Source organism: Vipera ursinii (assembly GCF_947247035.1).
Source record: "Vipera ursinii genome assembly, chromosome: 1".
Lineage (NCBI taxonomy): Eukaryota > Metazoa > Chordata > Lepidosauria > Squamata > Viperidae > Vipera > Vipera ursinii.
In genome coordinates, this window is record NC_139512.1 from 64,455,939 (window position 1) to 64,528,027 (window position 72,089).

At 38.1% G+C, this 72,089-nt stretch overlaps 1 protein-coding gene across 1 annotated transcript; it reads right to left on the bottom strand.

Annotated features, from left to right (window-relative positions):
• Window positions 1–6,562: 6,562 nt before the first annotated feature.
• FSIP1 (fibrous sheath interacting protein 1) lies at window positions 6,563–55,513 on the bottom strand (the record flags this gene model as incomplete). Its single annotated transcript, XM_083348181.1, has 12 exons — window positions 6,563–6,597; window positions 10,271–10,772; window positions 37,900–38,031; window positions 41,519–41,683; window positions 45,019–45,126; window positions 46,863–46,975; window positions 47,767–47,862; window positions 48,465–48,549; window positions 50,027–50,205; window positions 52,040–52,135; window positions 54,967–55,126; window positions 55,388–55,513. 12 exons carry the CDS (start codon window positions 55,511–55,513, stop codon window positions 6,563–6,565), a joined length of 1,797 nt encoding a protein of 598 aa, XP_083204307.1.
• Window positions 55,514–72,089: the final 16,576 nt, after the last annotated feature.

Below are 72,089 nucleotides of genomic sequence, written 5' to 3' on the forward strand. Positions count from 1 at the left end.
CAGACATTTCATTATCTCAACTAGGTAACATCAGTACTAGTGCTAGTCCTAGTTTGGGTAATAGTTGGATATCTCCTAGCTCAGGGGTCGGCAACCTAAAAAAGAAAAAGAGCCACTGGGAACCGGTTCCATCACAAATTAAAAAAAGAGGGAGCCACGTGCGTGTGTCCATGCACGCGCATGCGCAAAAAGGTTTTTTGCGCATGCGCGGACGCACGCGGCTGCCATTTTTTAAAAAATGAGATGGAACCGGTTCCCGGTTGCCCGATGGCGACGGCCCGTCTGCAAAGCTGCCGCTTTCGGCAGCTTTGCAGACGGGCCGTGGCAGCTTCCGCAAAGAGCGGCGCCCCTGCCCATTCCGAGAGGTGCGCGCGCACCTCTCCGAACGACCGGAGGTGCGCGCGTACCTCCGCGCGAATGGGCAGCGGTGCCGCTCTTTCAGGAAGCCCGCCGCGGCCCGTCTGTGAAGCTGCCGAAAGCGGCAGCTTAGCAAACGGGCTGCGGCAGCTTCCGCAAAGAGCGGCGCCCCTGCCCATTCCGAGAGGTGCGCGCGCACCTCTCCGAACGACCGGAGTTGCACGCGCACCTCCGTGCGAAGGGGCAGCGGCGCCGCTCTTTCAGGAAGCTGCCGAAAACGAAGGGGCAGCGGCGCCGCTCTTTCAGGAAGCTGCCGAAAGCGGCAGCTTCCTGAAAGAGCGGCCCGCTGCCCGTTCGCGCGGAGGTACGCGCGCACCTCCCCAAAGGTTTGGGGAGGTGCGCGCGCACCTCCGGTCGTTCGGAGAGGTGCGCACGCACCTCTCGGAATGGGCAGGGGCGCCGCTCTTTGCGGAAGCTGCCGCGGGCCCGTCTGCTAAGCTGCCGCTTTCGGCAGCTTCACAGACGGGCCGCGGCGGGCTTCCTGAAAGAGCGGCACCGCTGCCCGTTCGCGCGGAGGTACGCGTGCACCTCCCCAAAGGTTTGGGGAGGTGCACGCGCACCTCCGGTCGTTCGGAGAGGTGCGCACGCACCTCTCGGAATGGGCAGGGGCGCCGCTCTTTGCGGAAGCTGCCGCGGCCCGTCTGCTAAGCTGCCGCTTTCGGCAGCTTCACAGACGGGCCACGGCGGGCTTCCTGAAAGAGCGGCACCGCTGCCCATTCGCGCGGAGGTACGCGCGCACCTCTCCAAAGGTTTGGGGAGGTGCGCGCGCACCTCCGCCCATTCGGGGAGGTGCGCGTGCACCTCTCCAAATGGGCGGTGCCACTCTCCATTTGGAGAGGTGCGCGCGCACCACTGCCCGTTGGAAGAGGTGCGCGCGCACCGGGCGGCTGGGAGCCGCAAGAGACGGCTCAAAGAGCCGCATGCGGCTCCGGAGCCGCAGGTTGCCGACCTGTGTCCTAGCTCTTCAATATCTTGGGTCTTGGGTGGAGCTCTCATGCCTCTGGACTTCTAGGGAAGCCATCCTGGTCTGTTCTTCTCTGCCGAGGAACAAACACTTGCCCTCTACCCTTCATTCTCCAACTTCTGTCCCAACCTTTTCTCTCTCCTTCGTCTGTCTGTCTGTCTGTCTGTCTGTCTGTCTGTCTGTCTGTCTATCTATCTATCTATCTATCTATCTATCTATCTATCTATCTACCTATTTCCAGATGTTGTGTTTCATTCTGACTGTGTTCCTTTTGAATTTGAAAACTTCTGAATAACCTGTTTTTATTTCATTTAGAATTAAGAAAAAAGCTGTTGATAATATTTAGCATTAAGAAAAAGCTGTTGATATCATTTAGTATTAAGAACACTAGAAAGATGGGTAATTGCAATTATCAGCTAGCAGACATGAGCAGCAGAACAAAGATGATGAAAGGGCAATTGTACTACTCTTTATTTGCTGAGCAACTATCTTCAGTTCTAATCCTAAAACTATTGAGAGGAGAGCAGACAGGAGTTTGAAGTGATGGCACATGTTTCTGGCCAGGGGCAGAATATCTGAATTAATTAAATATAATGGCAAACTGAGGCTGGAATGGTATTTTTAATTTAAACTGCTTGATAATTCCTATTTATTTAGCAACTGTGCAACAGTACAGAAAACAAAAGTTGTTTTTATTTGGATCTCTCCTAAGGGCTATAGCACATTTGTATAATTTTTAAAGATCCAAGAACTAGCATGAAAAATAGCACATTAATTATAAAATGGAACTACCCATCACTGCATTTCCAGGAACAAAGCAAGTCATTCACTTTGACCATTTCATTAATGGATTGATTGATGCTACCTAGCATCTTTTGGGCTGGAATAGAGATACAGGATTATAGCAGGAATACCTAAACATTTTCTTACCAAGGCAGTTCTCAGATATTTAATGAAGTAATATGACCAGTATAAAAATCTGTAACTCCGTTGTAAATTAAAAGTAATATGCTAATGAAATTATATAAACATAAGAGTAATAATATTCCCTTTGTATCACATTAAAATTTACAATTTGTTGGCAGCCATTGGAAGGGCTTCAAAAACCACACTCAGATTTTGGGGTCTCTGGGGCTGTAAAATGCACTCCTGTCATGCGGCAAGAGATTGTGAGTCATAGGATCAATAACTGCTGCTCTGCTCAGACCATAAGATAATCAAATCACAATTAGAATCTCTTTATATGTGTTATAAAGGTTACATGTGAATATACAGGTTATATGTGAAATGTAGAAGATTTTTCAAGAACTTAAGAGAAAGTTTTAAAGCAGCCTAATTTCTATCAAATTAACTCCAAAGTGGGTACAATAAAGCAAAACTTTATAATTATTCAAACAATAAAAAATATAAAATAATGGCAAGATATAATGCCGTAGAGTTAGAGAAAGGCCTTGATGAACAGAGGTGTTTAGTTAATGCCAAAAGTTATAAAGATTCAGTGCTTCTTGCAACAGGATAGGAAGGGTTTCAAAAGTATCCTCTCAGATTGCCAAATGCCAAAATGTAACTAGTGCAGCACATCCAAAGGAAGGGCCCTGCTGTACTTTAATTGCTGGGCAGGTATAAAAATGATAAAGTGACTAGATATCCTAGTTATATAAGCCTTTATATATCAGTATAAGCATTTTGGCCTAGAGGCTGCTGTACACTGCAAGAAAAACACGCAGACCAGAAATGTGGGTGGGCTCATACATTTGTCAGACACAAAAAGTGAAATGAACATGAACTCAGTGTTCTATCATGACCTCTGGTTGGTATTGATGATTCTAGGCAAACTGAAATGTGCAATTGCAATGCTTTTATGGTGCATGATGCACAAAAGTAAAGTCTGTGTTTCTTCGCTTTACTGCTGATCTTGATGCTACATCAGCACATGTATTGGGAAATCTTGGGGGAAAAAATGAAACAACATGACAAAAATGTTATGCCAAAAATGGGAGTACAAAGGCAAGGATCCTCTACAAAATGGCCTGCACAACTATGTTAAATTCTATTACACTTTAATCACCTGCAATTACTACTCATTTCTGCAGTATTTGGGTCATTTTAATTATTTTTTTTAAATCTATTTATCCTTTTCTTTAAAAAAACATATTCTGTGGGTCTGGACTTGTTTTGTTCTTGCATATATGCTGCTTTTCAATGAACAATTCCTGCTTGAATTGATTAGACTTCTGCTCTGAATATATACAGTCAATTTTTCAGTATCCACGTATTCTCCAACATTAGTCCCCCAATCCTGTGTTGAAGGCAAAGTTTCCCTTAACTGGTGGTGTGCCCCATTGATTCTTATCATTGTTTGAATATACTTTAATAAATTGTGGGGCTTTTAATTTAATCCTCTGGAATCATATCTAATAAATATATTACATATTAAATATATTAATTCAAATTTTATTTACAGAATTTTTTGGATGGAGTTTCCCTTTTCAGCATTTTTAGCCTATAGAACACTTGTATCAATTTTTCCTTAAATTGCAGCTTGGTGTACATTTTATTGATTTATTGTTTCTTTGTTACATAGCATTTTGATCCTAATTTGTTATATGTATCCTTTTCATTATTTGACTGATTCAATAAAAAAGATGAAATACTTATGCTTTTATTCAATTTATTAAATTTCAAAATCAGAGTCCTCTTAGTGGATATTTGAGGAGAGGCTTAGTATCAAGCCCAGGTCAAACAAACAACCTATATGCTGCAGATGATATGAAAATGACTTGTACATTTTTTTAGCTGACCAGCATGGGTAGAAGAAGAACACATGCACATTGAGATTGGCCTGATTAATATAGGGAACACTATAGGCTGTAGAGGACAGGAAGACCTGGAGGAACGTTGTCCATGGGGTCGCGATGGGTCGGACACGACTTCACAACTAACAACAACAACATAGGCTGTAGGGTTCTGTGCTGCCACCACATGGCCATTTTGGGGAAAGTACAATGTGGGCAGCCAGACCCCTCCTACCCTATGATGTATTTCCTCTTCCCTCCCCTTTTCTGGGATGGACGTCCTCCTTCTTGCTCCCTGGAGACACACATGTGCTCCTTCATAACTGGCAGACACACGTGCAGACGCTGTGAGTAATTACCGTCTTCTGGCCTTGGGAATACTGTCCAAATATCATCTTAACGCACCTCATCTGCTGTAATCTACTCTACATGCAAATTAAGATATTTCTAGATGATAAAAGGTGTTTCCACGAGTTCTGCTATCTGGAAAAGGGCTGTTAACAGTGAGAGCATCTGTTTATACAGAGCAAGTGCAGAGGTCTTAACAAGGGGATTAATCACAATACATCAGCTTGATCCAGAATAGGTTCAGTGGTGAGGATGAAGGCAGGTCTGCCTCAAAAAGCTACTTTAAAATATTTTAATATTAAATTTTAAGATTTTAATTGCTTTAACTAAATTATAAATCAAATTATTGAATTAAATTAATTAATTAATTTAATTAACACAAATGGTACATTTTTTATTTATAAACTGAATTCTTTCAGAAGAATTGAATTCTGACGCTAAAATTGAGAAAACAGGAACCTGGCATGGTGAGCTGGTTAATAAGAAAAGTCTGAATTGTGGAATATTTGTGGTTAAGAACAGAATGTCTGGTGTTTATGAGTAATGCCTTGCATACATTGCTAAACAAAATAAAGCTATATTAGCTAATAAGATGACATGTTTTGTCAAACTAATATCAGAATACAGTGATTTGTATCTAATTTATTACTGCTTTTTTAGAACTTTGCAAATATGTAAAAAGAAAGATCTATGTTGCATAAAAACTTACCTGAACTGCCAGAGAAGTGGACATCAAATTGCTAGGCCCTTCCTCCATGTTGTTCCAACCAGGACAGAGAGACCTGATTACTGTAGCTTATCTTGAACAATTGTACTAATTTAGCTGAATTATAATCAACATTTGTCTGCTTCATTATTTATTGCCATTAAAATAGCACAGCACCATCCTAGGACATTCCATTGCTAAACCCATTGCTGTAATCTATTTGTACAAATGAAAACAGTCAAGTTTGTTTATGCTTCTTGATTTCCTACTCAGGCAAACAGTCACGTACTCTTCTCCTATCTGCCAAAATCTCTCCATGTTCTTAAGACACGTGATACCAGCAAATCTAAATCTGGCTTATTGTTTTCCTTTTGATGGATGTGCTAGCAGCTCTTGCACCCAGCTCTCCTCTATGACTATGTTTATTGGGCCAACCTGGTTTGTTAGGCAGTGACTGAGACCCCTTCCCATGTACTTCAATGCATTTTCAAAACAAAGTTGAAAAGTCACAGTAATTTTTAGAATCAGAAGTTTCACACTGGTTAAAATCACAAAAGAACAAAATTAAAAGGAAATGTCAACCTATTTCTGTAGACAACCATAACATGCCTGCGCTTTATTGATACTGGATATCTCCATTTGCTACAGATTTTAAGGAAACACAGTTTGCTAATGGATAGACGACCACATGATTGTTATCAGACAGCCAAATGTAGAAAAACAAATTAATAACTGCAAATAGTTTGTGCATGATATTCACATTATTCTTTGCATGTTTGCTTTGTTTTCAAAAATCCAGAGTGTTCACTGTTGAATGCTTCAGATAATCATCTACCTCCAAAAATGTTTATTCAAATGATACTTATGTTTACAAATTATTGCACATTCAGGAGAAATGCTGGCAAACATATGACGATACATGCACCGAGTTCAATATGAGCCCTTAATATGAGAGCATAATGCATAGAACAAGCATAAAAATAGTTCTAGTTATATTTACTGTAAATATAGTTTATGGTTAGGAAAGTGCTATTATTGTCACTTACATAAATTTGCTGAACAATATAAATATTGATGTATGTGCAGATAGAGGAGCTTAACAGCTAACTGGGATATATATGTGCAGATAGAGGAGCTTAGCAGTTTTAGATCTGTAAAACATTTGTATGTACAGAAGTCATCCCCAGAAAGCAGTTAATCAGGAGATCTTTATTTAGAAATCCTATTGCAACATGAAGACAAAAATATTAATTATGAGACAAATTTTCCTGAAACAATACACAAAGAATTAATGAAATAGATTTTACCGACATTGTTTAGGTTGATAGCACACTACTCTTCATTCACATCTTCATCTTTCAGCTCATCTGCACAGAAATAAAACCATTCTTGAATTATTGAAAGGTCTTCAGTATTCAGCTTGAAAGAATAAATTTTGAATTTTGTTGCCTACAAGAACTCTCATCATTACCACCTCAACATTTTGTTAGGCTACACCAGGGGTAGGCAACCTCGGCTCTTTTATGACTCATGGATTTCAACTCACAGAATTCCTGAGTCAGCCATGCTGAGGGGAAAGGGAGAAGTTTCCAAGCTGAGCCATGCTGGCTCAGGAATTCTGGGAGTTGAAGTCCATGAGTCATAAAAGAGCCAAGGTTGCCTTCCCCTGGGCTACACAATTCTACTGTGTATGGAATTTTATCTACATATGCATATTTGTACATGTGCTATGAAAGACCATAATAAAGTTTACCTACCTACCTACCTTATTTAACCTACTGACATTAGTAAGATCACTCCTTTTCATATGATCTCTATACAATATTGCAGGAGCCAGAAGTACTTTGACCCATTTCATAAATTACATTGCAATGACCTCCATTCTTAATCTTTTTCCCAGAGAGAATAATTGCAAATCTGTTCACACAATAAATTATTTGATTTGTTATCACTTAATAAAATTAAATATTTTTGTCTGGGTCTTGCATATTTTTTTAAAGTAAGATTTCCAGCATGGTCTGTAATAACCCTTAAATACCACTTAATAATTTGTTATTAAGTGGGTATTTAAGGGTTATTACATACCATGCTGGAAATCTTACTTTAAAAAATATGCAAGACCCAGACAAATATATTTAATTTTATTTAATTCAGTGAAAGCTGAAAACTCTCAGTTAGCCTAACAATATTCTTAATTCTCCAAATAAATAAAGTTTCAATGGCTCAATCTGCTCCCAAGGAAGTGAAGAATTAGTTAAAATCAATCTCGTCAATTAGATCTACATTCAAGAATAGAAAGAATGAGTCTTGCTGTTCACAGGTAGAATTTGTATTTAATCCATAGATCTGAGTGGTTGCTTCTCTCCTTGATTAGTGTCCATACGTTGCATCTTGTCCTGCCTTCAGGTGCTTTGGAGAATAGCTTGACTCCCTCTGCTTTGAGGCAGCCCCTGAGATATTGGAATACTGCTATCATGTCACCCCTCATCCTTCTCTTCATTAAACTACACATACCCAATTCCAGCAACCTTTATATATTTTAGCCTCCAGTCCTCTAATCATCTTTGTTGCTCTTCTCTGTACTCTTTCTAGAGTCTCGACGTCTTTTTTACATCGTGGTGACCAAAACTGGATGCAGTATTCCAAGTGTGGCCTTACCAAGGCATTGTAAAGTGGTATTAATACTTCACGTGAACTTGATTCTACCCTTCTGGTAATGCAGCCTAACACTGAGTTGGCTTTTTTGGCAGCTGCAGCACACCCCTGGCTCATATTTAAGTGATTGTCCACTAGGACTCCAGATCCCTCTCACAGTTGCTACAATTGAGCAAGATACCACCCATACTATACCTGTACATTTGGTTTTTCTTGCCTAAATGTAAAACCTTCCTTTTTTCACTACTGAATTTCGTTTTGTGGATAACTCTAGGCTTCATTTTGGTGCAGATAGAGACCAGTGTATTTATTAGGGCAAAGAGGCATAGTTAACATTAGTAGTACCAAGGAAGACATGGACTGAGCCAACTAAGACTATTTTGTTATCCATGTACCTCCCTCCCTCCCTTCCCATCCCATGACACTTTTTTCCCCATCTTATACAATTCTTTTTTTCAACAACTGCAATGTTTCAGAGAAACCACCCTGTTTAGTGGCATTTAATCCATTAATTTTAATCACAATTTTAATCAATGGACCAGCCACAATCCAATCATACTGACATTTTAAAAAAAGAAAAGAAATGGTGAAAGAAGAGTATATTAACAAAGCAAAACATTTTCAAGGAAAAAAGCCAAGAAAATCCAGTTGCCTTTTGAAAAGGACCTTCGGGATAACCATGATCTGACGGCTGAGAATCTCCATAGACATTATATTCTAAATTTTGTCATGAAATGTTAGCAAAATACGAGGTGGAAGTTAGTGAACACTAAATACAACCTAAGTTCTGCAAGGAAGGAAAGCAGCAATGTAAGAAAGATATTGCTATTTACCTCTGAAATGGATAAATGAGTATATTCTGATTTTTTATTTGATTTAAATTCCTTCATGCAGTACCAATGTTATTTAACTTCAAAATATTACAAGCAAAAAAGCAACCAGATGTTGCAACAGATTCAGAGAGAGCATCTTATTTCAACAGCAACATTAATTATTTATTGACCAGCAAGGAGCAAAAGAAATATTGTTGTGCAATAAAAGAATACACTTAAACAAAGTTTAAGAACACTATTAAATATTAGTATTCAAATTAAATTCAGACTAATCTAATCTTCCAATTAATGCAACTGATGCAGATGAGAAGCCTGTATTTGAAGAGAAAAATGAAAAGCTTGGTAGCATGTTTAAAATATTTTGTCATTATTTTAACAAAATGAAATTCAGTGGTGGGAAAAAGTAAGGTTCTACATTTAAGCAAGAAAAACCAAATGCACAGGTACAGATGGTATGTGGCTCAATAGTATCACGTGATGAGTTAATACCACTTTATAATGCCTTCATAAGGCCACACTTGGAATAGTGCATCCAGTTTTGGTCGTCATGATGTATAAAAGATGTTGAGACTCTAGTAGAGCAACAAAGATGATCAGGAGACTGGAGGCTAAAACATATAAAGAACGGTTGTTGGAATTGTGTATGTCAATTTAATGAAAAGAAGATCTAGGGGTGACCATGATAGCAGTGTTCCAAAATCTTAGGAGCTGCCACAAAGAAGAGGGTGTCAAGCTATTCTGCAAAGCATCTGAAGGCTAGATAAGAAGCAATGGATGGAAACTAATCAAGGAGAGAAGCAAACCTAGAACTAAGGAGAAATTTCCTGACTGTTAGAACAATTAATCAGTGGAACAACCTGCCTCCAGAAGTGGTGAATGCTCCAACACTGGAAGTTTTTAAGAAGAGACTGGACAGCCATTTGTCTGAAATGGTATAGGGTTTCCTGCCTGAGCAGGGGGTTGGACTAGAAGACCTCCAAGGACCCTTCCAACTCTTTTATTCTGTTATTCATATCTTTATGTAGGTTGAAATTTAAGAATTCTGTGTCACAGCAGCATTGTTTTGGTTATATAATTAAGAAAGATTGCCAGACTATTTTGGTTTGTAACAGGAAATATATCTATCATAATACTATTGCCAGGTAAAGTTAACAGTTACACATTCTTTTCTCTGTGATTTTGAGCTTTTTATATTAAAAATATTATCAGCTGATATTTTTGTACAATTTATCAAAATAAAAAACAGAAGGAGCATACTTGCCTATTAAATCATAACATATGCCTATCCCACCTTATCATTAACTGACAAAAACATAATTTTTGGTACTTTTTAAATGTAGAAGTAGTATTGTTGCTATTTATGTCAGTTAAAAAATGTCCGAAAGTATTTTGAAATGTTCTGCTATTCTCAACATCATTCCGTGCTTTTGGACCCCATCAGCATAACCATCAAACATTATAGTGCATATGTTTGATGAAATCCTGCTTGATTTGTTTGGGCTTTTAAAATCATAATCAAATGCTTAGTCTAAAAGTTTATTAGCAGCATCACCTCCTCTGGTTTTTAGTGGTATGCTAGGAATGCTGGCATCTGTGGAAAGCTCATTGTTCATGCTGACACAATAAAAAGGTTCACCCAAAAAAGGCTTTTTCATCTGGTCTGTACTGAGAACCTTTGACATGGAGACATCTTCAGAGCTATTGGCAGCGTCTGTTGCCTCCTCTTGGTCTTCTTCATTACCCTTTTTCTCTGACATGGGAAATTCAAAAAATGTCTTGCTGGGATTACAGCAGGAGTCTATATTTTCCATTGAAAATATATCTTTATACTCATCTCCAAGCGTTTCCTCGTTCGCTAGTGGTTGAATATCATCTAACACTTCATTCCCAGAGTCTGGCATGTTTTCTTCCAAGGTGTTACAAGGGCTCATCCTCTCGTCAGAATTTTCCTGACATTTGGTCAGATTAAGATTGCATCCTCTTCTTAGGCTCTGCATACAGTCTTCAAGAAGGGCATTAAGTTGCTCTTCTGTGAGGCAAGGAGGTACATCTGGCTGCGAAAATAAGGGAAAAGTTCCCCCCATCAAAATGAAGCTACAAATAATTTCATCATAAAACAGCACAGAAAAATAATGGTAGCATTGATTCCTGATGCTACAGGTCATAAATTAAGATCCGAAAGAAATGACAATGGCCAGATAATGAATCAAGGCCTTTTCAGTGTGATCTGTTATTAGAAATATACTTGTCACCTTTGAATTTTTTTAAACAAATCATCCACAACTTGCTAGAACGATGAAATGGTGTGCTCCTGAGAAACGCCGCACAAGATATCCTATTGACAATATGAGATCTCATTATTAATTTAGATTTTAACTCTTTTTTTTTCACTGAACTATCAATATAATTCAAATGAATGCTATCTTAAGGCTAATGTATATTTTAAGAAGGATTCAAATGTTAATTCCTAATAGATATTTTATGGGGGTGGGCAATGGCTCAGTGGTTAAAGACCCTGAGATTGTCCGAATACCACAGAATTGGGTGAGCTTCTGTTCCTTGCCCCAGCTCTTGCCTACCTAGCAGTTTTAAAGCATACAAATGAGAGTAGGTTAATAGGTACCACTTTGGTGGGAAGGTAACAGCATTCCGTGTGCCTTTGGTGCATAGTCACACTGGCCACATGACCATGGAAAATGTCCTTGGACAATGCTGGCTCCCTCAGCTAAGAAACCGAAATGAGCACCACGTCCTAGAGTCAGACACGAATGGACAGGGAAACCTTTACCTTTACCTTTAGCTGTTTGTACAAATGTTCTCGGCAAGCCGAAATCCCTAAATAGCTCATATTTATTTAGCTTTATGATGGTGGCTTTAATCTACCAGATTTTTAACTCTAACCATTGTGCTTATATTCTAACACCTATATTTCTAGGGACTGAAAACATGTCTAAATATTATCTTCCAATTGCTCTCTTATTGGATCCAACTTCCATGTATTTGAAAAATTGGCAACTTTGAGCACCAAAGTTTAGTAAAAGGGGATGTCCTTTTTCCAGCTTGAAAGCTGTTAGACATGTTAGTTATTAATAGGTAAGCAGTTGGTCCCAAAATTGCAGGAGAAACTGAAGCTGTGGTATAATCCAAATGTGAAGATAGCAGCAAAGATATTTCATTGGAAAGCCTGGGTCAAACAGGGAAAAATACTTTGAATTAGTTTATGTATAATGGTTGTTTTAAAAATTTTGAGATATGATATTCTGCTATGATACCTATAGGCCCTGCTGGGCAATCTATATAAATGAAAATGAATGTACAAGATATGATCCCTATGCCTTGGCAACTTTCCTTATACTGCAAGAACCAGTGCTGGAAATGAAACCAACCATTCAGTTTTACTTGCAATTAAAGAAACAAGATGAAGGTTAGCATTAATTATCTATCAGAAGTGTAAAATGAAGAATTGGACTATCCAATTTGGAAAATCAATGTATTATCAAGGAGAATATATTTGCGTATGTTTTTCATTTGGATATCACTTCTGGATTTTGTACTTGTGATGAAAAAAAATGAAACTTTAACTTTAGTTTTGTGGATTAGATAGATTTGTCATTATAGAAACAGCTAGTTATATATTAATGTGTAAAGGCAAAACGTTGAGGCTGGAGTGTTTTTATCTTGTACTGTGTTAAAAAGAGTTAGAAGTCAATGCCTTTTTCTTCTTTTTTTCCCCTTATACCTGATACCTTCTCTTTCCCTATCCTTTTCCTTCCTTTAATCTCCTATTTCTTTGTATTTTATATATTAAATAAAATTAAAATAGATTTAAGAATGAAGCTATTTCATCAGCAAATACTGCTTTGTGTTTATTCCTACAAGATATACATAGCTGACTTTGTACATGATAACAACTGCTAGGATCCCCCATGCTTCTCATTGGAAATTATGAACAATCCCTTCCGCAGAAGAGTGGCAAATTAAGTTATGGCAACATACATCAATATTAAAACTTACCTCATACCCCAAAAACATACCTGATCTAGAATTTAACAATGGATTAAATATGGAAACAATTTTTCAACTACAATCTTTGTTGAAGATTAATTATCACATCTCTGACCACATCTTAGTTACCACATCTGAACTTTGAGTTTTCCTGACTTTATATTCGATTTTTTTAATCTTGCAAAATTTTCTAGAATAGTCAGAAATTACTGTAATTCTTTTACTTCATTTTGTAATGTATATAGTAATATTGGTCACAGTTATTAACAAAAACCTAATTCTAACACTGCCTAAATTTAACACCAGTTTAAATCTTCAAATAAGACATTTCAATATGCAGATTTAAATTATTGTTAAATTATTGTTATTTCAAAATTTTACAGCAAACCCGCATGTTAAATTATATTCCTAAAAGGCAGAATTTGTCATTTTATTGAGCCATTCGGCTTTATAAAATGTGGTACTCAGCAAAATACTCTTACATAAATAAAAAAGAAAAAAACCTGACCCTCTTGATTTTAAGGAATCGATTCCAGATATTTGTTATCTATTTTTAAATATTTTTATAGTCCAAAACCTAGAAGGTGGAGCAACTCTATCTGGTCTAGATTTAGTGATAAGATGAAAGATGAATAAATCCCAAATTGATATTATATGGATTTTATATATTAACATAGTTTCTTTTCCTGTTCATTTTATTTAATAACTATGCAGTTTGTATCATGCTGAATAATCAGTAGTGCATTTTGTTGCGGTTTGTTATAACCTCACCAGTGATAAAAAGAAAAACCCTGACAATGGCTCACTGAGTCACATTTTATAGACTGTACAGAAAACAATATATAATGGTACTTCTGTAAAATATAAACTATCAGATCAACTTATCTAAACACATAAAGGAATCAGGAGACTAGTATTACTTAAGCAGAGATTACTAGAACTAGTTTCAATAGTTACAGATTTTCTTTAAAAAAATGTGTCTGCCGATTATTATATTTTTAAATTTTCTTCATGTAATCTAAAAGATTCCTTTTGTATGATCTCCAAAGATCCTTAGTGCAGCTTTGGGTCCAGAACAAAATGTACAGTACGTAGCAGGACCGTGAGCTCTGTTTCTCACAAATGCTAATATGAACCCAATTCATTGTAAGGGAGTTACATAGTAAACTGTCTGCATCGAGGGGTATTAAGAGTAGTCTAGGACAAAAGCACAATTTTATTAATAAGGAGAAATGCTAGGAATGAAAAAACCCAGTTCAGTTCTGCCATCCTTTCAGATGGCTACTTAAAAAATGATTAAGCCCACTGTGTTTTGATTGACCTTCTATTCAATTAAACATGTCTACCAAAATTTTATTAGTTATATTGAAAGTAGCTACCACATTTTTCTAAACAAAGAATCAAAAGACAGATACAAAATGCATAAAATGAATGGCATGTCTTAATGAAAAATCAAAGTATATAACTAAAATGTTTACATAATAAACGCTAACAGTTAAAATAAAACATGTTAACAGTTCAGAAACAACTAAATCAATCACACATATAAATCAGTTAAAAATTCAGTATGTAGTATAGCAACATTGAAAAATTAGATGAAAGTGATGGCTACTAAATTCCTGCTAAAGAGATTGAATGGGCTGATTTCCCCAAGTAAGCTATTTCCTCATGTAGTCACCAAACAGACAAAGCCTTGTTTGGGATGGCCAGGCATTATCTATAAGATATTCCATTTATACTCCTGAGAAATTTCATCTTCCACTTATCTAATCAGCACACTGAGTGTTTTAGGAATATAACCAATTCTTTCAGTGAATCAATATTGGATTCAATTCAGCCAATCATTTCAATTCATTCAATCAACCTTGGGTTCAGTGGGAAATATTTATATGTATACTGAACGACAACATGAAAATTAATGGAGCTTAAAGGTTTTGGCTGGTGGGGTCTTGAAACTACATGGTCACGGTTGGATAAATTTGATGAGATGCTATAAAAGATAAAGATGAGGAGTTAAAAGCATAAAAGGCAGTATATTAGGCTGCGTTAGGATGGAGGAGGCAAAAGTGGTTTCAAGAATAGATCGGGAATGAGAGTTATAGTGAATGATATTATACGAATTAGATTTGACTATATTTCCCTTAGCTTTCTTATTTCATGTCTTTATTTGGTTTGTGTTTCTTTGTTTCTTTTCTGAACGTTACATATTATATTTATCTTGAAAGGAATTAATATGGGGATTTTGTAAGGACATTCATTTATTAACCATTCAGAATGTTAAAGTTTTGTTGTACAAAATCAAAATGAGTTTAGATTTTGCATATAATTTTCTCTTTTTTTTCCTGTATCCAGGAACAATTGCCTATTCAGTAGATGTAACATTAAAATCACTCTTCCAATTTTCTCTAAGGGGAAGTTCCTTAGAGAAGGGGGTTCCTTTCTTCTCATGTTTCGTGTTGGCCTCCTTATACAAATAGTTCTTGACGAATCATCTGAGACAATCAGCACATGGCCTGCCATTTGTATAAATAATTAAAAGATTGGGTTACATCTATGAACCCATCTAGTTTTCTGCTTAAAGACTTGGTAGTCATACTGTACATAATTACACTAAAATTATTAAGCCCGTAAAATACCAGAGGAGACATCTATGTTCAATGGAACCCAACAAAACTCTGGCAGAAATCCCATCTCATTTCTTAATTTTCTCTTGTCAAAGGTAAAATGCAACGCCTTAATTGTATGTTATTGATACAATAATACAGTGATGAAAAGGGCAAAATCTGGCCAAAGACAGCTTTCTGAAATTTAATAGGAGAATTAAGTGGGAAAAACTGCATCCAGTTTTGGTCACCACGATGTAAAAAAGTTGTCGAGACTCTAGAAAGAGTACAGAGAAGAGCAACAAAGATGATTGGGGGACTGGAGGCTAAAACATATAGGGAACGGTTGCTGGAATTGGGTATCTGTAGTTTAATGAAGAGAAGGGTGAGGGGTGACATGATAGCAGTGTTCCAATATCTCAGGGGCTGCCACAAAGAAAAGGGAGCCAAGCTATTCTCCAAAGCACCTGAAAGCAGGACAAGAAGCAATGGATGGAAACTAGTCAAGGAGAGAAGCAACCTAGAACTAAGGAGAAACTTCCTGACAGTTAGAACAACTAACCAGTGGAACAACCTGCCTCCAGAAGTGGTGAATGCTCCAACACTGGAAGTTTTTAAGAAGAGACTGGACAGCCATTTGTCTGAAATGGTATAGGGTTTCCTGCCTTAGCAGGGGGTTGGACTAGATGACCTCCAAGGTCCCTTCCAACTTATTATTATTATTAAATCAAATCTCTCCCTGAAATCACTAAGACCTGGCTTCTCTGGTCCAGTTGAACTTTTGTGATTAGCAAGTTCTTACTTCTTGAAGCAGGAAGAACAGGAAGATATGTAAGGTGAACAAGGAGTATTGGGGTACATGGTGTTTGCAATATTGCCATAATAATTATGTGGAAATTATTCCTATTTCTTCAGATAAATATCTGCCTCAATCTATAAACATTCTTGGTCTTCTGTTTAGTAGACTAGAGGGAAATTTAGCATTTTACAATATTTTGCAATTTTTAATAAACCACAATTGACAATCTGCTTTGCTAAATCATAAGCCACTATTTATAACCACAAGGCTAGATTCATATAAATAGCTAAACCAGTTACCGGTTGAGCTCCGGACGGCGCCCGATCTGCGCTCCTTTCGCCGCGATCTGAAAACATACTTGTTCGAGCAAGCCGGCCTGGCCTGAGGGGGGATTGGTGGGGTTTTTTATCATTTTTATTGGGGTTTTTACTATGTATCAATTGTATTTTAATCGGGCATGTATTTAATTATCTTTTAGTTTTTGTAAATTTCTGTGTTTTATTCTTGCCCTGTACACCGCCCTGAGTCCTCCGGGAGAAGGGCGGTATAGAAATATTAATAAATTAAATTAAATTAAATTAAATTAAACCAAAAGTAACTAAATCACATTATAGTTTAGGCAATGTATGACTGTAATCCTTGCCTTTCCTTAATGTATTTCAACATCCTTGCTCTGGCTTTTTACTGCAAACTGGAAGCCCTCTGGAATTCACAAGACTTCTACAGTCTTTCAATATTTAAAACATTTAAATTAATATTTGATTAGCTAAAGTGAATATATTTAAAGGTTAATTATTTAGATATGGATTTCAACTGACATATCTGCAAGCCACATTTAAAGAAAAATGAATATTGCTATGCAGTTCAGATAGAATTGCAGTAAGTAATGGCCTCCTTATTTTTCTTAATTTTTGAATCAGATGCTGTGTCTACGCAGACTATAGCTTTCATTGCAAAAAATGGAGAATGGGGGCTGCTCCATATTCAGTCATGCTGGATGCCCTCTAAAGAATCTTCCTGCCAGCTCTTTTTATGTAAGCTAGAGAGAGAGGCTGCTAGCCTGGCTCTCCTGACCCAAGATGCCATTTTCCACCTGACAGTTTTTGAGCTTAGCTACATTCCTCAGTTGTATGAGGATATAGGATAAATCCAATCTATAGGACAAGTCCTCTGCATGTGGTAGGAATGTCCATTCATAATCACCTTGTGCACAAATCCTCTTGGAAATCCACGGTTTCTAGTTCAAAGTTTTCTAGCTGTTTTTTGGTGACAGCACAACAATGGGGATGTTACTTTTTACGGTTCTGCCTATGCTCTTTAAATAAGTTTCAAATCTAATTTCAAACAGTGCTCAGAGAAAGAAAAGAATGTAGCTCAGTTGGCTTTTCCTATGGATTTCTCACACATGCGTTCTAGAAAACAAGAGGAATAGTACGCGTATTTTAAAAAGTGTACTTCTCTAAAATATATTATTCAGAACTACAAATAAAAATATATGTATAATGATGAGGGCATTAGAGCAAAGTGTGCTGCAATCTTTACGTATTACTAAAAATCCTTCGTTACATGAAAACAACATTTCTTTCAGAAGTACATAAAATGGTAGCATTGAACAGTAAGATTTCCCTGAAATGGGTCACCTGCAGCATTATGATCCAGGTCCCTGCAAAGGAAGGGGCTCTGTAGATGCAAATGACTCCACCATCACCTCTGCCCATAGTTTTGCTCACCAGAGACAAAACACAAGCCCAAGTCCTAGGGTGAATGGTAATATCTGACCTAAGCCCATAAATAATTACAGTACTTTTATTTCTTATTTATTAACATTTTATACCAACCAATACCCTAAGCTTTCTGCAGGTATACAGTGGGAGAAAATAATTTAGATAAGAAAGTAGAATAAATGGTTAAGAAAAGGTGTTGGCATTTTAGTATTTAAAAATTAAATGTCCTTTGCATTAATGAATAATGACTGTATTTGACAATATTGTCAAACGATCAAATTATTATATGGGGATGTGTAATAGCTGTGAATCATAGAAACACCTTGAGATTTTCTTTTTGCACAATTCTGAAATCATGTTATATAGTGACAGCTGAGCACTAGAAGGGAAAGTATAAAAATATACAGACCCCTCTTGTATATTTTTGCTAATGGAGAAGTAGGATTTGGTGTACAATATTTTTAACCAGGAAAATGGCACTAGAAATATGAGTATCCCCTGCTCCAGGGACGTCTGTCTGTCTGTCTGTCTGTCTGTCTGTCTGTCTGTCTGTCTCTCTCCCTCCCTCCCCCCCACCCTCTCTCTTGCATGCATACCACATAAATACTTACAGCAGCAAATTACACTGAAACATTTCCATTACAGGTAACCTTGACTAATGACCATGACTGAGCTCATTTTACCGACCTCAGAAGGATGGAAGGCTGAGTCAACCTTGAGCCAGTCAGGATCGAACTGTTGGCAGTCAGCAGAATTAGCCTGCAATACTGCATTCTAACCATTACGCCACCACGGCTCTTATACATCTTATAAATCTGGCATTTTAATAAACTATGGCTTAGTATTTTTCATTTCTGTATACAAATACTGATGTTTTACATAATTCTTTATACTAAAATAGGTTAACTGAGAGAAAAAAAAAAACAGAAAAATCTAACTACAATACAGAGGCAATCCTTAAAGAGGGTCTAGCTCCCCACTTAAAACGTTGCTTACGCTCTTAAATCAAACCTTAAAACGTTGCCTTTTCCAAAATCACTAGGGAGACCTGAGGTTAGGAGACAAATCAGTTACTGCCATAAGCTGTTTGAGCCTCACAAAGAAACCTTTCAGTATACTATTTGACAATCCGATTTAGCTTGCTGAGATATAGGCATGTGCATGCATACACAGTATTTAATAATTCCATGTTGTATGCCAGCAAATTTTTTTAAAAGAAAAATATGAATCTTGTTTCATCCCATAGTCCTTAACTTTGACTTTCAGTTAAAGCATCTCTTTAAGCCAAAAATATTTCAGTGTGGTTTTGGCTCTTTTCAACGATAAAAAGCCACATAATTTTCTAGTATGCTTTTATTTTCCACTTAGATATCAAGCGATCTCAGTGCTCACCATCTGAAAATTTATACTGAAGATGTTAGAAAAATTTAGGAATAACGTTTATTATTTTTGTACAGTTTTAAAGAGCATTTAATGATGCTTTGTATGATAAGAAAGATTTTTGAGCAATAACTAATCTGTTTATTCAAACAGTTATTTCAACTCACCAAATACCTTTTTAACAGCTACCTTTATTCTTAAAGGGCACTTTCAGATGAATTACAGAAAGAATAACAGGATGAATTCGTTCAAGAGAAGAAGCCTTTTGCATTTCTTTGTTCATCCAAACTCTATGGAAATATGTTTCAGTGGGTTGGGAAAAATTCGCAAAAGCCCAGTCCTATTTTCCTAGTAAGAACAGGGAGCACTAAAGCCATTCACCATTCAAAGAAAATTTAAATGAACTAAAAAAAAATTTAAAAAAATACTGCAGAAAAGAATAGACAAATGGTACAGTCACACTTTTAAAGAAATGGATGTCACTACATTTGATGGCACTTCCTCCCAGATATATATTTATATGACTGCATTTTGAGAAATAGTTTGACAGAATTAGCTTAAATACAGTATTAACTGCCATTAATTTGACAGGGAAAAAAGGCCATTGACCATTGCACTGCCCATTCTTAATTAATCCCAGATGTACAAATAATCATTGCCAACAGCACATAACTGGCTTTAAAGAGTCAACTATTTCGTTACCATATTCTCAACACATTCTTTAGTGTAAACCATTTAGGATTGTCTTGCATTAATTTATTTATCTTCCATCACAGACCAGGACATGAAAAGCCAGAAAAGGGGAGGTGGGGACCCTTAAGCTCATTTATGAAAATTTTTGCTTTTCAGTAAAATGTATTAGTTGGAACTGCGGCTATCAGGCTGCTGATCATTTGCCACCATAAATTATCATGGTTTATCTCCTACAGGGTATTATGTAGGCATTATATGCCTGCTTAGCTAATTAAGCTAAGATACATGCTATTAGTCAATGTTGCTACTCAGAATTCCATTCAACCTATGATTCTACCCAGATTGTTAGTCTGCCGTCACAATCCTTTGGGGTTTTGTTTTGTTTTCTTTGTTTTATCATCATTTTTTTTCAAGTTTCAAATAATTTGTAAACTGCCCAGAGTCAATCAGAGTCAGGTGACATATAAATTTAATATGATAATGATGATGACAATGATGATGCTTTGTGTAATTATGAAGCAATACACAGGGACCCACATGATAGCATGACTCTTCTTAGGGCAAGAAAAATAAAGTACATGGTGTAAGAAATACTACTACTACTACTACTACTACTACTACTACTACTACTAATAATAATAATAATAATAATAATAATAATAATGATGATGATGATGATGATGATGATGTTGGAAGGAACCTTGGAGGTCATCTAGTCCAAACCCCTGCTCAGGCAGGAAACCCTACACCATTTCAGACAAATGGCTGTCCAGTCTCTTCTTAAAAACCTCCAGTGTTGGAGCATTCACCACTTCTGGAGCCAGGTTGTTCACTGGTTAATTGTTCTAACTGTCAGGAAGTTTCTCCTTAGTTCTAGGTTGCTTCTCTCCTTGACTAGTTTCTATCTGTTGCTTCTTGTCCTGCAGTATCATGGATACTGAAGAACTTTATATAGATAAACTGTAATTGTGTGTGAGATCCTTGGTGCTCTCCAACCTTGCACTGAGTTGCACTGATGATGTTACCTACTTTGGTAATGAAACATCTGCAAGAAAAGAATCAAGTTCAGAGAGCACGAAGGACCCCACCGTTCAACCCTGAGCTACAAATATTCTCTTCTATCAATATTTGTGTGTTATTAATAAAAGCCACTTTCTGATGGCTATGTGAATTCATATGAGTGTGTATCAATGGAAATCCCTTGGAAATCCCACAGAAAGCTGGCTAAATGAGATTAAGTGATGTTTGTTCTCCCGTTTTCTTGGTATTTGTTTATTTATGTTTATTTTATTTCCCTTTCGTTTTTAGACTTTTATGGATATTTAAAGTGTTGTATTGTGTTGTATGCTGCCTTGTTGTGTGTTTGTGCAATAGGTGGATACATAAATTAGACAGACAGACAGACAGACATAGATTCTCCAGCAAGGCTTTCAAAGGAGTTCATGATTTTGAATTAGGCTCAGGATGAGTCAGAATAACTCAGAACAAAAATAAGAGATGTAATAAAAAAAGAAAGTTATTTGATTCCTCTAACAAATGAACTAAAAACCAGAGACATCACCCTGTCAACAAAAGTGCATATAGTCAAGGCTATGGTCTTCCCAGTTGCAATGTATGGCAGTGAAAGTTGGACCATAAGAAAGGCTGAGCGCCAAAGAATTGAAGCCTTTGAACTATGGTGCTGGAGAAGACTCCTGCGAGTTCCTTGGACTGCAAGGCGATCAAACCGGTCAGTCCTAGAGGAGATCAACCCTGACTGCTCTTTAGAAGGCCAGATCCTGAAGTTAAAACTCAAATACTTTGGCCACCTAATGAGGAAGGACTCACTGGAGAAGAGCCTCATGCTGGGAAAGGTTGAGGGCAAGAGAAGAAGGGGACGACAGAGAATGAGGTGGCTGGATGGAGTCACTGAAGCAGTAGGCGTGAGCTTAAATGGACTCCAGAAGATGGTAGAGGACAGGAAGGCCTGGAGGAACATTGTCCATAGGGTCGCGATGGGTCGGACACGACTTCGCAACTAACAACAACAACAACAAACAAATGAAAAACATTGCAATAGTAGAATGTTACCCTATGTGACTGAGATTGTGATTGTGACTTGGTTGATGATTAGTTCATTTTTCCCAACTGATTTCAGTAAAGGTCAATTTAAGAGTCCCTCTTGCGGGTTTTCCAAAGATTTTAAGTAAATATGCAATGTTGAATCTGTGCTCCTCAGTTTAATTAAAGAAAAAATACATGCATTTCTTCTTAATTCAATCTGCAATGAAACTATATGATAAAAGTAATCAAAGGCTGGCAGCTCTGGCAGTATTTCCCAGTTAGTCTACATAATTCAGAAGAAAAAAAGTTTTGAAGCAAAATTTTGGATAATTTTCAAGCAAGGCATAAGGCACCAAAATAGGTACACTTACAAATGCCACCTGAGCATCATCTTAACAGCGTGTTTTTTTCCAGGTGCTTTTGTTGTTACATAAATCATCAGATTTTAAAAAGCATTGTACTCTCACCCTCAATACTGCTGCTGTCCATTTGTGTTTCCTTTTCCTTTGGGATCTGATTTACCCGATACCTGGAAGGAAGACCACTCCTGATTTTCTTTCTAGTGGTCAGATCATAACAATGCAGAGGGGAATAAGAAGCCACAGAAATGATGAACAACAGTAGCAGGGTATGGAGATCAGATGATTGACAGCTGCTGGGTTATGGGACTTAGAATAGGCTGAAAATGCTGATTCCCTAATGTAGGCTTTTTATTAAATTTCATTCACTCGTGTCTGATTTTGGGAGATTGCCTGACAAATCCATGCAGTTTTCTTGGCAAAGTTTTGCAAAAGAACTTTGCCATTGCCTCCTTCCTAGGCCTGAGAGAAATTGACTGACCCAAGGTCACCCAGCTGGTTTTGGGACTAAGGCAGGGCTAGAACTGATAGTCTCACGGTTTCTAGCCTGATGCTTTAACCTAAACTGACTCTCTAACCTAAGTTTTCCATAAAGGGAAATGTTATTTTTAAAATAGTCCTTCTTTAAAAAGGCACAAAGGAAATGACATGTGCATTTAATTGACACAAGACAGCAATTAATACGATAGCCTATTATAAAAGTAAGACTGTTCAGTGTTTTCCTTTTTTTCTTTTATTCCCTATAGTTTATATTTATTTATGGGAATTCAATAACATTTAGCTCTTTTCATTTATTGCTTTGCTCATTGCTTTTGATTTTTCAACATTTAATAGTATCACAAACGTTCCCTTAAACCATTTCTGCTTGCTGTTAAAACTGATACAGCACACCACCGGTTGCCTAAATTCTTGCACTATTTCAAGTGGATGAGTTGCCTAATTTCTGGATTGTTTAAACCAGACATTAATTCAACTGAACTCTTGTGTAGAACATTATCCATCTTCCAATAACTACAACGGTATTGAGAGAAACTCTAGTTAATATACAGCTCCTGTGAATCACAAAATAGCCCCTAAGAAAGAATCTGCTGAAATGTCTCTGAGTGAACAATTGCAAATAAGAATACCTCTGCCAGCTTGGCCTCTGGGAATAAACAACACTGCTTTGTCTTTAAATCAGAAGTGACTGAATGCTTCAGCAGCACTTAATGCTTGCTCAATTGAGGCAGAAGTTGCTGCTCTGCTTTTGTTTGCTCCTTAATCAGGAGGCAAATCTATGGAGAAATACAGAGAAGTGTAGAGCTCTTGTGAGACAGATGATTTTTATCTTTATGCACCCTAGAATTGTAAATATGAAGTGCACCTCTTAGTCTCAGGTGGGAAAGTACCGTATGTTTCAGCAGTCAAAAACTGTTGGTACTTCAAGCTGCCAATCACTTGTAAGCAATTTATTTTTCCAAGAGGAAAGAACTAATCAGCTAAAAGTCAGATAGAAATCAGAGCATGGGAATCAGCTGGGGAATGGCCAATGTTATACTTCAGAATGGGAGTTAAACTCCAACTCTACCTGAAGTGCTATACCGTGGTATAAATAATGATGTGAACTTTTTAGATAAAAGGAATGTGGTAGAACAGGTTCCTTGATTTTTAAGTAACCTTAACTTGCTGGAGGAATGTGAATGTAAGACCCAAATAGACAAAAGGAGAGATTGCTTAATTCTTCCCATCTCTTTCAAATGATCCCCAGTCTCTTTCTCCCCTTTTAAGATCTTATTGCCAGTTTGAGACTATTCAGTGGGAAATAATTTTTTTTAAAAAAAAATGCCTAGGAAACATTATTTTTAAAAGAAGATGGGCCTTTTAGGAGAGATTTGTAAAAAGGTTATCTTCCTCCTATCATTTCTTTTGTTAAAATACTATTAGAGAATTTGTTTGTTTCTTTAATATTTATTAGAATTTTATTCTACCTTTATTACTCTATAAATAACTCAAGGCAGCTAACATAATACTCCTTCCTCCTCCTATTTTCCCCAGTGAATTGAGCTGAGAGTGACTGGGCGACCAAAATCACCCAGTTCAATGTCACCAATCACTAAGTCACCATCCCAAGATTGTTTTCAAATGTTGCCTTGAAATGTAATATCCAGATTCCGCTGTACAATTCTACCTATACTCCCAGCAGGATATGCTTGGGAAACTGGAATTGAGGTCTAGATACAATACTATCCAGGCATCACTGTTAGGTGTTCACCAGTACAAGCATGAACAAGGCTGTGACTCACCAAAGCCTTGGACAAATACTTCTAGATATGAGAGCTAAACTAGGCAAGGAACAAAAAACCTGAGAATGGATTGATCCATAATAATAATAATGTGCAAGCCTCAAACACTCCTCCAGCCAAAAAATAAATAACCGATTACAATATGTAGACAGAAGAAAGCATTATAGGATTTGAACATGGATCTGCCTTATACATGACTCAAATTTGGTAGCTACTAGTTATGGTTTACTAATATCTCTTCCAATATATGTAGTAAAACTTACAAATAGTTGTATTTTTATTTGTCAGACTTCTACTTCAAATATTGGGATAGCTGGTCAGCTATCAATTTAGGAATTGGTTATTCTTAATTCTCTGCCACTGATACGTTTCTGAGGAGCAGAAAACATGATATAGAATTTATAGCAGTCCTTTAAATCCAGCCTGCTTTTCTCCCATGTCTCCTTCTCCAGAGAGGTCAGCCTTCCTTTTTTCATGTCCCCAAGTCTCATCTGTTGAAGTTTGTTGCAAGTTTGCATATTCTGCATTCCTGCTCTCCTGTCCAGACAATCCTCCTTGCTGTGCTCAGAATCTTCTGCAGCTAATGCAGTCCTGCCAGTTATATCTAATGAGCAGTACCTTGTTCTTGTAAGAAGATGGAGGGATGAAGAGGTCACTCATACTAGATAGCTATAGTTGCTAACCATCTGGGATGCATTACACTGAAATCCTGGTATACATTTTAATAAATAAAAAGGATGAATAAATAAGAATTAAATTGAATGCTACTGATAAGATATGAAAAAAACAGATTCTTGAAACAGCAGGTTGACAAATCACACTGTGCCAAAATATTGTACTTTCATTTTGAATTGTTTTTTCATAATTTGGACCACCAAGTTATTTCAATTTCAATAGGAATTTTTATTGAAACTGTTACTAAATCAGGCAATGTATGTGTCAGATTTTTGGAACAGGTCTTCTGAGGACTTAACAAAGGATTGCTTTGTTTCATAACAAAGGCCTCTTGTGGAAAATTATTACTAATATTTCTCAAGCAAAACTATAGTGGCCATGGTTGTGCAGTGGTTAAAGTACAGTATTGTAGGCGAACTCTGCCCACAGCCTGGAGTTCGATTCTGACAGAGTTCAAGATTGACTCAGCCTTCCATCCTTCCAAGGTCAGTAAAATGAGGAGCCAGTCTCTCGGGCAATATGCAAATAATGCTTCTATACTGTAAACTGCCCAGAGTCTGCTGTAAAGGTCTCTGGTGAGTCCTTTGGGAGAAGGGCGGTATAGAAATATTAATAAATTAAAATTAAATTAAAATTAAAAATTAAATTAAATCCTAAGAACCCTAAGTGGTTTACAGACATAATAAAATCATCCTCATCCTCATTCTAATCTACGTTTATATTACACATAGCTCTCAGGTTATGACAGCAATTGAGACCTGATATTAGATCAGGACAGTGCTGAAAATATTTTTCTTGTTCTGGTTTCTTCTATAGTGCCAGTCAATCAGACTTACTTGTACTTGGGGTATTAAATCTATGAAAGAAAAAAAATCACATACAGAATTACCAATTCAAATTAATATTAGTAATGTTAGAACAAGGGAATGCAAGAGAATTGTGTCTAATTACATTGTTAATTTTGATAAGACAAATTTTGATAGGATTTTTCCAAATGATACGTTCCTATTTATGGTATTGTTGCAAACAATTATGCCTAATATCTGATAAATAGGCTTTTCCCTCTCTTCAATTTATATAAATGACAGTGATTAGAAAACAGATCTTGTCTGTGGTAGAATCCAAGTTCTAATCTAGGACCATTTGGGCCACAAAATTCATCTGAATGCCTTTCCTGAACTTTCTACCAGCTAATGAAGCTCACTCCATTCTGAGCGCTGACTACTTTTATCTGTATTGCCTCCACTGCATTCTATTGAAGCTGTATTTTTATTTTGGCATTTTCACTGGTATAAGATCCAATGGCAGGCATAACACATGGCCATATCTTTTGCTTTAAATACAACAAATAAAGCTCAACATTTAGCTGGTCTCCCTCAGAAGTCTATAAGCAAGGCATGAAATCCATGAAAAAGCCTTCCTCTTCTGTTTGCTGGCTACACCTGGTATTCAAAGTATGCCGTCTTTGGATTCCATTTAATAATAAACTGTCCATCATAAAATCTTTTAAAGCTATGCTATTTGTGCTAGTAACATTCTTGAGTTTATCATGTTGTATTTGAGTGGTTTCTTTTTGGTTTGAATGAGAAACAATTTAGTTAATTCCACTGGTGGCTGAGCTCTAGCATTATGAGCAAGGAAAAGGAAATACATGACTGAAGACTTCTTTAAGCCGTATATTCAACAATATTTAAACATGTATAATTCTTATCTTCTCTCAGCTGAAAATCCCCAGTTCTCCTTTGCTCGATTGGTGCCTTTCCCATTGCAGCCCCTTGTCCAATGGAATATCCAGTCCTTGGGATCCAACAAGCCCACATACTTTTAATCTAGAGAGCATCAAGACCTGGTTCTTCCCCCAGGCCCTGGGATAGGGTAAGATCATAGTAGGATAGGTGGTTACGATACCAGGTTTTTCTGCTTTTCTCTTCTTTGGTTTTATTGCTTTGGGTTAGTTTTATATATATGGTTTTACTGCTGGGCATCCAGACGTTGGTTATAAGATGGGTGGAAATAGAAATATTTTAAATAAATAAATAATAAATAAATAAATAAATAAATAAATAAATAAATAAATAAATAAATAAATAAAACTTTTTATTAAAGAGAAGATATCGAATATCATTGAAGGTTCCTGGCATCTTTTTATTTTTTTAATCTGAATGAGTCAAAATACTACATTTTATATAGTTTAGAGAGTATGACTCCCTACTTGATAAACAGAAGTGACAAATTTGCAGAGGAAGTTTCATTGTTATGTGACAATCTGTTTCAGGTAGCATATACACAACTTGTCTTCAGTAGCGTAAATATCCAGCAAGAAGAAACTAAAAAGAAGATATAATTTGTTTTAGCTTAGTACTGTAAAATCAGCCAAAAAAACTCTGAGTACATGCATGGTTATCTGCCATGTATACACGCCCTTTCTTTGGAACCCAGCCCAAACCTATTACAGTGGTTTATTTAAATAAACTCAATATTCACAGCAAGCTAGCTATTTATTTTACTTTTCAAGCATATTAGCAATCTTATCCAAAGTAAGTAACAACCTTCACTAATGCCAAATACTAAGAACACTGTAAAATATTTAGAAAACAAAGTCAAAGATTTTTAAATGTACTAGAAGAAGCTTTACTTATCTCTCATATGGAGCACATTCTTTTCTTTCAAAATTTCTGAAGATTACCCTCTATCAGTTTTAAAGATCTCTAACAGCAACAGTGCTAAGAAAGATCTCTGAGATTTGAAAGGGGAAAGCATGCTAGATGCCACCATGATCTTATTCAAAAAACTAAACCGAGGTGCCAATGTAGGCTAACTCCATCCAATTTCTACAAAGCCTCAACTCATACTCTGCATTTTATAGGAATTAAGTAGAACATATGGGAATGTTGTGCACATTGTATGATATTCCATACTGTATCCAGACAGTAAAATTATAAAAAGCATGTGATTATGTCTGTGAAAAAAGAAAGAAAGAAAGAAAGAGAAAGAGAAAGAGAAAGAAAGAAAGAAAGAAAGAAAGAAAGAAAGAAAGAAAGAAAGAAAGAAAGAAAGAAAGAAAGAAAATGTCTGTAGATACTCAGGCAAAGTAAATCAAGAGAGGAAGTGAACATAACGCTTTTCCTGAACAGTACTTCTACAATCTGTACATGATTGATTGGGATGATGGAGATAAATTTAAACGTTCTCCCACAAAGCAGATTCCATTCACACAAATGTGAAATATCTCAAAAAAAAGCCTAAAATAAACTCCCCTTAACATATACGTCCCTTGTCTTCAAAGGAGCAATATAATGAAATATTCAACTGTAATGTGCAATTGAAAATTTATAATCTAAAAAAGGTTAGAATGGGGAGATGAACCAAAATTCTTGTGTTTATCTGTTTGTCTGTTTGCCCCCTCAGGTTAGCCCAAATAGTCCATTACACCAAACATTTTTGAATCAAGATATATAAAATCCACTAACCTAAAGAATCTGTCAAAAACTGGGACCCATTACTCCCGTGAAATTGAAATTTCCGCAAAGTTCAAATTAGTTTTGTTCACAAAATTGCAGCTGTTGCAGTGTCTCTGCATTCACTGTAGATCATGATTTCTTGAATTTCCCCAAGCAAAGTCAGTGGGAAAGCTAGCAAGAAGTCAGTAGTCACTCTGAGGTTTTTTGTTTGTCTGTGATTCTGTTTAGATAAGTAAATATTAACTTATTATTGAAGTTGGCTTGCCACTACCATTATTTTCTATGTACAATATCTATTTTTAGATGATGGACTCTGTAAACTGCTTAGAGAAGGCTGTAGAGCACCATGAAGTGGTATATAAGTCTAAGTGCTATTGCTAGCCCTATGATTATGGACCATCCAATATTGGGGTTAAAAAAAAAATCCGCTTAAGTTTTAATGTTCATTCTGGTAACATCAAATTCATCTTTTCCACAAAGGATGACCCAACTGGTTGTCTCATTAGGTATAAGATCATGGAATCCCAGGTTCATCTTCAATCATGGATACTCAATGGTTGATTTTTTTTCTCTCTCAGGTCAACCTACATCACTGGTTTGTACTGCCTGTTTTTGCTGACAAAATTCTATCAGACACATCTTGACAGCATTTAATACTGATGGCCTGTGTAGCCATACAGCACCCTCTTCCTATACATTGGACAAAATAGCCCTTTGCTTCTGCCACCTATTATAACTTTCTTTTAAAAAAATAAAATAGAGCATTTGGTATATTAAAATACATAATTAGAAGGCCAAAACTTTTTATTTGACAGGTTTCTTAGCACTGATGTTTGCACAGCTTCAGTTAAAGCCAACCATCAAACTTCAAGATACACAATTTCTAAAGTTTGCAATCATTGGTTAAACAGCAGAAAATGCCAGATTCAAATTTCGAATCCTAGATTGTATCTACGATTCAGTCAGGATTGCCAAGGATAAATGCTATGCATTTGTTTTATTGCATGTTTTCTTTGAAAGCTAATGGATTACCAGCATATTACCCTTTGCTGGCAAAACAACTAAATCTACACATGACGACTAATTTAATATACAGCAGAAAGAAAGCAGATATCCTATATTTCCATGGGGAGAAGAACATAGTAGGGATCCCATTTTTTCTTGTGAAGGCATCTGAAAACCATACATAGTTCTTATAGTTGAAAAGAATTAGGTCAGAGAAAGATATATTTATCTCTAGACTAGTTTCTATATATTCAGTTTTCCAATCTGTACCTTAGCTCAAAGTGACAAAAGTCACAGATTGTACTTATCAGGAGTCTGCATGATGTCACTTGTAAAAATACCCTGTGGTGAAATATGCTGGCCATGTGCAAATGCCTCTCAGAATCAGAATCACTTATCAAAACAGGTGGAAATACTTTAAAATGCCTGCTTTGTCTGTTTTTAATCAGTCTGAAAAGACATTGTACCATTTGAAATATCCAGAGACAGAGAGCAAAAAAATAAATAAATGAAAGATTAGAATTAACGTTGATGCTTTAAAAATGGAAGGGGAAAAAAGTGAATTTAGTCCAGACCTATTCATGTAACTCCAGACTTTGGAATTTTTACTTTATAATTTACAATTTTGTAGGGATGGTAAAAATAAGATAACACCAACTTTGTATGTAAAGTACGTTTAGCGCTGTCTGCTTAATACACTCCTTTTTATTGCACCTTCAACTCTTAGTCTAATATCATACATGGTACAACTTCACAGTAGACAATATGCTTCATTGCTTTATAAAAAAAAACTTTACCAGGAAATTCTCTGTCATTGTTTTCAGCTACATTTATTAAAATATTGCATTTATTAAAGTACTGATTAATATATTGTAATTTCATTTAATAATTTAAAGGCAGCATTTATCATATAAAATTTAAATAGAAATATTTAAATTTAAATTTCAAAAAGGACTGATGAAGACTGAATATTTATTTTGGAGGGTAAAACAATAAGTCAAACATATGCACAGAATTTCAGTGGAAATGTTTATATGACAGTTTGTGGCTTATGTAGACTAAATTAACTCATTGCAGGGGGCATTTAATTTGCCTTGTTTCTGTTAATGATTAATTAAATTATATTTTAAAATACAGTAGCTCTTGTCGCAATTGGTAGCTAGATTACTTTGTTCCAATAATTAACTTGTAAACTAAACAAGTTCAGCAAGACACCAAATTGGAACAGAAGAGATTGTTTTATTTTCTTCTATTGTTTAAACTAACATTTCTCAAACTTTTCAAGACTATAGGACACAAACTATTTTTAACAATAAAAAAACTATGTTAAAAGTAATACAAGGCTTACAGAAATGTTTAATAACTATCTTAGCTTGTCTTTAAGACACTGCCTATAAATCTTAATGGGATATATGAGTATACATTTGAAAGCAACAATATCTGAAGTGAGCTTTGTAAACCAGGATGTCTTAGACTCGGGATAACGTTCAGTTACACATTTGATCTTGGTTATAAAGAGCTGAAAATCCACAATCACGCACAAAGGCTTTGTGTATGGTGGTGACGTTTTGAAGGAAGAAACGGGTGTTTGAAGAAAGAAGCAAACTGAAGGAGGAGTTAACACCTGCTGATTTTGCACATGGCGTCACACCATAAACTTTGTTGCTATCAATCAGCACAATGCATGCAGAAAAGGAGTAGGGTGCAAAGGCAGCTGCTTTCCTCGTTTTGACCTGCCCACCCCTTTGCAGACACCACTGACCCTGACTGTGGATATTAAAGTATTGACGGGCAAATGCTTCTGCAATCAGAACTTAAGAATCATTAGCCAGTCAACAAAATTAACTTGATATATGGGAGGGGGGCAATTCTTCAAATATGGATACATAGGAAGCTAGATAGTTTAAATATATACAAGTATGCGCTAAAAATACAGTATATTGATCATAGCCACTTGTCTCTTGCCCCTTGAGATACAGAAATGTTTCTCAATAGCAAATGTGGTCTTCAAGTAAAAAATTTATGGCATCTAGCTTATACAAGAAAGGGAAATAACATTAAAAACACATACAGTTAAGTCCTTTTATTTTACTATTTCACAGAATTTATTTTAAACAATTATTTGAATAGCGGACGCATAACCTATGCGAGCCGCAGAAAAGCCAGGTTAATTCCAGAATTATTATTAATTCTAATAATAAATAATCGTTGTATTGTTGCAACCATGTGGGGTGGGGTAGGGTTTTTAATGATTTTATTAGGTAATGGATTTTTTAAATGTTGTAAGTCATCCGGAGTCACTTATGTATGAGTTGGATGGCAATATAAATTTGTTAAATAAATAAAATAATAAATAAAATAAATAGTAAATAAAATAAATAAATAAATAAAACAAATAATAAATATAATAAATAATAAATAAAATAAAGCCTTTGCTCAGTACGTTACCAAACTCATTGCAAGTGATGACTATATAAACTTTATCAATCTTGATTTGAAACAAAAGTTTTCTTTGTGTCAAATATTAGAATAAACTCATTAAAAGAATGAAAAAGTACAGATTTGCCCTACCCATCAGATTTTAAGAATTAATTAAAATTTACCATGGTAAGAATACATAAGGTTTAAATCTTACAAATGCAAGCTACAATACAATGAACTGCTATGAATTAACTTTGGATGGATTAAACTCATTCTTGGAATGTTATTACTGAGTGCATGTTGTAAAGAAGTAATGACCTTTCTGTTTGCACTGTAGCTAAATAACTTCAATTTACTTTTGACCAGAATGAATGGAAAGAAAGGGACAACACTTCAAACTCTGGCATTCTAAACATAATTAGCCTGAATTATGCGTATTTTACTATGCAGAATCTGGTTACTGGCATAAAGGATAATTCTGTATTAAGGTTATTTAACGGCTTAATTTATATGGTAATTAGCACAGTATATTCAAAGTCGATTCTTCCAAACTCAAGATGCCGCAATAATAAAAATTGAAGTGTGTTATAATGTTGCTGAAATGCTAACTAAAAATTTATTTATCTCTTCTTCCAGCTATAAAAACACTAGTTCCTGTTAGGACTAGTGTGGAATTTTAATAGCAGTGCATAGACAGCAATTATGTAACACATGGGCAAAAGAACAGAGTTTCACATCATTTAATAAAACCCTTGAGATTTCCTTAGTTCCAGTTCTCTCACTGGCTAGATTTTATGGTCTGCTGGCTCCATCTGACCTTCAGAATACCCGACTACATCCATAACAAAAGCGGGAAAACATTGGTAGAAACAAATGATACAGATTTGCATTTGATTTATTTGATGAACAAGATATAGTGAATATTTATGATATAATGAAAAGAATTTGCTCAGTGACTTAGTCTTTGTGAATAAATTTGCTTCAATCTATTATTCTTGCAAAGGCAACAGCTTTGAGACCTAAATACAGAGTGGAATGCCTACGGACAAGGGTTTCCACTTCACTTCTTTCCTTTCCACAACAGGAGTGTAGCCTTATAATAGATTAATCAAATTTCCTGTAATTTGATAACATGTGTAAAAGTAAAACTATCAAATTACAGGGAATTTGATTAATTACTATATTACTGCTTGCAGTCTCCAACAACAAAATGAACAGATTGAGTGTGGGGAAGGATCAAAGTTAGTGGTCTTAATATTCGTTCATGTACATATATATTGTTTTCTTATTTAATTTACAGTCTCTCTCTCTCTCTCTCTCTCTCTCTCTCTCTCTCTCTCTCTCTCTCTCTCATTTTTAGGCAAGGATATTACAGGCACAAGGGATGCGGTGGCTCAGTGGGTTAGGATGCTGAGCTTGTCAATCAGATGGTCGGCAGTTTGGCAGGTCGAATCCCGAGTGCCACGTAACAGAGTGAGCGCGTTACTTGTCCCAGCTTCTGCCAACCTAGGAGTTCGAAAGCACGTAAAAATGCAAGTAGAAAAATAGGGACCACTACGGTAAGAAGGTAACAGCGTTCTGTGCGCCTTTGGCGTCTAGTCATGCCGGACACATGACCAGGGAGACGTCCTCGGACAAGCGCTGGCTCTTTGGCTTTGAAACAGAGATGAGCACCGGCCCCTAGAGTTGGAAACGACTAGCACCCATGTGCGGGGGAACCTTTACCTTTACCACATTTGTGAACAAGTCCCAAATACAATTGTTTAACTGAGCCTTGTTGTTTGCTTGCAGATGTTTCATTACCAAACTAGGTAACAACATCTATAGAGTGAACCATGTCTGTCATTCCATTATGAGTAACTACTGCTGTTTTAAAAAAAATAATGGAATAATTTTGGCCCTAAATACTATCATTTAAAACAAGATTTGGATTTATTTTATCTTTGATTAGCTGTAAAATTCTGGATAATAATGCTTACTTTTTGAACAAATTGGGGTATCTTGTGGCTTAATTTTCTGATTCCTTAATTTAAAAGGTAAAGGTAAAGGTTCCCCCGCACATGCGTGCTAGTCATTTCCGACTCTAGGGGCCGGTGCTCATTTCAAAGCCGAAGAGCCAGCGCTTGTCCGAGGATGTCTCCGTGGTCATGTGGCCGGCATGACTAGCACGGAACGCTGTTACCTTCCCACCGTAGTGGTCCCTATTTTTCTACTTGCATTTTTACGTGCTTTCGAACTGCTAGGTGGGCAGAAGCTGGGACGAGTAACAGGCGCTCACTCTGCTACGCGGCACTCGGGATTTGATCCACCAAACTGCCGACCTTCCGATCGACAAGCTCAGTGTCCTAACCCACTGAGACACCGCGTCCCATTTTCCTTAATTTATGACCAGTGAATTGGCACTTAACCTTAGTTGCACTAAACCAGGGTCTTAAAAGCCCCCAGTCCATTTACCAGTACCGGGCCGCGACATGCCAGAAACCATTCCGCGCAAACAAGCAAAGCTCCATCCACAGTATGCAGGCACTACATGAAACGACACCCCCTCCGGTCCATGGAAAAACCTTTCTCCACAGAACCAGTCCCTGGTGCCCAAAAGGTTGGAGACCTCTGCACTAAACAATTTGTTCCTAACCAATAACAGAACCTCCTGTTGCATGTAAAAAGAGCAACAGAAAGAGCAAAGTTATTATAGCTACGGAAGATCTATATGCAAAATCTGACTGTAAAATAACTTCAAAAATGAGATTAAAATAATTTGTTGGCTAATAACTGTTTTCTGCTGCATATTCTTTATAAAAGAAAAAAAAAACATGAGGGCCACTGCTGACCTTACATAACCTCATGGCACCATGGGATTTCTATGGACTAAGAAAATGAATCAAATTAACTCTGCAAGTTAATGAATTTGGCTTCTGCTCAAAGAATATACTCTGACAATATTTTCACAATATTTCTTTTTGTGCTACAGGATGGGACAGCTTCCCACTGGCAGGAACTGTAAGGTGAAAGAACGTAGAAAAAAGAATAGCAGTCCCAGAGAAGAGGAAATGAATTGAGCTCAAAACAATCAAGGGTAGATTAAGACTTGATAAGGATGTTGCTTTTCTTTCATTGATTTAAAGCATAATTATTTGGGTTACAATGGTGGTTAAGTCCCTATTATTTTTGTTGTTTTTTTTCTTCTGGTCAGCTGTATTATTTTTTATTAATAATGTCTATTTTAGCTGAAAGCAACCCATAGTCACTGTAGATTTGCAAGCCTCAAACCTGATATAATAACATCTATATTTTGTACTCCTGTCTTTGGCCTTGAATCCTTCCATGCTTTCCCCGACCCCACCCCTTGCAGATGTCAATTTCTCTGCTCATTATAAAAATACTTTCTTAGTTGAGTTTTAATAATGAGCTCAAGAAGCCATTCTTAGCAAATGCAATGATTTACATGTGTACAGTATGTGCCAATGCTGTCATTTAATATTTGTGCCTTGATGTCTGCAGCAAATAAACAAGGTATAGAATTTGCATAATGAAATAATGCATCTTTGCCTTCTCTTGTCCTCCCAGCAGATGATCCCTCAAAAAGGTCTTGCAAAAAGCTATTAAATAAAATTAGTAATAAAGTAAAATAACTCAAAACTAAATGCAAAAAGCAATTGCAAAACTTGCAGAATGTATATAATGCTGATATGTGCATATGAGGAAAGGAGACTGAAGAAGGCATGGTCCTTAGTATCACAGATATCTCAAGCATCTCTCCATTTTCATCTACACTACACTGGTAAACCTGCCACTAAATAAGCATCATTGTTTTTCTAACCATAATACAACTTTTTTCTTGTATATAAACTGTTCCACTACCTCACATATCTCCTTTGAAAATGAGGGTCAAAAGTACTAAAGAGTTTTCACAGTATAAAGAAATGCCAACCTGGCTCTAGGTTATGCAACAATGCAGGTGGTTTATATGTTTATAATTTAATAAGTGAAGAATAGTTTCTTCCTCCTGAATGTCTTATGGGCATTCTCTCAAGTCAGGAAAAAATGTCTGGTATGCAGTGAAGGAGTGGTAAGTACCTGCTAAGCAAATTCCAAGGAACAATGTTATACTAATCAGACCTTGAAACTGACCTGTGAACATTCATTGTATTTTAATGAATCAGTAGCCCGAAGCATTCCAAAGCATTGGTTATTGCAGACTAAGCCACCAATGTCCAGACTTATATTCCATAAATAGCAAGGCTCAGTGACCGAGTGGGAGAAAGGGAGCAAAGGTCAACAGCAAAAAAGAAATTACAAGCCTGAATTAGTTTTGTTTGGAGGCTTGGCTACTCACTAAACTGACATTACAAAACCGAATATAAGCTACTGTATTGCCATTCTAACAAGGAAATTTTTAACCATAAATTTTGATGAAATGGTACCTTGCTCTTTGTTTGCACCAGGGCAAATCCCATGTTATGAGATTAATTTATGTTAAAATACAAGGTCAGTTTAGGTGGCAATCTACCTCTCAAATATAAAAAGTGAAAGTAGATGTAAATGTAAAAAGTGAAAACAATGACAGGTAAACATTGATTCATTCAATCAATGTCTCTTATTTTCACTTTGGCTTTTCTTACCCTACTTTAAATAAGATAAAGCTTTTTTTTTCTTACAAAAAAAATCTCACTGTTCTTTGCATTAACTGAAGGCTCTTGCTGAATAAGAATGCTCCATGGAAATCATTAATACAGGGATGTAGCATCTTTTCAAGACATTTTTGAGTCTTCCTCCCCCTTCTACTCCCTTCAGTTTTTAAAGCAGGGACATACACTAAGAAATTATTGTTGTTTTTTAGCCTTTCTATTGGTTTATTGGTCTTCCAGTATGAAGTTGAAGAAGCAGCACAGAAAAAATATTGACACTTCTGAAATGTGGTGTTGGAGAAGATTTCTGAGAATACCATGAACAGTCCAGAAAACAAACAAATGGATCATCAAAAAATCAGTCCAGAGTTCTGGGGTGCAAATGGCCAGGCTCAAATTATCCTATTTCAGGTACATTATGGAAAGACTTCGCTCTCTGGAGAAGGCTCTAGTGCTGGGAAAAGTGGAAAGAAAGAGAAGATAATGACCAGAAGCAAGGTGGATGGATTCAACTATATTAGTGATGGGTACATTGGAAGACCTGAAGGATCAGGTTAGGAGCAAAAGATTGTGAAGAAAATCAATGTATGTGGTCACCAAAAGTTGACTTCAACCTGATGATGCATAAATCAATATAATATAGTTTTAGCTGCATACAGTGTGAAGATAGGAAATAAAAAGAAAAGTTTTTTAAAAATATCTTTAGAAAGCTGTTTTTAGTAATAAATTGTAATTGATCATACAATCTAATCTGTTTCATTTTATCTTGACATGTTATAGTTATAAATAAGCAGAATACACATTTATTTCTAATCTACGTAGACACTTTATAATTTATCTAATGCTTAGATCACAGGAGTATTGCAACAAAACAATTACTGATTAATCTAATCCAGGGGTGTCAAACTGCCGGCCCACGGGCCGGACACGTCATCCAAAAGCCATGCGCACCCCATTGCCAGCAATGGCAAAACTCTCCCGATACGTTGCGCGATGTCACATGACATCACGAGTTTGACATATCTGATCTAATTAGTATATGCAATTTTCACTTATGCTTCGTATATAATATTTTTAAAAATTATAAACTTTAGGAGACTTACACTTTCTTCTAGGTTTTTAAGCTGTTGATTGATTTCTTTAAGCCTGTTTTGTTGATCACGTTCTTCTTTAGTGTCTCTTAAGATCTTTTCACCTGGAATTTTCAGCTTTCTATTTGCATAAGCCAAGGATTCCTTTACAAAAAGAAATAATAATAAAAAGTACTGAATTTAAAAGGAAAAGGAAGCAATCTCGACTAACCCCTTGTTACTGAAGCATGGTCACCATACATTAAATGCCTTCTACAGGTTAGCCTGAGTTCCAGTTCAGTTCTGTGTGCTAAGTAAAATTCATTTGTAAGTCTGGCATTACAATATAATTAGAGTATATATAGTGCTATAGAAAATGTAAAGTTGTCCCATTTCTATTCCAAAATAAAAAGCAAAATTAGTCATGCCAGCAATGATAAAATAATTTAAACCGCTAATTAGAGTATGATCTTTTCTAAACTCCTAATTAAAGTATTAACTTTTCTTGGCAAAATTAGGCACCTATGTATAAATCAGATTTTCAAAAAAATTTCGAAATCTATTGACACACTGAACTTAACTGGGGCAGGGGGGATGGTATTAATTGTGTCATGTAAGCAATCTATTATAACAAATTACTCACAACAACCAACCCCCAATAGCCAGACTTTATCCCCAAATAATCCCACAGTAGTAGGAAGCTAAACTAACCCCTTTTGCTAACAGTATCATGCAAAGTATGTACTGAAAGGGTTACCTATCCTTTCCTGTTTCCAAAAATAAGATCCTACCTACAGCAACTCTGTGAAATCAAGCTTCTCAGTTTGTGTGTTTCAAACTATATTGATAGTGTAGTTGAACCAAGGTCCCTACCAAACATTAGCCTATAAAGAAACAGAAGCTAGTCCTTATTTTAAAAGTGTAAACTTTTGAATTAGAAAATCAAGATTTTAATGAGAAAATCAATGTATTAAATGTATTTTACAGGAAAAACACTAAGGTCCTTTGGTAAGTGGAAAATGGAAGACATCAGTCCAACAAAAGCTGGAAGACTATTTTTCAAGTACAAGCTCAAATAAAAAATAAAATCCAGAAATGACAGCCAGAATTCTCCAATCTCTAGGAATAGCAATAGCCCACAAACCCATAGCCACACTTCGCCAGGAACTATCCAGAACCAAAGACAAGATACAGAAGGATGAAAGAAACAGTGTAATTTACAAAATCAACGGTAACAATTGCAACCGATTCTACATGGGACAAACATCACATAAATTAAAAAACCAGGATCCATGAATACCAGCTGACAGTCAAACTCCGCAATCCCAAATCCTTAATTTCTACCCACACCAACACCAAACAGCACCAGTTCAATTGGAGCAACACAAAAATCATCAGCCATGCTACTACCTGCCACACTTGTAGTTCATCAAAGCCTGGCATGCCAGAAGCAACTGCATCAACAGATACATTGACCTACAACTAGCCTATGAACCCCTCAGAATCCAAATCAACCACACAGCCAACCAGAGACAGCACCGACCCTCAACCAACCCATGCAAGCCCCCCCAAACCAGCACTTCATCTCCCAATGACCCTCACCTGATGTAATCTCCCCATCACAAGACCTATCACAAGACTCTCACTTGACACACCCATACCTGACCCATCACAAGACCTGATGTGACCTCACTACCACAAGACTTACTGACCACACGAAGCCCTTATAAACAGAAGAACATTGATACTGATATCGCCTAAACTCCGTTGAAGACATTACCTAGCCAGAAGCCAAACGTTCAGAAACCAACCCACAAGCTCAGAGAACGAAACTTCACCCTCAAAAAAGAAAAACTTAGCAGGTTTACTTCAAATTTCATTGAGGAGTTATTCTGTAATCAGTGTTTCCCATAACATTTGTAAGAATTATTACATATGTGCATTCAGAATTAATACAAGCTCTGAACTATATATACATATGCAATAATCTCTTTACACTTCATTTGCCCTACACTTCAAAAAGTGTGTGACAAGAACCTATTATCTGTTGATTATCAGGATTAGAAAACTGAACAAGAGACAAGAAGAATATTCTGCATCATTAGAATGAAAGTTTCAACAAAGTTCAGTTTTTTACTTTCTTTACATCTTCTCACTTGATGCAATGACATCTTTTATATCTCCAGTCAGTATTCGGCAAATATGAATGATCAAAGTTGGAAGCTGGATGGCTTTTCAAAATTTGCCAAAAAAACCCCACAATTCAAATCTTAACTAAAAGTGTACATTTATTACATAAGGCATACTTTTCTTTCAATATTGTGCAGTTTAAGCCAAACCACTGAATAGAATTTAAACTATTTAGAGTTGATGAACCACAGAAAAATTGTTAGTAGCATTTCTAGAACAGAGTCAACAGATATGCCAGTGAAACCAATGTTTTTCCAACTGTCTAGGTTTACCGTTATTAGCTTGTTGAAATAATGAATGTATTTACAGTACATATCATATGAAGCCATGATTTGTTGGACCTAGTTTTGTTAAATAAATCACAAACAGATGGATTCACCCAACATAACTCATTACTCATCTTATAAACAGGTTCGGACTCAAATCAGAGCAGTCCTCAGAGGTATCCGCAGGAGGTAAGAAGCAGGGGCAAATAACAAAAGGAGTGTTGTACTATCACACTGCAAGTTCTTTAAGCACAAAATGGTATTGAATATTAAGTTCATAGAACACTGTCTTCTGTATATTTCCTATATTATGATGAGTAGTCCATAGTATTACAGAAATATATAATCTTACATGTTAAACTGTTAATTAAATCCTTTCCTTACAAAGCTTATGAACTTTTGAGATTGTATAAAACCAGGGGGTCTTGGTCCATGGTTTGAAAACGTAGAACATAATGCTTCACCAAAAAAAAAAAGAAAAACATTACAAACACCTGAAATCTTTTAAGGAACAGACTGGAATATTCCCACATCCCCAAACTACTTGATTCCACCTTTTGCTGATTTTGCTGGATTTCACCAATCCTAATTCTGTAAGTGACCTATACTCTTGGGTTCATTAGGAAATACAGAGTATCGAGAAGAAATCTGTATTTTTCTGGGCTTCTGGGATATTGGCATAATGGCACGGCAAAATAAAAGTGATCTAAGAAGATAAAGCAGCAAACGTCCATACTAGAGAAAGAAATTTATTCAGGGAATGGGAGGAAGGAATCAAAATATTCACAGCAGCTGGGAAAAGATCTCTATTTTGGACTGGCTCAGAATTAATAAATAAATCTGGAGGAGGAGAACTGAAGAAAAACAAGGAAGAATTCCCCCAATTATTAGAAATGAAGTGCCTTGGGGGGGGGGAGAGAGAACTAAGAAAGATTATTGATGTCTGCTGAGTTATATTAGGAGTTTCTTTTAAGGACCAGATGAAAGCGGTTGAAGAGTACAAATCTCAGACTTCCCAGTCCACAACCTCATTTCCTTAATATAACTCTTTATGAGAAACATACTTTCCTGTCTGATTGAATCTATTACAGAATGTATATCAATTAAAAGAGATTAAATGCCAATATTGTCAAAAGAATAATAATTTTTAAAAGTATAATATTGTCACAGCAAGGCATCCTCTAGCTATTCTGTACCTGATAAATTTTACTGGAAGCTTTTGAACAGGAACCCTGAAATACAGACAAATCTCCATCAGATATTATTATTTTGAGTTTAGCATCGATTTCCGCAAGGTGATGATATTCCATTGGTTCGGGTGTATATCCTTCACCTGGTACTAATATTTCAGTTGTTTCCTCCTATTAAAATAAAATGAAATAATTATTTTCCCCCTCAAATTACAGAACTAAGACAAAAAAATAACTTCTAACTTAAGAATAGAATATATGATATATTACAAGGGAAATATTGTCTTTAGGAAAAAAGTGCAGAATCAGAACCAATCCTGTATACATATTAAAGCACCAGTTTCATAGCTAGGACTGATTACCAATAATACACAAAGGGTAAGTGCAATGTTCAGAAAATCATTTTCTCAAGCAAATGACTAAATTCCTAACTTTAGTACATTGATTTCCAGACAAATGCATAATATGTTCTAATAGTAAGATAAATAATTGAAATATTTTAGGGAAGGGATTGATAAGTCCTAACTGATCTTTGGAGTCTTCTTTCCCTTAATTTGGTTATTTACTTGCAGACTCTTCATTATGTTTAATATTCTCTTTTATTAGTAACTGATCTTACCCTGTCTATGAAAAAAAAATGATTTTTTTCCTTGATAAAATGGGATAATTTATGGAATCAGCTGCCGGTTGAGCTCCGGATGGCACCTGACCTTCGCTCCTTCCGACGCGATCTGAAGACCTATCTATTTGAACAAGCCGGCCTGGCCTGATGGGGGATGTGTTGGGGTTTTTATTGTGGATTTTTTATTACCATCTATTGTTTTAGCTCGGGCTCCTATTTAATTCTTTTTTAATTTTTGTATTCTGTATTTTTATATGTGCCCTGTTCACCGCCCTGAGTCCTTCGGGAGAAGGGCAGTATACAAATATAATAAATACTACTAAATACTACTAAATAAAATGTTTGGTTACAACATACAAATGTAACAGTGCAAGAACATGTGGTTCAAAAGACTGAAATTCATCTATATTATAAACTTAGAGAATTTCTATAACATGATGTATCATTGATATAATCACTGGGAAAAATATCTAGAATGTATCAAGGTACTTCAAATTTATGTTGGAAATATAAACAAGAGAAGAAATTTAGTATAATTGGTGGATATACAAAAAGCCAGAAAATATTGGACTCAAATACAGAAGATTTGAAAGATTAATATACAACTGAAACCAGAAGTTTTTCTTTTGTGTCTGATGAACAAATAACTAAAAAGTACCATGGGAATTTTGTTTTTATATATGATAACTCTACTGCCATTATTATATGCACAAAGATTGAGAGATCTGACGTTATCCACAGTGGAAGAATTGACAGTGAAGATGACAGAACTTGCTGAGATGGCAAAACTGATTACAGAAAGGACACTGTTTAAATTTAATTGTGACTGGAAACTCCTTATTGACTTTTTGTAGGAAATAGAAATTAATAAAATTATATTTGGTTACGATTATTAGAAAAATAATTATATAAAAATGCATGTCATGCTGTACCTAGAGTAGGAGGTTAATTTACTTTTATAGGTATAACTGCTATATAAGAAAATCAGGTTATTTCTTTATACTTTTTTTCTCCTTTTTTGTTTTTCTTGCACATTTAGCTTTGTCTTTTTCCTATCTCTTTTTTTTTCTTCTCTTTCTTCTAAACATTAGTTCTTGTTAGCGTTTATCTTTTTCCTTCAAATTTTTAATAAAGTGATATGAAAATAAATATGTATTTCTGTTGACAATCCATACTCTGATAAATCAGAGCATGCATTTCCATTATGTATTAAAGTCATACGCACTTTAAATGAATTGTAGTTTTGGAAAAGTGGAAGACTGTTATGTCCTCTAATGAGTTCTTGGGACTTTTTAAAATATTAACAAAAAAGTCTCCAATGCTGCATTTCCAAATTACAAGCGCACCCCCTACTGGCATATAAATACATAGCATACATAGAATGACCCAGATTACTCAGGAAATTCTACATGTCTTCAGCTGGGAACAGCGGTTGCTTCTTCACAAATCTAAATTGTTGAAGTGATGATCTTAAAAGAGATGTTTGGACCATCAATGTCATGTAGAAATCAAATATCACATCTGCCACAAGAGCATTCAGGCAATTATGTATACAGAACAAGCTGTATAACTTTTTTGATAATGGTCTATCAATAGGTGAACACAATAAAGTAACTCCACATGTCAGTGTTGGTTCCTTTGGCCTTACATTAATCTTGCCAGACTCAAGACAATAATCTGCATAACTACTAGATATACGTTGTGAATAACTAGGGTCTACCTTCATCCTTTTCCTGCGTATCAAACACTCCAAGCTTTTCTATTTCTGCTTTCTAGGAAAGGGCCCTTTCCTCCTGTGTGTACATTCTGCCACAGATATATCCACTGACTAGAACTTCTATCCCCCACTGGATCACACTCATAATCAATGATTGATTTATCTGAGCAAGTTGTACTGGAATGAGTCTCTGGCTTATGTCCCATGAAAGATGCGTACCAATCCCAGATTCACTTAAGTTGTAATGAAGGTCAGTTATCACCCACCCTTAGCTCCATTCTCATAACCAACAATAATAGTTAGTAGGTTCTTTCCTCCTGGCTCTGAGACTCTAAGTAGGCCTCTACATAGATGGAGATGATGCCTGGATGACAAAAGTTTAGGTGTAGAGAGGACTCTTCCCTGCTTCATGCCATTTCCCACATGAACTCAGAAGCTAGGATACTTGCTTGTTACAGGAAAATTGGATGTTATCTCAATAGAACTACATAAGGCAGGTAAACGCAAAGGTACATGATTACATGCATATTGCTGAAGTTTGTGTATAGGCACTGGATACTATGAGCATGACATTTAAAGGGTATCAATATAATGCTGATTTGAGCTGAACCGCCCTTGTGAACTGCCCTGAGTCCTACAGGAGAAGGGCGGTATATAAGTCTAATAAAATAAAATAAATAAATAAATAAATTTGTTGTGTTTGTAAATGCAATGTATGCATGCTTTTGTATCTTGCTGATGTTAAACTTCCGGATGCCTTTAAAAGTGAAGAAAATTTCCATTGTTTCCAAAGGTTGGAACACATTTTGATTTTCATTCTGACAGAAGAAGGAAAACAAATTAAAGTTTTATTCCTTTGCAACACAGCAGATTTGGAACATTCACTGCAAAGCACTTTGCTCCAAACGTAAAATAAAATACATTTCCATTTTCTTTAACTCCTATAATCTCCTGAGGTAATTAGAAAGAGAATAAATGGCCCTAAATCATATAGAGAATTTCATGATCAATTGAAGACCTGAATGTGGATCACCAATCCTGGGCTAATACCTTCTCCACAATATCATATTAGTTTTTTTCATTGTAGCAGCAAAAGCCCAAGAAGATGGCACTACAGTGAATTATTTGGCTTGCACAGAGCTTTGAATCAATATTATTAGTTCATACCTCAGCTTGAAGTTGATTACTATCATTTTCTGTATCTTTCAGTAATTCGGATAGTCTCTGTCTTTCTTCATCTAGCATAACAACTTCACTTGATGAATCTTTGGCCAGCTGCATAAAGAGGAAAGCAATTTGGAAATTGATAAGTTTTGTGACATCAATAATACTCTTTTGAAAATCAGTAAGGATTAGAGTTGTGCATGCTTCATGGATATGGATAAAAGATGTGCTTTCGATCTTGCACATCTCTCTGCTAATTCAATAAAGCAACAGGCTTTTTTCGGATTTCTGACCAAGACAGAAGAAAGAGGCTGCAACTTTAAGGGGTGATTCCTTAAACAGTAGCATCTTTTTTTTCAGATTGATGAGGAACTGTGGAAAAAATGGCTACATACAGTAAATGAATATTGTAGAGGTGCTGCCCTTGATAGGCTCCAAAGCATTTCTTCCAAATCATTTTTGAACCAAGCACATTCTGAATAAAGAAGGAAGAGGACTAGCTATGCATGTAAAACACATGTAGTCCTAGATTATCAGCCACATTTGGGACTTCCAAATTGGTCACTAAGTGAAGCAGCTGCTAAGTGGAAAATCACATGATCATAACTGAGCTTTCTGTCGAAGCTGACAAGAGTAACCAGTTTCATACCATCAGCTTTTGTTTGCCTCCTAACTGATCTCCTTCCCTATAAAATGCTCAGTGCAGTGCCTGATAATAAACAAGAAGGAAATTAATATTTGTATTCACAATCACTGGAGAGAAAGAGATTAGAAAAGAGTAATCACATCAAAAGCAATGCACTGATGTCAGCAGTCAGTTGGCAAACTGCCTGTGTATTCACCATTGTGTGCCTCTTTACTGTATTCTCCTCTAATCCCTTCAACTGCAATCTCTCTGTTCTGCTGGAGGATGGGGGGCAGAGGAGAGATTGCCCCCAGAAATTACTTGGCAGGGTCATTTTTTTCCAAGGACAGTGAGGGGAGAAAAGGGGTTGCATTTGGTACATGGGAAGAGAAGGAGGGCAGAAAAGCACTGGAATGATTTTGACTGGTGGCCATCAATTACTTTCCCAATGGGGCGCTGCACCATGATGGAGCTCAGGGTTAGAAGAGAATAAACAGGTATACAATGGCTGCTGAATACCTCAATGTTTCTGAGAGTTTTATCAGCACATTATTTTTCATGTCTATTCCCCATTGTGTGCCTGCTTACTCTCTTCTAATCTCTTCTTCTCCAATCTCCCCATTTTGCAAAGGTAAAAAAAAAAAAGAAAAACAACAGGTCAGACGCAAGACAATATATATTAATTGTAACAGAGATCACATGACTAGGGGAGGCTGAGAATGTCATAAATGTTCATAAATTGTTCATAAATTTATTTTTAGCACTGTTGTAACTTTGAATGACTGCTGAATGAGTAGTCGATAAGCTGGACTACCTTTACACTTAAGTTGGCACTACCTGTGCCAGATGCTACATAAATTCCATAGAAATCTTTTGGCAGCATGGCTTCCACCACATCATTCATAACTTTTAGTTATAATGAACTCTGTAAACATTCTTATCAATAAATGTCACATAGCATAAGAACAACTTTAAATAGGATGTGCAATTAAGAAAGGGCATTCCATTATGTAGATATAATTACATAGTGGTTTAAAGAAATCTACTTTTCCAGCAAAACCTGGTACTGAAAACAATTAGAATCCAATCATTAATCTCTCATATATTTCAGATAAACTGTAGAGAAATTTATAATAAGGTAATGTTCTAAATGAGTAACAAGATAAAGCTTAAGAAAGAATTCTAATCCTATGTTTTGTAACAAAGGGCTTTAAATACATACCTCTATGTTCTTTTTAACAAAGTTTGGGGTTTTTTTAAAGCTTGCTGCACTTTTTGGCCAAGTGTTTTCCATTTTCTTCACTGAACTTCTTGTTACACTATCAGTTGAATCACCTTCAGGTATTGAAACAGAAAAAGTATTGAAGGAAACAAATAATATAGAAAAAAATATCCATCTCAATTAAATTTCTGAATTGCATTTCACTATTTTATGTAAAATTCTTTATTTCACTACTATATTGTAGATTGTAAACTATGTTTTCAGTACTATCCCTAACGAAATATTACAGCTTTACTGCAAACTCACTGATAGCAATAGCAATAGCAGACTTATATACTACTTCATAGTGCTTTACAGCCCTCTCTAAGCGGTTTGCAGAGTCAGCATATTGCTCCTAACAATCTGGATCCTCATTTTACCGACCTCGGAAGGATGGAAGGCTAAGTCAACCTTGAGCCGTTGAGAATCGAACTGCTGGCAATGGGCAGTGAGTTAGCCTGCAGTACCGCATTCTAACCACTGTGCTAGTGATTGCAATAGCAAGCACAAATTGCAGACAAAGAAAACCAATGTGAAATGCAAAGCCAAACTAACCATTCTTGAATCCAAAATGCATTTTTCTGCAAATAGAAGTAAACATGAAATTGAAACTTTTGATCTCACATCAAATGTAATAAAATGTGAGGGAAGGCTCATATAAAACAATTCTTGCAATAGGAAAACATAGTTTTTACAGTATTACGTCTTAATTGCTGGCCCAATATTTAGGCAAAAGAAATGCTTCCATTTTATGCAGCCGATATAATAATAATAAAATAATAATAATCAATATAATCAAAAGGCATGTTTTCACACATTTGTTGTTCCTTTAAAATTGTATCTGGAGAACAAAAATGTATTGTACCTCGCTTTGTTTGTCTCCCGTTAGTCTCATAATTTTCTGGAGGAAGCTGAGTTTCAAATATGTTAAATGTTGTATTATCTTGGCAAGCAGAAAGATCTGTGAATGAAGCATATACTGTGAAATAAGAAAATTTCTATCCAGGAAGTGAGGGATAAATTTGAATCTAAACTGATCCAAAGAGGCTGCTGGATTGGGATCTTTAGCAACTTTGTTAGGCTGAACCAAATTAGCTACAATCATTACTTTCCCTGTATTTTCAAGGTGCATTTAAAGATAAAAGACATACTTGGTCAGGAAAGCATATGTTCTGGTACAACATCCAGTCCCAACCGATATGAAATGCAGGAGTTTGGAATTAGAAGACAAATTACCTTTTTGCTACTATATATCAAATAAGAGGGGTGAACAACCTTCTGACAACAAAAAGCTGCACTCAACGTTTGGGCGATGCTATGAACCACAGTGATAATGCAACAATGCAAACTTGATGGATCTGATGTTTTTTTAAAAAAATATGTAAAGAACATATGCTACAAATGTAATGTTTTCTAACCTAAATGGAAAGTCAGAAAGCCACCAATTTTCATCAATCACTTTCAGAGAAGGTTCTGAAAGTTGTTATGAAGGGTTCAAAGGCTGCAGGTTGCTAGTCCCATACTAGAATTAATACCAAAAAAATATTTTTTTTTAATTCTTACCAGGTGTTCCTGAGTTCAAAGCTAAAAACCGGCTAGTGTTTTCCTCCTCTTCAGTAATTCTTGAAGAACTTCGGGATGTCATAGACTGTGTTCAGGTTATGAAATACATATGTACATATAAGGATAAATGAACACCCCAGAATATTTATGCATACAGCTAAATGTTTCCTTACGTTTCTAAAGAGCTTCCACACGCAACTGCAAGTTTTACCACTTGATTTTTGTCCCCACGTGATTTACACACACTTTTTAGTTAAAGTATATGTTTTTATCATTGGGCTATGTAGCCACCAAAATTTCTTTGGTAACTGCAACTTTTTGCAACAGATTACAAAAGTTATAAGCAAGGAGAGCAGAATATTTTCAGAAAATACTTCATGATATATGTATGTCATAGGAACTCTACAACATAGTAAATTCATATAAATTTAGCACAAAAATGTTATACTAAGAGATTTGTATACATTGTGTAAATTGCTCTGTAGCAATTCATGAAAAGTATCAATAGTTTATCAAACTAGATGAACTTCTACCAGGCCATGTCTACAGATGTACTAAATAAATCAACAGCCAGCTTAATTGAGTAGAAAATCAGCATACAAGGCAAATACATCTGTACTAGATAACTGGTTTTTATATGCCAAAAAGCACAAGTTACTACCCCCTGTTGATAGGGCCCGCAACCTGGGTGTCCTCCTTGACTCGCAGCTCTCCCTGGAAGATCACATAGGAGCTGTGACCAAGGGGGCCTTCTCCCGGGTTCGACTAGTTCGCCAATTATGGCCTTATCTGGACCTGGATGCCTTACATACAGTCACCCATGCTCTTGTGACCTCTCGCCTAGACTATTGTAACGCTCTCTACATGGGGCTGCCCTTGAGATCCACTCGGAAGCTTCAACTGGTGCAAAGTGCAGCGGCACGGACACTCTTGGGAGCCTCCCGATACTCCCATATCACACCTCTCCTCCGTTCGCTGCACTGGCTTCCGGTTGCCTTCCGTGTGAAGTTCAAGGTGCTAACAATGACATACAAAGCCCTACATGGCATGGGTCCGGACTACCTACGGGAGCACCTTCTGCCAATGTCAGCACCCCACCGTCCTGTGCGCTCCCACAGAGAGGGCCTCCTCAGGGTGCCACCGCTCAAGGAATGTCGGCTGGTGGCCCCCAGGGGGAGGGCATTCTCAGTGGGTGCGCCAGCCCTCTGGAACAGCTTACCAACCGAAATCCGGATAGCCCCCGACCTCCGCACCTTCCGGCGCGAATTAAAAACTTACCTGTTCCAGCAGTCCGGCCTGGCCTGATAGCTCTAATTGGGGTCCCAGTTTGTATTTTACTATTGTTTTTTTCACTATTGTTCATTCTGTATGCCTACCTTATTCTGTACACCGCCCCGAGTCCCTCGGGAGAAGGGCGGTTTATAAAAACAAACAAATAAATAAATAAATAAATAAATAAATAAATAAATTCCAATGTAAACAATCAGCAATTCATCATCAAGTTATGTTTATATAAATGATGGTTCATAGAAGTATTCTCAAATTGGTTTTATATTTCTAACCTGAAATTCTTCCCATAGTTTTACTCTCAATTCTCTGCCTTGCTTTTTGACTGCTCTTTCCTGGGATTGTTTATTTGCCAATATCTGGTCCAACTTTTTCATCTTCTTTATTGCTTTCAGGATGAGAAGATCTACACCTTTCTCCTTAGAATCATCCAGGTTTGCAAACCTGAATGTCTCTTAAATATAAAAGTGACAGTTAAAATCAAATCATCTTTCCATCAAAAATATTCTTAATAGCATTTCAAGTTGATCTACTAAAATGTCATCAAATGAAGAATATTATTCAGTAATCCACTAGGCAGTGCTTTTTTGTAAAAGAAAAAGGTGCCGGAACTCACACGTCATACAACCCGCCTTGTCTACCCTTCAAGGTTCCATCCAAAAAAGGTGCCGGAACTCCGTTCTGAGCGTTCTATGAGAAAAAAAGCCCTGCCACTAGGAATACGTCAATGCTATAATATTTTAAAGAAAATATTGCTCTTAATGAATCTCAAAATTGTTTCAAAACAATTACTCTTAATACAGACATTTATGAAATAAACTGATGTCCATCCAGAACCAGATGTGGTGTGGTAGCAATGCTGGCCAAGTGCCTGGAGGCTGTAAGGGTCTGCATGGGGAGCAACCAGCTTCAGTCAATTCTGGCAAGACTAAGTGGCTTTCCCCCCCCCCACAAGACCAGATGATTCTCTTATTTTTGACTCTGGACAGAGTGGTACTTCCTGTGAGTGTGTGAATTGGTGTATAATTTGGGGGTTCCTTCTAGACCCCTGCTCCTGCTTGATGAGCAGGTGACAGCTGAGGCCAGGAGCCTTTACAGAGATTCGTCTAATGCACCAATCACACATTTTCCTGGTCTGGAAGTCTTTGTTCACAGTCAACCATGCCTTGGCCATCTCCCAGTTGATTACACATACATATAACAAAGGAAGATGGTGGAAATTCTAGCATTTATTTATGCTGCAATGCATTCTACATGGGGCTGTTCTTGAAGATCACCCAGAAACTTTAACTGATCCAGAACGAGGCAATACACACAGTAATAGGGGCGCCTAGGTCTATACAGGCTTCCAATTTCTTCCTGGTTGCAACTCAAGGTGGTGGCCATCACTTTTAAAGTTCTATATGGCATAGGACCAGGCCACCTGAAAGACCATCTTTCCTTAAGAATTTCTACCCATCTACCTATTCCTTAAGGCCATGCCAGATAAGGTGGGCACACTCCTCTTTCCCTCCCCCAAATATTGTCATCTAATGGGAAGCATGCCTTTTCCATGGCAGTCTCTGCCCCATGGAACATCTTGCCCCCTGAAATTCAGCAGACCACCTGCCTTTTAGCCTTCTGTAAAGCCTTAAAGACCCAGTTTTCCCCCAAGTGTTGGGAGATTAGACAGTGTTATATTTGTTTGGATTGGTGACAGGTTTTTATTTGTATTGTTTGTTAATGTTTTATGTTTTAATTTTTAAAATTAAATTTTAAATAGTGTGTTGTACAGTTTTTAAATGATTTTATTGAGAACTGCCCAGAGTTGTCTGAAAGATGGGTGGCTATATAAATGTTTTAAATAAATAAATACATAAATAAATAAATGCTAGAATTTCCTCCATCTTCCCATTTTATATGGGTATAATCATTCAGATTATCATCCTGACAGAAAGCTCAGAAACAGAGAACTTTATTGCAGTCATTAACAAGCACAAGGGAATTGGTATTCAAGTATCCAAACCAAATTAACAATATCAGGGTACGCAGGAAAATAGAAAGTTCAGATATGCCCATAGAATTTGAAGCTTTCATCGAAATGACAAAAACAGCATCCTAGCATCATAATGCAATCTCCATTCCTTTTGTACAAGTGTGCACCATCATGACACACATTAAAAAACGGCAAGACTTGTACTTAACACTATTTAATAACTTGCATTTCCTTCTCATTATAATTATTAATGCTTGTAAACTAAGCTAGCTTTGTAACCCTAACTATAAGAAAGAGTATAAAAGATAAATACCTTTTTGTGATTCAGCTGGCTTATTCTGTGAAGCACTGCTGCAAGAGAGTTTATTTTCAGCAAAGTCATCTTCAGAATCCACTGAACTTGAATATTCTGAAAAAAAGAGAAACAGTGCATAGAAATGCTATTTAAAAGTGTTATTAAAGAATCAAACCAACTGTAAAAGAGAATCACTCCAAGGTGGTTGCAATCTGGAACAAACTATTTAATCTTATGTTCAGTCCACTGACCTTAATCTTGTCAAATATCTATATAATGTTCTTCAATGAGTTTAACACTTATATTTCTATATTAATTGTCCGTTATTTTTCCACATTGTCCTAATGTTTTATAAAGATTCAAGAACAGCTGAATCTGAAATTATGTAACTGCTATAGTAAGAACTATACAACTTTCAACGTCCCAGTCAAACCCTAGACATAAGCACTAATTTAGCCAGTTAAATTTACTTTATTCTTTTTTATAGTCATGTAATTCACCCAAACCTCATTTTTTATTAAAGTTCTTAATTACAGTAGTAAACAAACAACATAAACTAAATTTAGCAAAAGAAATCAAAATAGAAATCAAAATAAAAAGTGCAAAAAAAGAAAACTAAAGAAAGTGAAGAAGGTAAGGTAAAGAAAAGGAAATATATAAAATATTAATTTCCTATCAACATCATAACAAACTTGGTTACTCTTCACTCCATATAGTTACAAACAAGTAAGTATCCCTTCTTCCTATAACCCATCCCATATCTATTAGCAAATCTATAAATCATCAACTTTTCAGCCCTGGTGTCAGCAGGAAGTCTTTTTATAAAGCTTACCAGACTTTTAAAAAATATGTCTTATTTTAATCTTATTTATTTATTTATTTATTTTATTACATTTATATACCACCCTTTCCCGGAGGACTCAGGGCGGTTTACAGGGTAATTAAAAACCAAAAATACAAAAGTTAAAAACCAAGTTTAAAAAAGATTAAATTTATCCCTGTATAAATAAAACCCCAATTAAAATAAATTAATCTTCAGCCTGGGCCAGAGAGCTCGAAGAGCCAGGTCTTCAGGCCCCAGCGGAATGAACGGAGGTCGGGGGCAGTCCTCAGCTCCACTGGCAGCTGGTTCCAAAGGGCAGGCGCCCCCACTGAGAAGGCCCTATCCCTTGGTGTTACCTGCCGGCAATCTCTTACCGGTGGCACCCTGAGAAGACCCTCCCTGTGGGAGCGCACTGGACGAAGGGAGCTTGATGCCGGCAGCAGGTGTTCCCTCAGATATCCCGAACCCAAGCCATGTAGGGCTTTATAGGTCATCACCAGCACCTTGAATTTCACCCGGAGGGCAACTGGAAGCCAATGCAGCTCGCGGAGTAGAGGTGTTACATGGGAGTATCGGGAGACCCCCATCACAACTCGCGCGGCCGCATTCTGCACCAGTTGAAGCCTCCGAGTGGTCCTCAAGGGCAGCCCCATGTAGAGAGCATTCAAGTAGTCCAAACGGGAGGTCACGAGCGCATGAGTGACTGTGCGTAGGGCATCTCGGTCCAGATAGGGTCGCAACTGGCACACCAGGCGAACCTGGGCAAAAGCCCCCCTGGTCACGGCTCCTATATGGTCTTCAAAATTGAGTCGTGAATCCAGGAGGACGCCCAAGTTGCGAGCCCTATCAACGGGGGGTAACACCTCACCCCCCATCATTAGAGATGGAATAGTCTGGTTGACCCGAGATGCCGATATGCACAGCCACTCAGTCTTGATCAAACCAATCAACTGTATATTCCTTTTCGTTTGGTTCTAATAATCCTGATCTTTAATTCATATATTGTTGTGGAATTTGGATTTTCTGCAGAGGTTTCTTCAAGGCTTTAACAAATCTCTTTTGTATATCCAGTAAAGTCATACATGTCATTGTCTTGGTTAGTCATTTATATTTCCACTTTGATTTTCAAAGCTTCCATCTATTTCTTTTATATATCCTGTTAGAAATTCTTATTAGAATTATTCTCTTGCCTTTTCATTTGTAACTCCCTTCTCTATATTATAATCCACACTTCTTTATTATCCATTATGTCCGGTTATAGAATGTTTGCATGAGGTTTAATATCCTTTGGACATAGCCTACCCATAGATGCAGACTTTATTTCTGATATTGTAGATATTGATGTGTGGTCCCATTCTTTGAAAATCCCCTGAACCATTTTTGGTAGCATTTTGTACCATTTTGTAAATCCCACAAAATTTTCTGATTTTATTCCAGGTGTTTTCCCCCTCTTTTCCTTTGCTGCCTGGAATTTTTAATCCCTTCTCATGTCCAATTTCAGAAACCATAAAGTTTTTAATTTCTCTTTTGATTTAAGGCAGACAAAACATTCTGTCTAAAGGTAAAATGCTGTTTATTTAATTACTGTATTTCCAAAATTTTATAGTAAATGTCTCAATGTTCTAAAGCTGTCTGGACCCTTAATCCATTTATAACTTTCTTAGATCAAAATCTTATTTAGCTTTTTGCCATTTCTTTCCAATTCTTTAAATTCCTACACTTACAGTTAATTTTTCTTTTGCTGAAGAAGAGAAGTAAACTCACTAGGTGGCTTTTCAGCTTGTCATTCGGAGATCTCCAACAGTCTTATAATAGTAAGTAAGCAATTTCAAAAAATAATTAAAAAGTGAAGATTGCAAACTCAATGTCCTTTGAAAGGCTTTACTATAGATGTGGGCATGATGGCTGATTCTTACGTCTCTCAGCTCAGCTCATCTTTGTTGGAGACATATTTAGTTTGCATTCTTTCCCTGGAAGTCACTTTTGAACCACAATAAACAAGATATTTATATAGTTATATCATTATATTATGACCTTAAATATATTTCTGATAGGTTTTATTATACAATTACGCTACATAAATATGAATAAGGTTACACTGATCATATAGTGTTTGCCATACCTGCCACCTGATTTGTATGCTGTACCATCAGTTGAAAATCACCAGTTTTTTCTTCAGTTATTTGTTCTGAGAAACTCATTTGTTGAGTTTCATATTCGCCCCCATTTTTATCATAATTTTCTTTTGACTTCTCCCCTATGAGATTATTGAAAAAATCAACCTAGAAATGATAGCACAAAATGGAAAATTTTAACAAGCATATCAAACTTTTTATACAAAGCTCCTGATTTATTGTCATAACCTAACATCCTTGGGTAAAATCCTCAAATTTGACTTTGTACATTCTTTTTACAAAAGAATTAAATAAAGCATGTAATTATTCACTTACCCACTGGCTTGTGGTAAACATCTGAAATTCTGTGCAAAACATTGAAAAGTCTGTAGACAGCAGAACTAGTAACACAGCAGAAAGTGTAACTACCTTAGACTGGTCGGGTTCTGGTGTTAAAATCTCCAGAGATGAACTTAAAATTTTGCTTCCATGATTATTTTTTGAGTTAGAGGCTGGTCTTGAAATTCCATCCAGACTTCCTCTTGTAATATCCATTGTAGCCTTAAATGATTAGAAAAGGAGAACTTAATTATATGGAATCTATTTTAAAAATTCTGCAGGCTTCATTTTCAGTGATGAATTTTAATTATCTTCTTAATTTTGCAGTTTATATCTGTGAATTAGTTTCATAGACAAAAGAAATGAATGGGTATTATTTTATACTCTGTTTACAAAACCAATGGCCCTGCTATGGTCAGGAGACTGCAAGACGTGTCCTTGACTGGCTGGCACATAACTTCTGGATGGGAATCAAAAGTGTGAGATTTTCACAGCTTTGAAGCTATGTGAAGATTTTTTCCCCTTCTCCTTTGTTCAGCAAGCAAGAAAAAAAATCCAGTAGGCTAGCTCATAATGAGTTCTAAACTTCTATATCAGAGACCCCCAAACTTTTGGGCACCAGGGACCGGTTCTGTGGAAAGAGGTTTTTCCACAGACCAGAGGGGGTGTGGTTTCATTTGCTGCCTGCATCCCATTGATGGGGCTTTGATTGTTTATGCAGCAGCGGCCCGGTGCCGGTCCATGGACCAGAGGTTAGGGACCCCTGTTCTACACTTTTCTGGATATGAAGGAGAAATCATGTCACTAACTCCTTGTACAACAGTGACTTTCCCACATTGCCACTACAAACAGATCCAACAATAGCCCTTGTTAGAGAATACAGAGACAGTATCAGTTAGACAATCTCTAGGTTAAAAATTTAATTTAATATTTGCATTTGTATACCGCCCTTTCCCTGAGGACTCAGGGCGGTTTACAGGGAATTAAAAATCAAAACATACAAAAGTTAAAACCAATTAAAAAGCATTAAATCACCCTGTACATTAAAACCCCAGTTAAAATTTTCTCCTCAGCCTGGGCCCGAGAGCTCAAAGAGCCAGGTCTTCAGGCCCCGGCGGAATGATCGGAGGTCGGGAGCAGTCCTCAACTCTACCGGCAGCTGGTTCCAGAGGGCAGGCGCTCCCACTGAGAAGGCCCTATCCCTGGGTGTCACCCGCCGGCAATCTCTCACCGGCGGAACCCTGAGCAGACCCTCCCTGTGAGAGCGCACTGGGCGAAGGGCGTTTGATGCCGGCAGCAGGTGTTCCCTCAAATAACCCGGACCCAGGCCATGTAGGGCTTTATAGGTGATAACCAGCACCTTGAATTTCACCCGGAGGGCAACCGGAAGCCAATGCAGCTCGCGGAGTAGAGGTGTTACATGGGAGTATCGGGAGACCCCCATTACAACTCGCGCGGCCGCATTCTGCACCAGTTGAAGCCTCCGAGTGGTCTTCAAGGGCAGCCCCATGTAGAGAGCGTTACAGTAGTCCAAACGGGAGGTCACAAGCGCATGAGTGACTGTGCGTAGGGTGTCTCGGTCCAGATAGGGACGCAACTGGCGCACCAGGCGAACCTGTGCAAAAGCCCCCCTGGTCACGGCTCCTATGTGATCTTCAAAATTGAGCCGTGAATCCAGGAGGACGCCCAAGTTGCGAGCCCTATCAACGGGGGGTAACACCTCACCCCCCATCGTTAAAGGTGGAATAACTTGGTTAACCCGAGACGCCGATATGCACAGCCACTCAGTCTTGGCGGGATTGAGACGAAGCCTGTTTCTCCCCATCCAGACCTGAACCGCCTCCAGGCACCGGGACATCACGGAGAGGGCATCACTGGGTTGGTTCGGGGTGGAAAGAAAAAGTTGGGTATCATCAGCGTACTGGTGATACCCCACCCCAAAACCACGAATGATCTCGCCCAGCGGCTTCATGTAGATGTTGAACAGGAGGGGCGAGAGAACCGACCCCTGAGGGACTCCACAAATGAGAGACCTCGGGGCGGATCTCTGCCCTCCTGTCAACACCGACTGCGAGCGGCCCTGGAGGTAGGAGGAGAACCACCGTAGGACGGTGCCTCCCACTCCCAACCCCCTGAGACGCCGCAGCAGGATACCATGGTCGATGGTATCGAAGGCCGCTGAGAGATCTAATAGGACCAGGACAGAGGAGCAACCCCTGTCCCTAGCCCTCCAGAGATCATTCACCAGCGCGACCAATGCCGTCTCCGTGCTGTGTCCGGGCCTGAAGCCCGATTGGTACGGGTCCAGATAATCAGTTTCCTCCAGGAACAGAGGGAGCTGATGCGCCACCACACTCTCAACAACCTTCGCCAGGAAGCGAAGGTTGGAGACTGGACGATAGTTGTTTAAAACAGCCGGGTCCAAAGCAGGCTTCTTGAGGAGGGGTCTCACCACCGCCTCCTTCAAGGCGGCAGGGAAGACACCCTCCTTCAAAGAAGCAGTTATTACTGCATGGAACCAGCCTCGTGTTCCCTCCCGAGCCGCATAAGCTAGCCAGGAGGGGCACGGATCCAACAAACAGGTGGTGGAGCTCAGTCTCCCCATGATCCTGTCCACATCATCAGGGGAAACAGGGTTGAACTCAGTCCAGATAACGTGCTCAAGACCGCCTGATTCCTCCACATCAGACTCTGCCCAGTCAGAGTCCAAGCCAGTCCGGATCCGAGCGATTTTGTCCGTCAGATGATGACTAAACTCCTCGGCTCGTCCCTGCAAGGGATCCTCCCTCACCTCCTGGTTAAGGAGGGAGCGAGTCACCCTAAACAGGGCGGCCGGGCGATTATCTGCGGACGCGATAAGGGCGGCAAAGTAGTTAGACTTCGCCGTCCTTATCGCCGCAAGATAAGACCTTATGAAGGTTCTTAACTGCAATCGGTCGGATTCGGATCGGCTGGATCTCCAACCGCTCTCTAGACCTCGTCTCCGACGCTTCATCTCCCGGAGCTCCACAGAGAACCATGGAGCCCAACGGGATCTGCGCCGAGTCAGAGGTCGCATGGGTACAACACAGTCGAGTGCCCTGGTGGCAGCCGTTTCCCAGGCCTCCACCAGAGCATCGACTGGGCTGTGGGTAAGGGTGATAGGTATCGGCCCAAGCGCCCTCTGGAACCGATCCGGGTCCATTAGGCGCCTGGGGCGGAACCACCTGGTCGGTTCCGCCGCCCAGCGGCGGGGGATGGCATGACGGAAAACCAGCCTCAGGAGGTGATGATCTGACCACGACAGAGGGGTGATGGATGGAGAACCCCCTCCCAGATCATCCAACCACTGTCCAGACAGGAACACCAGGTCGAGAGTATGATCCCCCTCGTGAGTAGGGCCCTCAATAACCTGGGTCAGGCCCATGGCTGTCATGGAAGCCATGAACTCCCGAGCTAACTCCGACGACCCCCCCAGTGATGGCAGGTTGAAGTCACCCAGGACAATAAGCCTGGGGAACTCCACCGCCAACCCTGAGAGGGTGTCGAGCAGCTCAGGCAGGGCTGTTGCCACACAGCTGGGCGCCAGGTATGTGAGCAACAAGCCCAACTGAACCCGAGGACCACATCTCAAGAGGAGGGATTCACTCCCGGCCATCTGGACAATGGTGGCCTCCCGGGGACACAAAGTCTCCCGAATAACCACTGCCACCCCACCACCCCTGCCCTGAGCCCGTGGCTGGTGCAGCACCCGGAAACCTGGCGGGCATAACTCGGTGAGAGGCACCCCTCCCTCCGAACCCAACCAAGTTTCCGTGATGCACGCTAGATCCGCACATTCCTCCTCGATCAGATCACGGATGAGGGGAGCTTTGTTAACTACGGATCTAGCGTTAAAATAGACCAACCTGAGCTCAGGGGCCTGATCACCCTCATCCCCGGGTAGGAGGGTGCTAACCGGAGGGTCGGAGCGCGCCACCGCTCGGAGATAGCGGGGGCGCGATCCCAGATGTTGATATGGCCCTCCGCGCAAACACCTGCTGCCATACCCTATCGCCGTGGGGATTCGATGCCCCACCCCCACATTCCCAGCGCCAGCAGCCACCTCCCCCGACCCCGTCCCGTCGGGACCTCTAACAGGTCCAGACTGAGTGCCGGTTACAAATTCCTTCCCCACCCTCCCCTTCCTCCCCCTCCCTAACCTCTTAAAATAACCGGCTAAGAATCTTATCAGGGGCCTCTTAGCGCGTCTTAACTCGAGGCCCCTGTCCAAGCCCAACCACCTCTCGGAGTCCCAAAGCTTGGACCCGTCATTAAGGGGAGTATGGAAACAGGCGACAGGTCGCGCCCATGAGGCAGGAACCGCCCTAAGGGCATACAAGTCCGCTTCGGAATAACGATAGATCATATTGCGCTCGAATAGTCTCTCAGGGCCGATGTTGCAAATATATCCAGAGGATCGCTCGTTGATGGTACATAGATGGAGAAAGAAAAAGTCCAGTGGGCGTATCTCTCAATCTGCAAAGCCAAAGCCATCTCAGCTCTCACCTGAGATGGAAATCCAAAAGACAACCTCAGCCGTCCTCTCACTCCGGCTGAGGCATCTGACTGGAGCAGAGAGAGAAAAAGGGGATCCTGAGCCAGGACCACCCCAACTGGTCTCTCACACCAGTGCGGTGGACGCTGACCGGTCCAAAACCGTCCTCCCACCACGGTTCGGTCCCGTCCACACTGGACTATCAATAGGGAGATCTTAATTCCCATCAGGTACGGAGCCAGTCATAACGCCTGCCTGGCAACAAAAAAGTAAAGGACAGGGAGGCCAGGCCTCTGTTGATCCTCACACCGCCAATCAGCGCCATCAGTCAATGCCCGTCCGCCAGTCCAAACCATCTCCAACGGAGGAAAGAGATAGTCCCAGCAGCTATATTGAATCAGAAAGATCGCTAGCATGTCCGCCGAGGCCGATGACCAGGCCCACAGTCTGCAACCACCATCCGGGAGGAGGAGGAGGCTCCGCACCGCAGAAAACGGTGCCAGCCAGCCGATGGTAGTGGAAGAATCTCCGTCCGGTGGGATCATCGCCGCTGCCCCTCCAACAACCGAGGGTATCCACGGCGAACAAGCAGAGGAAGGAAGACAGGCAAGGCGTCCCGGGCTTCTCGGCGCTGTAATAGTGCTCGGCGCCATAACGGAGCTCAGCAGGTCGGCAGGAAATTCTCAGCGCTGCTCGTTCAAATCAGCAGGCCGCTGGTTGGGGGGGGCTCGGCGTCACGAAAAGCAGCGCCCAGCAGCTGTTCCAACAATCCCCAATCCCCAAAGCTGCCTCAGCCCGCGAGCAGATGGAAACAAAGCAGACGTCCCGAGCTTCACGACATGGCAGCGCTCAGCACCATGATGAGGCTCAGCAAGTCGACAAACAGTCGACAGACGGTTCTCGGCACCGCTCGCTAGAATCCACAAGCCGCTATTTTGGAGGGGGGGGCTCAGCGCCACAGGGAGCAGCGCTTAGCAGCTGTTTTAAAAAACCCCGAGTCCCGGAGTAGCCACAACCAACAGCAGCACGAAGTCGCCTCGGCCAGCAGCAGATGAAAAAGCAGGGCTGACATCTCGGGTTTCACAGCGTAGCAGCGTTCGGCGCCATCATGGGCCGGCAGGTTGACAGGCGGCAGATATCAAAAGCCGCTAGCTCGAAGGGGGGGGATCAGCGCCGCAGAGAAACAGCGCCCAGCAACTGTTTTTAGACCCCCCACCCCCATATATATATTAAGTAGGTTTGTGACAGATAGGGGTAGTCTTGAAAGCCAAACATCAATAGTAAAAAATGTTATTTTTGGAGGTAGCCTGATTTCATCATAGAAACCATGACACAATTGTATTTGCAGGTTTTTTACATATGTGTTTAGGTTACTTTATGGTAGGGGTACTTCACTATTTGATGTTAGGCACCATATTTGCCATTGCAAAATAAAATACTGATTGCTTTACTATCATTGTGTGGTTCATTGGGACAGTCATAGGATAATGAACTAAAATGTAGACATTATTATTTCTGTGATTTTTTGGTCCAAAACAACCATCGTTGCATTGATTTGTATTCAGGCATGAACAGAAGCAGGAAGTTCAGCCAGTAAATTGCTACAACAGTCCAGCCGTGAAGTATTGTTGTTATCGGGGAAAATAGAAGGAGCAAGGAGTATTAGGTATATTCACTGCCTTGAGCTATTTATATGGTAATGGAGGAAGGATAAAAATCTAATAAATAAATAAACTGCTTCAAATCATTGCAGTCAAGAACTAATAGATCTGGTTTGTATTTATATTTTACACAGTGTAGATGTATTTTATTTATATCATCTATTTTTACATAATTTTATTACATGTTAACCTGCTATTGACTGTACAGTATAGTACACTTTGTCCCAATGTTTAGACTCTATAGAAAAGTGGTAAATTATCAGAGGTTTTTTTTTTCTTCCATCTTTGACTTTCAATCCCAATGTATTATTACATCTATTGTCTGCACAAATAAGCTCTAAGAAAAGATCCAGATCAATAAAATTTGAGCAAGAGCCCCAAGTTAACTATAAATAATATGTCTCAAAATAGATGCGGGGCGGGGGAGGGAGAGACATCTTTGGAAGCCCGTGTTTATTCCTTTGGGAGTAAGCCCCAGTGGACGAAAAGGAATTAATTCTGGTACTGAATACAGACAAATACAAAACAAAACAAAACACACAAGACTGATATTGGGCTTCCTGCTATTGTACTGCTATCCAACGTGATCATGAACGCAAAAGGTTCATCATAACGATCACTGACAAAGATAATTTCCCACACACACACACACACACACACACACCAGATCAAAAAAAGAGGGGAAAGATAGGCTACATTCGACACTGTCTAGCTATAACCCGAAAGAACATTAGAAATGCACCTCCAGAGGCAGACAAAACAAGCAACAATCTCCATAAAGAAACAGCAACTAGCGGCCCAGCTTCTGTGTTGCTATGACAACCCACGGCGGGGGGGGGAAGAGAGAGAGAGAGAGAGAGAGAGAGAGAGAGAGCAAAAACCGGAAGTAGGGCAGCCTCTAAGGGCGGAAGTTAAAACGCTGGCTTTTTGACGCTTTGCAGGTGACGCCCAACGGTTTAGTTGGCATGGTCGCTACACGGAAGAAGGCACGAGCTCGTTACCAAAAATGAGTTGGAGCAAACTGGACAGACACGAGAGCAAAATGAGTTCGCCTGCGGGGGGGTTCCGGATTTTTGCACTCCGAATCTCGTGGCTTTATTTACCTAGGTCTCTTTTACAGAGCCCTGGCGAGTTTCTAGCAACATCCACGTAATTTTCTTTGCATCAGTATCTTTGCCTTCTGTTGGTTTTCCATTGTCCAGTCTTATTCTTAAAGGATTTTTTTTTCCCCTCAACCTCAGCAACTTGGACTTTTAACTTCCAGGATTCCCCAGCCAGCGTGCTTGCAGTTTAGGGAAGTGGGATTTGGGTGTTAAGTGGGCCTTTTAAAAACAGCATTTCTCGGGGGTGGATGAATAATGAAGATAATAAAAGATTCTAAGAACTTTAACTCGGTATCATCAAACAAGCATAATTTTTAAATGGGTTCATTATTTTTGATTGTTGCAGGAGTTTTATTTTATATTGCTTTAATGTAGTCTTATCAGGGAGTCATCCCCTGAATGCATGATAGTGTGATATGGTAACTATATATGGTAACATGGTAACTATAGGTCTTTCTAATATATCTATTCCTCTGGATTTAGAATTTTGAAAAGAAACTGCTTTTCTTGAAAATAAAAGCAGAGGCATGTCTGTTGATCCCAGATTGTTGGGGGTAATAAGCTGACTTTGTAATAATGCCGCTGGGGGGGGGGGAAAGCCCTAACAAGCAGGCATATACATAGAATGAAGGCTGCTGCTAAGCTTGTAAGCCGCCCTGAGTCTTCGGAGAAGGGCGGGATATAAATGTAATAAAAATAAAATAAAATAAATCCTTTATATGTGAACAAGAAGTATAAAAGAGGACATGAATAGCAGTGAATGAATGGTTTAGCTTTATGTGTAGAGTCTAGACCAGAGGTAGGCAACCTTGGCTCTTTTATGACTCGTGGACTTCAACTCCCAGAATTCCTGAGCCAGCTGCTGGCTCAGGAATTCTGGGAGTTGAAGTCCACGAGTCATAAAAGCCATGGTTGCCTACCCCTGGTCTACACAGAGGCTGAAATTCTTTGATGAAGAAATTCTTCTTCGCCCACCAGGTGGAGTCCTTCAACTTGCATTCTATTACTCCATTTTTCCTGAAACCTATGAGTAATTGGCTTATAATATCAGCACAATCAATAATGTTTAACTAAAAAAGGGTATGCAAACTTTGATTTTCTTTACATTCTGTGAAACATAGATTTGCTATGTCAAATTCATTCCACTTCCTTTCCACTAAACCTTTACATGGGAAGCTAAGCAATAGAGGGGTCCAGACTAGACTGAGAAATTGAAAAAATCCAGCACAAAGGCAAATGGCAAATCACTTCTACTGTGTTGTCAACAAAACAACTTAAACATGTACACATATCATTAGGAATTGAGTTTGACTTGGAGTTAACACCTGTGGAGTTGTTTCAAAAGGGACAAGGTAGTGAAAGTAGTGTCACAATGCAAGCCCTACACCTGCATGTACAAAAGGAACAGGGCACGCATCATGATGTTGCTTCTGCTTCGCTTTTTTGACACGTGCAAACACATTGATACCATAATTGACTTTTTAGAGTTCTTTCTTGTCTTGATTTTCTTCAGGATAGCAAATACAAGTGAAAGCTGACTATATGACTGACCCACACAAAGGCTGCATTTGCATGAACTATTTACTTATGGTAATCTAACCATGTTTTGCTTATTAGTTTGCATAATACATTGAAATATAAAGTAGCTGCGTAGGGTGAGTTTGCCCAGTACCCTAAGTTGACTAATTTGTGGTTCAGTGTCTCATATGTAAACAAGCAATGAACTTGAAAGAGAGGGAATTAAGCACTGGCAATCAATGGAATGCTATTTAGTGATGCTAAATACCTGGAGGCTGTGGGCAAGAGATGTAAACATGGCTTACATATTGACATTGTTGATGTCATCAGGATGAAGAACTAGAAGAGAACAGAGCCTCAGAAAAGCTGGCAGTGGCAAAGTCCTACTTCAGATCTGGCATCATTTATCCATGAACGTTTCCTAAGAAAGTTGGGATGCCTAGCTGCACTTTCAGAATATTAACTAAGACTGTGATTCACAATCTTCAGATGATATTAGAGAAGGAATCCCCAAATCCTAGGCTGCAGCTCACTACCAGGCTGTGGCCTATTTGGAATTGGGCCACACAAGTGCCTGGCCGGAGCGATGGGGATTGGCGTGCTATCCTTATCAATGGCACTTCCTGATCATTTTCTTTCTTGCACATTTCATGGAAACACATCCTTTGAACTGAAGATAACTTTTCTAATCTGTGACATGTATTGCGGAAGGGGTTCTAGTATTAAAGCTTTAAATAATACAAGTGAGTGGGAAACATGGCCCTGCTTTCCCTTTCTCTTCTTTTTAGTTAAGATCCTTTCTATGTGTCTGTCGAGTGTGTGCATGTGTGCGTGTTTAAATTTATATGTTCTTTCTTTCAAAATCCAACACTGATTGCACTGGATTTTGTAAGCAGCTTTCTTCTTAGAAGCATGTTGCAATTGAACATATGGATTACTTATTCACCAGCTGATTTTATTGCATATAAGAACATCAGAGGTGCCTATTCCATGCAGAATCTATGTGCACTCAGCAAAGGTTTATATTCACTATTTCCCATTCTCTGGGGATTTCCAAGGCTCAGCAATTTGTAAATAGAACTCTCGGTAAAGGAGCTGCCTAACAAGGTGACTATAAAAACATTAATAACTACATTTATTCCTGCTGCTGCACTCTTATTACAAGCAGAATTCAATAAGTCTATTTTAAATCTAAACAGATCTACCGGTAGTGTTGATTTGGGGGGATTCTCAAAAGAGACTGTTCACAAAACTCATCTTGAGCCTTTGCATCTACCAGGATAGGTACTGCTAAAATGCAAACATTTTTATTTGATTTTTGCAAATGTTGAACTCTTTCCCTTCCTGCTCCTGGTTCTGTTAAAGATTAATCTTATTGTAATCAAGGTCAGCTCCTAGTGAGAGGCATCCATCAGGTTTGATCAAAAAAAAAACGTCAAGATGGCAGCTGTAACCAAGTGATCAAAGCCCTGTAAAAGAGGGGGCCAGGCTTCAATCATGCAGTAATGACTTCAATGTTGACTTTCTCTTAATAGCCCTTCTCCCCCTTTCTGCCTAGATACTCTTCCTCCTGATGATTTTATGTTTTTCTCTTGCAACTGATTACTCAGTGGGATGTGTTTGTGAATTCTGGTCTTACTATTTCCTTAGTTTTTCATTCTATATACTAATCAAGTATAAATTTTCTTAGCTATTTAAAACCATGAGCATACAGTTTATGGACCCTTCCTTGCATCATAGCTTACACTCAATAAGCATTAACTCTTTTTTACTCCCTCTCAATACTGTTTTATCATAGCTAGCTCTGTTTCTACTTCCAGAGTAGAATTCTCTTCTAAAAATGGATTCTGCTTTGAAAATATATCAAAGTGTACTCAAGGCTTTTAGCGTTTCTTGTTCTACTAGTACTAATTTCTGTCAGCAAACAGTACAAGTGGAATTCAGTGTTCTTTATTCAGTGCTATATTCATATAGACAGGAAGGAGATCAAGACTTAAAAACATTGCTATGTAAATACTATAAGGGACAAATTAGAATACAATTCCTCATTTGTCATATGAACATCTCGGCTACCAGCTCCATGCTAGTATTGATATTGGTGGTGTTATTAACAGAGTTACCATCAAACATAGCCATATTTAAATTCAGAGCTATATTTATCAGTTACCATACCTTACATTTAGCTACATTGATTTCAATGGAACTAAAATGGCAGGAATCTCCTTTGGATCCAGCCCAATGTAAAGAAAACCATTTGCTTTTCCAATGCTGTTATTTTAATGACTGGACAGGCAAGGCCTCATGTCCCATTCAATGACAGCCAGTCCTGGGCGTTTCAGTTCACCTTGTCTCAGACATGATATGAGTGACATGCATGCAGATCACCCCAATCTCTCCCCACTAGGCGAAGAAATACTTTTGTGAATTTAAAATTTTGGCAAAAAGTTACACAATGAAGTTGGCAAAAGGAAAGTAAACTCTTTATCCTTCTGATAAAAAGGGGAAAAATATAAGCAAAAATCCAGGAAAGCAAACAAAAAGTTTCAGGATTCCCAGAAGAATCTATGAACATATCTAGGCAGAAAATTGTGTTAGATTTTATTTTTTTTCTCCGGGTCTGAAGGGACATGCATTTTCTCTGTACTAGTTCAGTAATTGTTTTTATGTCAATTGTTGGATTTTCTTTTCAACACAAATTCCTCTAAGAATCAAACCATTGTCATATTATGGTTTATCCAAATTTGTATATATTTTTTTTATATTTTTCTTCTGGAGATCACTTTTAAATTGCTGTCTATATTTTGAACAGTTCTATCAGTGGGTTAGGATGCTGAGCTTGTCAGTTAGAAGGTCGGCAGTTTGGTGGGTCGAATCCCAAGTGCCGCATAACAGAGTGAGCGCCTGTTACTCGTCCCAGCTTCTGCCAACCTAGCAGTTCGAAAGCACGTAAAAATGCAAGTAGAAAAATAGGGACCACTACGGTGGGAAGGTAACAGTATTCTGTGCGCCTTTGGCGTCTAGTCATGCCGGCCACATGACCACGGAGACGTCCTCGGACAAGCACTGGCTCTTCGGCTTTGAAACGGAGTTGAGCACCGGCCTCTAGAGTTGGAAACGACTAGCACGCATGTGCGGGGGAACCCTTACCTTTTACTATATTTTTATTTTCTCTACCATTAAATATTCTTTCAGGATAATATTTAATGCTAAAAAAGAGTTTTGCACTTTTATTTTTTTATTACAAAAAAGGTTGATTTGGTTTATCTTCTCTGAGAATGGTCTGTCTCCCCCCCCATACACCCACAAAAAAGGTGGTGAACAGACTGTTTCTGTAGGCACGTATCTCCATACTACATGGCTAGGAGATGGCATTGTAGAATTAATTTCAGTTTTCCCATTTTCCTCTTTTAATTTGTCAGAAAAGCAGCACAGGCACTATCCAGCCAGTACACCAGGGTAGGAGGCAGAATTAAGGTACAATAGGTCTACTCAGAGGACTTTTAGAAAAGTTGTTATGACACCTCCAATCTTTACCCTATGAACTCAGCCGTGTTGCTGAAGTTATAAACTCATCAGTTCATTCATTGCAGATTATTTTAACTTTATTTAATAACTTTAAACTTATTTTAATAAGTGACCTTATTAATATATTCTTGAATCAGCAGAAGCACCACATTGTTATTACTGGGAGCAAGTGTTCCAAAAACTCTTCTTTATTTAGCTCCAGATTAACTGAATTATGCAAATCATGATTAATTAGTTTGTTTATTCATACAGCAAGCAGTCTTTTATATACTCTTGAAGTATTCCTGTTCAATGTATTATTCAACAGTTATTAAGGATTTCTCTTGCTAATACATTGGTATTGCCTCTTTCTGATTCCAGGATTACTGAATGAATAAATGCAGAACTATTGTGGTTATATAAAACTAAAGTCATCAACTACTGTTTATTAAAGCACCAGACAACATAACAGGGTTTACTTTTAAAATAAGTATGTTGTTATCCATGGCCAGCGAAAACTGATTGGTAGAAATATAGTGTATCACTTCAGAAATATGTACATACTTTGGTTTTGGAGTGCCTCCAAATATATATTTATATTAAAAAATATAAGAATGCTTTTACTTATTTTGGGTTTCTTGAAAATTTTACATATTTTAGTGACGTCATGTATTCAACCATAAGTTGTATTTATTTATTTTACAAATGTATATGCTATTTTATAAGACTGGCTGGCTTACATATATAAAAGAAGCACAAAATTATAACATTGTAACACAATTATTAAAAGGATAAATGATAGTTTAACAAGCCCAAACAGTGTTGCATGACGGCCATATAGCTTCAAGCTCTATACCACAGTGTTCACTGTGGAAGCAAGAATCACATAGATTTCAAAAACGACTTTTAGGGATAAAGTACAGAATCTTGAGAGTGTGAGATGTTACTTATATGCTGACAATATCCTATGTTTATGAATAAACCAGAAAACTCTAGTCCTAATATCAATTAATGTGGAATATGTGTTTGGAAACCTGTCTGCTTACCTTGTAAAAGAAACTTGATACCATTGTATTGGGATATATTAAAATTTAACTCCAAAAATTGATTTACATTTTGGGGGACTTTTTATGCTTATTTCATGACATTATTTTAAACAAATTTACAAAACATTGAATTTATTTTGCAAGGATGTTTAGCACATGTTTTGTTAGGCAAATAATAAATGCCAGTCCTTTTAGGTTTCTCACTGGTAAGGGTATGCACAAAGCAGAAAATGTATTTTGTACATTGACAAAATAAACACATTGTGGCTCAGAATTTCATCACCTCTCTCCGGTCCTGCATGTGATCTGCCCATCGATTTTTCTACTATCTTACTTGCCCTTAACCATATTTGAATTCAAGTGTACCATTCACCTTCAGACTACCGGTACTTGCCTGTCCCTCATCTTTCTGCTATCTTCCTTCAGTTTTATCTTTTTCCAGCCAAGAAAAAAAGCCTAATGCAGCCTAGAGTCTTAATGCAGCCTAGAATTGCAATTACCTTTTTATTGCCATGTACATGCTGAGTCATGTTTATAAACAAACAACCCCCCTGCAGACACACACAAAAAACCATTTGCATTAACAATCTAATAGGGAGGATGTTTTTTCTGTTGTTGAGGAAAGCTCTGTTGTGATTCAGGGTCAGCCTGTGGGTTCGGCAGTTGGGTTGGACGATTCAGAGGAGGAGGAGGGGGTGTTGGAGAGCTTGCTGAGGATAGCCTTGGGGTTCCACAGAGCCCTCAGCCAGGCCCCTCCCATCTGGTTACGACGCAGACCCAGCTGTGTGAGCCTGACAGCATGGATGAAGATGACCCACAGCTGGCCCTGTTCAAGGACGCCCGATGCAGGAGGCAGTCAAGCAGGAGTAAACAGAGGAAGGCAATGGGGCACCTCGGAAGGAGGCAGTGAGAAAGCCATGCCTTGAACTGTTTAAAAGGGGAATGTGTGGGAGGGCTGGTTTGCTGAAGGCAACCATTTGAATAGCTCCTGTTTCATGGTTAGTGTTTGGTTTTGCTCTGTTTGCTTTTGTGTCCATAAATTTGGCAGGCTTAGTTCCAGCCTCTTGCCTTCTTGTAAAGGGGTTGTCCCTGCCTTTTCTGCAGGGCCGGTAGTAGGCTGGTACAGAACAAGCTCACTGAATTGGAGAATTGGACATTGTGGGGATTAATGCAAATTATGCAAATTGCAGTATTTCTATAATAGTGTCATTGTGCAAATAAGATGAATGTTCATAGAAAACTGGTTCACGCTATGCAAATAACTTACACGGAAGTCTATTGTAATGAAGTCTATACATCCAAAATACTTTCCAATTTGAGTATCCCTTGTCCCATTTATGTAGCTTTTGTTTCCAGTGTGAAGAATTTTGCCTTTATCACTTTTAAATTTCATTCTATTGAGAATGAAATTTAGAAATAAAATTCAAAATGATTTTTATGTATTATCTTCTTGAGCATGGAGAACATTACTGATTTCTGGGGCTTGACTTGGCATTTTTAAAGAACCATGGGTTGCAGTAGATGATACTGTATAATGAAGCAAACTAGAGGGTTTTTTTGGGGGGAGGTATCCAAATTTTTTGTGGCGAAATTGATCCTTCTGTCTTATGAATTATTTTAAGTTACTGCAAATGGGAAGAACTTCTATTCCAAGAAGTTTAGACACTGGCAACCTGATTTTCTAGTCCATGTAAAAAGGCAGAAACATTGGAACCCCATGAAAAATTAATACTGAAAAGTCAATTTAAAGCAGGAAATTCTCTTTTAATGGGCTTTGAAAAAGTGCCCTGAATTAGCCATTTAGCACAAGAAGCAGATAGCATCATACAGGGTTGTGTTTTTTTTTTCTTTAGCTGTCATGCCCTTCACTCTTTCACTGCCGCACTTGACTTTAGTTGAATTTTTTGTAATTGTCCTTATCTGCCATGTTCAACTTTAACCTGCATTGTTAAAATATTTTCTTTGCCATGATGAATGGCTAAAGTTTCAGAGTTTGAGTCTTAATAACTTGTCAGTTAAGCAATGGATGGGTCGAGGGGCACCATTGTGGGGCATCAGTTGGCCTTAATCTGGCCTTCCTGTCACAAGAGTCTCTCTGAAATGTCAGGAATTGAATGCAGATTATAATATGGGGTATTTTTTTTAAGGAAAATGTTTTGAGCTATGGCTTCTTTGTTACATTTTATTACTTGTTTTATCTTTGTTCTGAGGGTGTATAGCCAGTTGCTAATTGAAGGAGCAACAGCTGGGATTAGAAGTCATTGTTATTTTCTTTTACTTTTTCCTCAGTTGTTTAACTTTACTATACCCAAAAAAAGACTTGTATTCTTATTAAATCACAAGGGTTTGTTTAGAAAAGACAAGCATCTTCTTGCTTGGTTAATGCATAAGGATACTGTACTGAAGAGTCACCACTTTATGTATTATGTATAATTTAACACTAGAGAGGATATTCTCTTATGGAATATCTTCTGGTGTCAGACATTACTGAAAATATACACTTTCCCTGTGTGTGAGTGTAGCACTAATTGTGGAAGACACCCTCAGGGACCTGTACTCAAAGGAGCTACAGAGGCAAATCTACCAAATCCAAGATACATGATTTTGTACATGAGTTCTTTTATGTAAGCCTATTTAAGGGATCTTCATATTGTATTGCTTATAAAGGCAATTTGGTCTAGTGGCTAAAGCACCAGGTTAGAAACTGGGATACTATGAGTTCTAGTTCTACTTTAGATATAAAGCCAGCTGGTTGGACCTGGGCAAATCACTCTATTTCAGTCCTAGGAAGTATGAGGCAATGGCAAACCACTTCTGAAAACTTTCCAAGAAAACTTTAAGGACTAGTCCAGACAATTGCCAGAAATCAGCACTTTTTGAAAGCACAACCCCCCCCTCCCCAATATTGCTAATATCTTTTCCAATGGCAGGAACCCACACAATAGGGAACCTGATGCAGGTATTCTAAGAAGCCCAGCCATGTTCTATAGTACTATATGTCCAAAGCATCTTTGTTACATACTGTATACAAATTTGGCAAGCAATCTTTTACCTGGTCATGAGTGTCATTCATACAAATCTTGAATAGTATTCAGGATCAAACTCTGCAGCATCACACTTGATACCATTCTCCAGTTTGCTGAGGAACCACAAATGAGCAGAGTAGTTTTTGAACTAGCTATGTATCCAGATAGTTGTCATGCCATTTAGCAACAACTAAATATTTTCAAGAACTAAGGATTTAATTTAAAGCAAAATCAACAAAAAACCATTTTTATCGCGAAACGTTGCGATGCAAAGACACAGAAAAACTTGGTCCAATGGTAGTAAATTATTTATTTACTTTATTATTTATAAAATTTATTGCAAAGTTTACTGTTGGTAACACATAGAAATAATTCTTAGATTTCTTAGAAACTGTAGACCCCTTTGATATTTCAGAAA